The sequence below is a fragment of the Schistocerca gregaria genome, chromosome 9 (genome assembly GCF_023897955.1).
Source record: "Schistocerca gregaria isolate iqSchGreg1 chromosome 9, iqSchGreg1.2, whole genome shotgun sequence".
Lineage (NCBI taxonomy): Eukaryota > Metazoa > Arthropoda > Insecta > Orthoptera > Acrididae > Schistocerca > Schistocerca gregaria.
The window spans coordinates 88,195,948-88,268,036 of NC_064928.1; positions in this window are offsets into that span (position 1 = coordinate 88,195,948).

The window sequence follows — 72,089 nt, forward strand, 5'->3', positions numbered from 1 at the left end:
GTTCAGGGTCAACTGCCAGAGCCTGCACCATTCATCTATTCTCTGCAGGTTGTTCTGCAAATTCTTACTATCTTCTGACGTTGCAACTTTGGTATAAACTACTGCATCACCTGTGAACAGCCTTAAAGAGCATCCGACGCTTTGTACTAGATCATTTATATGTGTTGTGAAGAGCAACGGTCCTATCACACTTCCCTGTGGTACTCCGGATATCTCCTTTACATCTGTCGATTTAGTTCCGTTAAAAGCGACGTGTTGAGTTCTATCTGCAAGGAAGTGTTGAATACAATCGCACATCTGCTCAGATACTCCGTAAACTGATACTTCTTTCATTAAACGGCAATGTGGGACGGTGTCAAATGCCTTACTGAAATCAAGGAACACGGCATCTGCCAGAGCGTAGTTGTCCACTGAGCTGTGGATCTCATGGAGGAACAGAGCGAGCTGAGTGTCGCAGGATCTCTGTTTGCGGAATCCATGTTGCTTTTTATAGAGGAGCTGTTCATTTTCCAAGAACGTCATAATTCTTGAACGTAAAAAATGTTCCATAATTCTACAACAGACTGACGTCAACGATATAGGTCTATAAATGTGTTGGTCTGTCTTACGACCTTTCTTAAAAACGGGAATGACCCACGCTTTTTTCTAGTTGTTAGGTACCTTTCCTTGTTGAAGCGGTGGACGATAAATTACTGCTTGAAGGGGAGCACGTTCTTTCGCATAACCTTTTTAGAATCTTATAGGTATCTCATCTGGTCCTGAAGCCTTTCCGCTACTAAGCGATTGTAGCTGCTTTTCAGTTCCGCCGTCGGTTATCTCAATATCTGCCATTTCGACGTTCGCACGACAATTGAAAGGAGGGACAGTGTTATGATCTTCCGCGGTGAAACAACTTCGGAAGACCGAATTCAGTATTTCGGCTTTCTCTCTGTTATCCCCCATTTCGATGCCTGTGTAGTCGCTGAGAGAATGAATAGATGATTTTGACCCGATAACTGATTTTACATACGGCCAAAATCTCTCAGGGTTTTTACTCAGGTCGCTTAAGAACGTCTTACTTTCGAAATCACTCAACGCTTGTCTCATTGCTAACCTTACGAACATTTTCGCTTCGTTCAGCTTTTGTTTGTCAGCTGTTTTCGCTTCTATTGAATCTGAGATGAACACGCAACAAGTAAAATTTTGTTAATTTCTACTGGCCCCACCCGCTGCAGTATTAATAGCCAGCAGTGTAGTTACATGTTTTGCACACAGCTGTGCACCGGAGTTGTGTGATCACTCGTTAGCTACATTTGTCCTGTTGACAAAACATGCTCACGCTTTTCTCGACAGCGCTTAACCCCTTGGACTCTTTTTGCAGCACTGTCGACGCCGAGTACCGCACCCTTCTTACCACAAAATATTCGCCCCTCTGCGTTCCCTGCGGCACGGAGCAGGTGCTGAAGGAACAGAGGGCTCTTGACTTGGAGAGAGCAGCGGCCACGTCGCGATAAGGCGCGAACCCCCGCTGGCGATACGGCACAACTCGAGCTGCCGAGGTCGGCACCTCCGAAACACATGCGTCGCATGAGGTGGAAGTCGTCTCCTGCGCCTCGAATACGCTATATGGAGCGTTCCAAGTAACAGCAAAAGCCATCATTCTCTGCCCCCCCCCCCCCTTCCTCCGACCAGTCCCAACCCTCTCGAGCCTCTCTCTCTCTCTCTCTCTCTCTCTCTCTCTCTCTCTCTCTCTCTCTCTGTCTGAGCTAGAGTTTTATTTTAATTTTTTTTTCAATTACTTTTTACTGTCGTTGAGTACACCATCGCAGGCGCTCCTGCCTGCGATGCAGCGTCAAGCGTAACCGCAACCGTGGTCTCCGAGCTGACAGTCCATGCTGCTGCAAACGTCGTCGAACTGTTCGTGCAGATGGTTGTTGTCTTGCAAACGTCCCCATCTGTTGACTCAGGGATCGAGACGTGGCTGCACAATCCGTTATAGCCGTGCGGATAAGGTGCCTGTCATCTCCAATGCTATTAATACGAGGCCGTTGGGATGCAGCACGCCGTTCCGTATTACCCTCATGTACCCACCGATTCCATATTCTGCTAACAGTCATTGGATCTCGACCAACGCTAGCAACAATGTCGAGATACGATAAACCGCAATCGCGATAGGCTACAATCCGACCTTTATCAAAGTCGGAAACGTGATGGTACGCATTTCTCCTCCTTACAAGAGGCATCACGACAACGTTTCAGCAAACAACGCCGGTCAACTGCTGTTTGTGTATGCGAAATCGGTTGGAAACTTTCCTCATGTCAGCACGTTGTAGGTGTGGCCAACGGCGCTAAACTTGTGTGAATGCTCTGAAAAGCTAATCACTTGCACATCACAGCATTTTCTTGCTGTTATATATCGCCACCGGCGCCAACTTTGTGTGAATGCTCTGAAAAGGATATCACAGCATCTTCTTCCTGTGGGTTAAATTTCGCGTCTGTAGCAGGTCACCTTCGTGGTGTAGCAATTCTAATGGCCAGTAGTGTATTTAAGCAGAGTAGACACGGACGGGGAATCACCCTAGGGAAGTTATGAGCTACAAATGGGGAAATGCACTGACTTACGCGACAGATTATTATTACGCAGAGCCTCTGAACGAGTATCTCGAAAACGGCGAGGATGGTCGAATGTTCGCGTGCTACCTACGGAAAGAGTTAGACGGTAAGTGGAACTACCACTAGGACCTAAATGGTTGGACGTCAAAAACTCGTCAAAGAACCTGGGGATCGGAAGCTTGTCTTCTCTGTATTGTACGATAGTTGGAGACCTGTGGCATCTGTGCCGAAAGAGCACGAAGTTGGTGCACGCTCAAGTGTTCCGGAGCACACCGTACATCGTACGTTGTTGGACATGAGTTCCGCGGCAGACCACACCTACGTGTTCCCACGTTACCCGAGACATCGTCTGTTACAACAGCAGCGGGCACGGGAGCATCGCGATCCGACCGTCGATCAATGGAAACGTGTCGGCTCTTCGAATAAACCACATTTCTGCCACATTACGTCGATGTTCGTCTCCACAAGCGCCATCATAGAGGTGAACGGCGACTCGAAACGTGCTGTGCGCCACGGAAGCAGGCTGGTGGGAGCAATAGTATGCTACTGAAGACATTCTTCTGCTCTTGTGTGGGACCTGTGGTAGTTAACGAAGACGCGCTCGCAGCTGAGAATCACCTACATCCCTTGCACGACAGGCATGTCATCTTTCAGCAGTATAGCTGTCAGTGTCTCGAAGTCAGAACCGTGGTACAGTGGTTTGAGGAGCATTATAGCGAATTCGCGTTGATGTCTCGGTGACGCAACTCGCCTGACGTATATCCTATGGAACCCATTTGGAACACTATCCGGCTCCATCACAGCGTAAGCGAATCAGCGGTCCGTTATTTGCGCTAATTGTGTGGCCGGTGAGTACACCTCCACTGCCACATACGTCCACAAACCCACCAATAAATTGTCGGATTCCTGCTACGCATAATCAGTGACGTACTTCGTCCCAAAGACGGACAGCGAAATGTTCAGAAGGTGGTCATAATTTTTTGGGTCATCAATGTACAATCATTTAGAGGAGGTCTGAATACAAAAGGCGTTCAAAACGTTTTTTACAATCGTCTCTAATTTTTTTTATTTTTTGCAGGAGGAGAAGACATTTTTTTGTGAATATGCTTGACACATTTAGCTATATATTGCGCCTACTCAATGTAGCCTCCATCAGCTGTGACGCATCTGGCCCAACGTTCTTTCCATGATGTAAATGCACTTTGGTAAAATTTTGGGAATTGACTTTTACACCATTGCTTGACACAGGAAATAAGGTCTTTCTCACTATCAAACGATTTACCGTGCACGTGAGCCTTCAGGCGACCAAAGAGGTAAAAATCAGAAGGAGCGAAGTCCAGACCCATTTTCCAGATTTTCTCCTGCGTCATAAGGGCTGTATGGGGTTTCGCATTGTCACGGTGTAATATCATTAGCTGACCCTGAAGCTGTGGTCTGTGGGTCTTGATTGCACGTCGCAGCTTGTCCAATGACAAACAGTAGCGGACCCAGTTGATTGTGGACCCAGGTTCCAAAAAATCAATGAAAATGACACCACACTGATCCCAGAAGAAGGAGGCCATCACCTTTAGGCCTGCTGTTCGTGAAAGTCTTGGTTTCATCTTCCGAGTGAAACCCGGATGACGCCAATCCATGGATTGGGTTTTGCTCTCAGATTCGGACAAAAAAAACCAGGTTTCATCCTCGGTAATGACGCTTTCAAAATACTGTTTCCACTTTTCAGTAAAGGTCTTCATGAGACAGTCGTACACATTCTTCCTCGTCGTTTTCATTTCTCTTGTCAGTAATATACACTCCTGGAAATGGAAAAAAGAACACATTGACACCGGTGTGTCAGACCCACCATACTTGCTCCGGACACTGCGAGAGGGCTGTACAAGCAATGATCACACGCATGGCACAGCGGACACACCAGGAACCGCGGTGTTGGCCGTCGAATGGCGCTAGCTGCGCAGCATTTGTGCACCGCCGCCGTCAGTGTCAGCAAGTTTGCCGTGGCATGCGGAGCTCCATCGCAGTCTTTAACACTGGTAGCATGCCGCGACAGCGTGGACGTGAACCGTATGTGCAGTTGACGGACTTTGAGCGAGGGCGTATAGTGGGCATGCAGGAGGCCGGGTGGACGTACCGCCGAATTGCTCAACACGTGGGGCGTGAGGTCTCCACAGTACATCGATGTTGTCGCCAGTGGTCGGCGGAAGGTGCACGTGCCCGTCGACCTGGGACCGGACCGCAGCGATGCACGGATGCACGCCAAGACCGTAGGATCCCACGCAGTGCCGTAGGGGACCGCACCGCCACTTCCCAGCAAATTAGGGACACTGTCGCTCCTGGGGTATCGGCGAGGACCATTCGCAACCGTCTCCATGAAGCTGGGCTACGGTCCCGCACACCGTTAGGCCGTCTTCCGCTCACGCCCCAACATCGTGCAGCCCGCCTCCAGTGGTGTCGCGACAGGCGTGAATGGAGGGACGAATGGAGACGTGTCGTCTTCAGCGATGAGAGTCGCTTCTGCCTTGGTGCCAATGATGGTCGTATGCGTGTTTGGCGCCGTGCAGGTGAGCGCCACAATCAGGACTGCATACGACCGAGGCACACAGGGCCAACACCCGGCATCATGGTGTGGGGAGCGAACTCCTACACTGGCCGTACACCTCTGGTGATCGTCGAGGGGACACTGAATAGTACACGGTACATCCAAACCGTCATCGAACCCATCGTTCTACCATTCCTATACCGGCAAGGGAACTTGCTGTTACAACAGGACAATGCACGTCCGCATGTATACCGTGCCACCCAACGTGCTCTAGAAGGTGTAAGTCAACTACCCTGGCCAGCAAGATCTCCAGATCTGTCCCCCATTGAGCATGTTTGGGACTGGATGAAGCGTCGTCTCACGCGGTCTGCACATCCAGCACGAACGCTGGTCCAACTGAGGCGCCAGGTGGAAATGGCATGGCAAGCCGTTCCACAGGACTACATCCAGCATCTCTACGATCGTCTCCATGGGAGAATAGCAGCCTGCATTGCTGCGAAAGGTGGATATACACTGTACTAGTGCCGACATTGTGCATGCTGTGTTGCCTGTGTGTATGTGCCTGTGGTTCTGTCAGTGTGATCATGTGATGTATCTGACCCCAGGAATGTGTCAATAAAGTTTCCCCTTCCTGGGACAATGAATTCACGGTGTTCTTATTTCAATTTCCAGGAGTGTAGGTACCCAACGTGCAGAGATTTTTCTGTACCTTAGTGACTGTACCAGTGATACCACACTACCCAATTGACAAACAAGTCATTTCAGCAAGCTGTCGTGTCGTCACACATATGTCATTTTGGATGATTTGATCAATAGTCTCCTTATTCACATTACTCAGTACCGTCGATGGTCTGCCGCATCCTGGATTGTCCAGTGGAGAGAAATCACCTTCTTTAAATATGTGCAACCGCCACTGGATACTGCTGCGATCCACTGTGTCCTCCCTATAAACAGGGAGCAACTTCCAGTGAATCGATGTAGCAGAGTCATCGCCGGTCTTGAAGAGGAACTCCATCACCGACTGTTGTCGCAACATGACATGTACTTCACTGAATGAGATTTTCACTCTGCAGCGGAGTGTGCGCTGATGTGAAACTTCCTGGCAGATTAAAACTGTGTGCCCGACCGTGACTCGAACTCGGGACCTTTGCCTTTCGCGGGCAAGTGCTCTACCAACTGAGCAACCGAAGCACGACTCACGACCGGTAGTCACAGCTTTACTTCTGCCAGTATCCGTCTCCTACCTTCCAAACTTTACAGAAGCTCTTCTGCGAAACATGCAGAACTAGCACTCCTGAAAGAAAGGATACTGTGGACACATGGCTTAGCCACAGCCTGGGGGATGTTTCCAGAATGAGATTTTCACTCTGCAGCGGAGTGTGCGCTGATGTGAAACTTCCTGGCAGATTAAAACTGTGTGCCCGACCGAGACTCGAACTCGGGACCTTTGCCTTTCGCGGGCAAGTGCTCTACCAACTGAGCTACCGAAGCACGACTCACGACCGGTACTCACAGCTTTACTTCTGCCAGTATCCGTCTCCTACCTTCCAAACTTTACAGAAGCTCTTCTGCGAAACATGCAGAACCAGCACTCCTGAAAGGAAGGATACTGTGGAGACATGGCTTAGCCGCAGCCTGGGGGATGTTTCCAGAATGAGATTTTCACTCTGCAGCGGAGTGTGCGCTGATGATAAACTTCCTGGCAGATTAAAACTGTGTGCCCGACCGCAGAAGAGCTTCTGTAAAGTTTGGAAGGTAGGAGACGGATACTGGCAGAAGTAAAGCTGTGAGTACCGGTCGTGAGTCGTGCTACGGTAGCTCAGTTGGTAGAGCACTTGCCCGCGAAAGGCAAAGGTCCCGAGTTCGAGTCTCGGTCGGGCACACAGTTTTAATCTGCCAGGAAGTTTCATGTACTTCACTGTCTATTATGGCTCACTTGTAAATAAAAGAAGATACTTTTATATACCAACTTATAGCTAAATGTTCAAAGCATGTTAACAAAAAATTTCACTCTCCTCCAACTAAAAAATAATAAAAAAAATTAGAGACGACTGCGCAAAACTTTTTGAACGCCCTTTGTATAATTATAGAACACCTCCCGCATATTTCCTGCTGCTGACCTCAGCAACAGTAAACAGAAAATTAGTCATTGCCAGCACTAAGGACATAGCCAGCAAACTCACTGAACACAAGAAAGAATTAAATCCAGGTTCTCAGGCTCAGTACACTTGGCCCTACAGCAGCCTCCGCTAAGTTGTACTGTGACCTCTCGAGCCGTTCAGACTGACCAAGCAAGCCACAGTCGTAAGAGCTACAATGATTTGTACTAACGACATCTGGCACAACCTCTCTTGACTGTAATAGTCGAATACACACCACAGCTAACGCAAATTACACAAGTACATCCTGGCTTAGCAACATTCCCTGGATTCACAAAGTCAGCAAGTCCACTTCTTCATACCTGAACCAAGGTGCAATGTTGACAGCAAGCCACCGTACTCGAAACCAGGTTGTCCCCTTTGCTTCGCTGCACAATCTTCCCGCTTCGCCTCCTCCAGTTGGCTGTCCTCTCAGAAAGCCGCTATCGGTGTTGATTACGAGCTGGCCTTTCTCTTCTGAGGATCCAGCCTGTTGACAGTAGACCAGCCCCCCCCCCCCCCTCGCTCCCCATCCCCTGCCACATGTCCACAGACTACTATCACTGGCCATCTCTCTGTAACAACCACTCCGGACGATAAACAAGACCGGCTGGCATGTCATTCGTGGCCCGGCGCCTTGCGCGATCTTTTGATCACCAATGTCCACTCCACAACACATCAACTCTTACGGGTAGTTGAACATATAACACATGAGTTCAACTTAAACAAAGCTACAGGGGCGGTGTCCCTGGACATCGATAAGGCTTCCGATCGTCTATGGCACAACGACCTCATTCGCAAACTCAGCGACGCGGGATTCCCCGGCGGGCTGGTGCGTCTAATACACTGATACCTCACAGACAGGAGTTTCAACACTGGTATGCAGCGAAAACAATCAACACGACACGGTATACACACGGGAGTACCCCAGGGAAGCATCCTAGGGCCCCTACTGTTTAACCTATACATAAACGATCTCCCAACCACACACAACACAACGATGGCAATCTACGCGGATGACACAGCCATCCTCGTGCAAGATTGGACACCATCAAACATTACGTCACGCTCATAGACTGCACTGAGCCATGGTTGGAGAAATGGCGTGTTAGAGTAAACGTCGACAAGTGCAAAGCCGTTCTGTTCACTAGAAGACCGAAGCAACTGCGCAAACACCGATACTGCTGACCAGTAACTCTACATGCACGCCCAATACGTTTCCGTGAGAAAGTCAGATACCTCGGTGTCTGGCTGGACCGGAAATTACTCTGGGGGTAGGGAGGGGGGGGGGGGGGGGGACACCACATGCAACACATGAGCACCCGAGCAAGTGCGAGGCTCAAACAGCTCTACCCTATGCTCAACAGGCGCAGCACACTGAACAGAAGGGTGCCGAGGTCCGTGTACGTGACACTTATCCGACCCCTGATGACGTAGGCAGCCCCTGTCTGGGGATACGCTGCGCCTACACGCCTGCGCCGTCTGCAGCTCATACAAAACAAAGTACTCAAAATCATAAGCAATGCTCCACGATACACACGCATCGCGGACCTTCACCGGGAATACCGACTTGAGACTCTCACAGAGGTAACAGACATACTCACCACAAGACTATACAGAAACTCCAGACATTCGCAGAACCCGTTTATTCTGAATCTGGGGAACTACGACCACAACCATAGATGGAAAACATAAAAGACCAAAAGACATGCTTGTAAGGACCTAACATCTATGGCCAAGCACACGCAAACATAACGGTACAGGCGAGCCCCTGTTAATCAGACGCCATTACTGGATATCCAGCTGGAACACACTGCCGGATAACTGGCACCACGCAGGGAAGCCGTACCGTACACTGCATGCAGACAAGCTCCACACATCCCCCACACAGTGAGATGATCTATGGCCGATCTCCCACTACTTTATAACGATCTCGATTGTTCCAGGAATGTAGCGGCTGCAGCAACTGGGATACATCGCCATCGATTGCCACGGTAATGATGCATGATACCCATAGTACCAAATCCAACCTTGCAAGAACTACCGCAGCTAGTAACCCACTACCCATCCCACTGTCGAAGAGATTATTTTCCCACGGCACGAGCCTTGGCACTTTTTTCCCTCTGCTCTTCAAATCGCTACCCTCACTCGCGTTTCGTCCACTATCTATCACCTGATGGACCGTGTTAATACGTAGTCTTACCCAGACGCACGGATAACATCACAGCCCAGCATCCTGTGATCCACTTACTAGATAACTAACATGTTTACGGAGGTGACGGTAGAACTTTTGGTTTGGTCACCACGTTGGTGCGGGCGTGTAGGGACCCATCTTTATGTTAGCAATGTCCATGGCACCGGTGCTGCCTTTCAGCTGCTTTAAGTTGCTGCTACTTTGGTGAAATGGTACCTCGGGGCACATTTATGAAAATTACTTAGTTCACAAACGGCACTCCAGACAATTAGCATTTTTCTTTTATTCATTTCTCTCACTTTCCTCCGGTTACAAAATACACTGAAGCGCCATAGGAACTGGTATATGCTGTTGTTGTTGTGGTCTTCAGTCCTGAGGCTGGTTTGATGCAGCTCTCCATACTACTCTATCCTGTGCAAGCTCCTTCATCTCCCAGTACCTACTGCAACCAACATCCTTCTGAATCTGCTTAGTGTATTCATCTCTTGGTCTCCCTCTACGATTTGTACCCTCCACGCTGCCTTCCAATACTAAATTGGAGATCCCTTGATGCCTCAGAACATGTCCTACCAACCGATCCCTTTTTCTAGTCAAGTTGTGCCACAAACATATGCATGCGTATTCAAATACAGAGCTATGTAAACAGGCAGAATACGGCGCTGCGGTCGGCAATGCCTGTATAAGACAAGTGTCTGGCGCAGTTGTTAGATCGGTTACTGCTGCTACAATGGCAGGTTATCAAGGTTTCAGTGATCTGAAAGTGGTGTTACAGACGGCGCACGAGTGATGTGGGACACAGTATCCCCGAAATACCGACGAAGTGCGGCTTTTCCCTTACGACCATTTCGCGAGTATACCGCGAACATCAGGAATCCCGTAAAACGTCAGATCTCCGACATCACTGTGGCCGGTAAAAGATCCTGCAAAAGCGGGAATAACGGCAACTGAAGTAAATCGTTAAACATGACTGAAGTGCAACCCTTCGGCAAATTGCTGCAGATTTCAGTGCCGGGGCATCAACAAGTGTCAGCGTGCGAACCATTCAGCGACACATGATCGATATGAAACTTCCTGGCAGATTAAAACTGTGTGTCAGACCGAGACTCGAACTCAGTTTTAATCTGCCATGAAGTTTCATATCAGCGCACACTCCGCTGCAGAGTGAAAAATCTCATTCTGGAAACAACCCCCAGGCTGTCGCTAATTACGTCTCCGCAATATTCTTTCTTCCAGGAGTGCTAGTTCTGCAAGGTTCACAGGAGAGCTGCGAAATTTGAAAGGTAGGAGACGAGGTACTGGCAGAATTGAAGCTGTGGGGATAGGTCATGAGTCGTGCTTGAGTAGCTCAGATGGTAGAGCACTTTCCCGCAAGAGGCAAATGTCCCGAGGTCGAGTCTCGGTTCGGCACGCAGTTTTGATCCGCCAGGAAGTTTCAATGCCGCTTTCACTTTGCCATATATCATGGGTTACAGCTCATCGTTGTTAATTTAAAAGTAGTTAGTTATAACAGCGCACACACATAATTCAGAAGTAGCTTCTTATTACCAAGTGCTTTACGCTTCCATCTGTAGTCTGCTTACGACACAAGCTATCCACCTCGGAAACATAAACGCGTTCATATTTGCAGAAATTAAACTAGCAGCTCGAAAAAAGCAATCTCTAGCAAACATTCCTGGTACGTTTCGTTCCGCTTAACTCCGCACTAAACGAGGCGGATGAAACTGGATACCGTTAGGGAGCTTCCTGTTAGCACTCGGACACTATGCTCCGTTCGTGACTAGATTTGAAACAAGAATTCGCGATATTAGTACCAGTAACATTTCTGAAAAAAAAAGTTTAAAGGGTATTCTGCACAGCAATTGAGCGAGATAGGAGCAGTATCAAGCGAAATAACTAGAACTCCCCCCCCCCCCCCCACACACACACATACACACAGTGCTCGCGCGCAATCGAACTGCAGAGCAGCTAACAGTGTGCCTTGGCGGGGGACCACCGCACACTGCTGCCAACCCGGCGGGGCGGAAATTCCCCGGAAGGCGGCGCGGCGTCCCGAGGGAAACCAGATAACAGGCTGCCGCAGCGGCGCGCCTTCCGCGACCTATCGACTATCGATACCGCGAAGTCCTACAAGTCGACAAGTACTTTCTGAGGTTTCCCCCGCATACGCTTTTAAGGCGCTGACTGTAGCCGTAATTAGCTGTGGCACAACTCCTGGCAAGCCGCTTCTCCCTCGATTAATACAAGAGAGTTGATTACCAAATTAAGAGCTTAACCGTGTATATATCGTTTACCATGAAGCAAGGAATTTTCACAAAAAACTACTGTAAAAAAGTGAGATGGTGTACAGTACGTGAAGAAACAGCCAAATTTAAAATAAATGCTGTAGCGTAAATAATCAACGAAAATCGCATTTACAGTAACAATTAAAGAAATCACTTTTACCACAACACGCTTCTTCTTATTTTTCTTTGCTTAGAACATGTGTCACGCGGTCGGCATGTTTATTTATGTACCGTAATTAACCTGATCTGATTAGTATCTGCTACAGAAAAATCACCAAACAGCCATATGTTTTCAAAAGTTATTTTATTTGCACGGACATTCCCGGCTTTTCCTTAATGTCATCTTCAGTCACCTGCGTATTAAAAACAACGAGTATACATGTATGGTATGTCAAGGTATAACACTTGTTGGCAATAAAGAAAATGAAGCCTAATAGTACAAGTCCTTAAAAACTACAAAATGCAAAGGAGAGTACCTGGGCACACAGAGCAGAACATGAACTCATACTGGTTAGCATCAAGACTAACTATTTTGATATAACAGAGTTATAATAGAGCATTTCAAACACAACGAAAAAAAAAAAAAACAAATGGACAATATACAAAATCGGGCGCAAAACGATTAATGACTGTCATAATTCATATAGATTGGAATCACCATAGTTCTTAGGAAAAACTGATCTCATTTAGATTACAAGATGCAATTTCATCTATGACAGACACAACAGCGTGTACATCTATCGCCCAAGTAATATCACCGCTAGTGATGTAACAGAATCAGTTGTCAATAGCTTTCCGTCACAGTATCGCTTAGAATGTGACGTACGTCGGTACGCAATAGCTCCCCACTTGGGTCTTCGTTAGTTACTGCCGGACCAATCCAACCATCCACTTTTAAAGCGCCCGTACGACATTCCCAAGTTTCAAGAAACAATGCGGCATGGGAATAAGGAACGACAGCATCTGTTGCTGATGTCTGCCGAAGTAACCGTAGAGCTTAGTATGTGATATAAATTGCAAATTGATCTGTCTACCTATATCTTACAAAAAGCGATCTTAATAGAAAGGAGACAGACTGCCCGATAAGGAATGATTTAAAAAAATATATGTGCATGCAAATTAATAATTTTCTGACTTTAACCTATATTTGTGCAGCGTAACCTTAGTTCTTCTCAAATTTCGTGATTCCTGGCCAACAGGAAGTACCTTATAGGTTTTGTTGAATTAGTTTGCGAGTATCAAAATGTGACAGTCGTCTTACTGCACTTGGAATCTTACGTTTTTAGAGACCCTAGGGACTATAGACGTTAGTGTGCGATATAAATTTCGACTTGATACGTCTCCCCGTCCCTGAGGAAAAGACAGAGAGACAGACGGACGGAGAAGAAACTGATCCTACAAGGGTTCCGTTTTTACCGATGAAAGGACGGAACCCTATAAATGAAAGCTTTTAAAAAATTAAAAAAGGTACGAGCAGCAGTCATGAAGCTCTAATTATTACCTCAAAAAAATAAAGTTACGTGTACCTGACTGATTTTTAGTTGAATGCATGTACCCACTGAAATACCCGCGCCCTTGAAAACTTTTTAGTGTCAGGACCACTCAGAACCACAGATCCCCAGGGAAGCGTCCTGGGACCTCTACTGTTCCTGATCTATATAAATGACCTGGGTGACAATCTGAGCAGTTCTCTTAGGTTGTTCGCAGATGATACTGTAATTTACCGTCTAGTAAGGTCATCCGAAGACCAGTATCAGTTGCAAAGCTGTACGGTGTGGCAGGTGGCATTTGACGCTAAATAACGAAAAGTGTGAGGTGATCCACACGAGTTCCAAAAGAAATCCGTTGGAATTCGATTACTCGATAAATAGTATAATTCTCAAGGCTGTCAATTCAACTAAGTACCTGGGTGTTAAAATTACGAACAACTTCAGTTGGAAAGACCACATAGATAATATTGTGGGGAAGGCGAGCCAAAGGTTGCGTTTCATTGGCAGGACACTTAGAAGATGCAACAAGTCCACTAAAGAGACAGCTTACACTCGTTCGTCCTCTGTTAGAATTTTGCTGCGCGATGTGGGATCCTTACCACGTGGGATTGACGGAGGACATCGAAAGGGTGCAAAAAGGGACATCTCGTTTTGTATTATCACGTAATGAAGAGAGAGTGTGGCAGATATGATACGCGAGTTGGGATGGAAGTCATTAAAGCAAAGACGTTTTTCGTCGCGGCGAGATCTATTTACGAAATTTCAGTCACCAACTTTCTCTTCCGAATGCGAAAATATTTTGTTGAGCCCAACCTACATAGGTAGGAATGATCATCAAAATGAAATACGAAAAATCAGAGCTCGAACAGAAAGGTTTAGATTTTCGTTTTTCCCGCGCGCTGTTAGGGAGTGGAATGGTAGAGAGAGAGTATGATTGTGATTCGATGAACCCTCTGCCAAGCACTTAAATGTGAATTGCAGAGTAGTCATGTAGATGTAGATGTAGATGTAGATATGAGATGGCACAACCTTCAAGGGGAAGTTCTGATAGAGGCTGGTGAAGAAATGGATTTCTGTACATACTTACCACCCTGAATGTACACAGATTATGCCTTCTACAGGACTGTTTGATTGTGAAAATATTTTAGAAGATAGAGCGCACTGAATGGAACCGATGCTTACCGAATATAAGCAGATGAAGGCGCTCGATGAATTACGGGGGGCGTTTAGTAAGCAATGAAACACTTTCTTTTCCTCGGAAAGTTCGGTTCAGAAAATTGAGATTTGTCTTGGGACATCACGAAATATCCCCGCTTTAGCCTCCAAAGTTCCCTGAAGTTCCTATTGGTGGTGGCGGTGTACGTATCCTTCAAAACGGCGTCTGTAACGGAGCTGCGTTCTGAGCAGACACCTGTCAACGAGTTTCTTCTGGCGCAACACCAGAGCATCGCCGACATTAATAAGCGCTCGTAGAACGTCTGCAGAGACCTGGCAGCGAACAAAGGCACGATGAGTCGTTGAGCCACGCGTCTGTCATTATCACAGGGTCGCGTTAACAGTCCAAGCTTCCGCGTATCGGCCGGCCGAAAAACAATGCAATCTAGAAACGTGCTGACACTCTCACTCGAGGTCATCGACTGATCACAGACAAACCTCTCGCAACTCAACTGGATGTGTCTGTTGGCAGTCCTGACGCAATCGTCCGTCAGTTGGGGTACTCAAAGCTGCGAGTCCGCTCAGTTCCTCGTCACGAGAATATCATAACGAGCAATGAAAGACCATCTGTGTGGAATTACTTGCCCGTTACAAGGCCGATTGTGACAAGATTTTGTCGAACATTGTTGTTGTTGTTGTTGTTGTTGTTGTGGTCTTCAGTCCTGAGACTGGTTTGATGTAGCTCTCCATGCTACTCTATCCTGTGCAAACTTCTTCATCTCCCAGTACCTACTGCAACCTACATCCTTCTGAATCTGCTTACTGTATTCATCTCTTGGTCTCCCTCTAAGATTTTTACCCTCCACGCTGCCCTCCAATACTAAATTGTTGATCCCTTGATGCCTTAGAACATGTCCTACCAACCGGTCCCTTCTTCTACTCAAGCTGTGCCACAAACTCCTCTTCTCCCCAATTCTACTCAATACCTCTTCATTAGTTACGTGATCTACCCACCTAATCTTAAACATTCTTCTGTAGCACCACATTTCGAAAGCTTCTATTCTCTTCTTGTCCAAATTAGTTATCGTCCATGTTTCACTACCATACATGGCTACACTCCATACAAATACTTTCAGATACGACTTCCTGACACTTAAATCAATACTCGATGTTAAAAAATTAATCTACATTTTATATCCTCTCTACTTCGACCATCATCAATTATTTTGCTCCCCAAATAGCAAAACTCCTTTACTACTGTAAGTGTCTCATTTCCTAATCTAATTCCCTTAGCATCACCCGACTTAATTCGACTACATTCCATTATCCTCCTTTTACTTCTGTTGATGTTCATTTACATCCTCCTTTCAAGGCACTGTCCTTTCCGTTCAACTGCTCTTGCAGGTCCTTTACTGTCTCTGACAGAATTACAATGTCATCGGCGAACCTCAAAGTTTTTATTTCTTCTCCACGGATTTTAACACCTACTCCGAATTTTTCTTTTGTTTCCTTTCCTGCTTGATCAATAGACAGATTAAATAACATCAGGGATTGTCTACAACCCTGTCGCACTCCATTCCCAACCACTGCTTCCCTTTCATGGCCCTCGACTCTTATAATCACCTTCTGGTTTCTATACAAATTGTAAAGAGCCTTTCGCTCCCTGTATTTTGCCCCTGCCACCTACAGAATTTGAAAGAGAGTATTCCAATCAACACTGTCAAAAGCTTTCTCTAAGTCTACAAATGCTAGAAACGTAGGTTTGCCTTTCCTTAATCTTTCTTCTAAGATAAGTCGTAAGGTCAGTATTGGCTCACATGTTCCAACATTTCTACGGAATCCAAACTGATCTTCCCCGAGGTAGGCTTCTACCAGTTTTTCCATTCGATTGTAAAGAATTCGTGTTAGTATTTTGCAGGCGTGACTTTGTAAGATGGCAGAATAAATGGTCAGATTCGCACCTTACATGAGACCTTTACAAATCGCAATGAGAAGTGAAGGTGACACCTAACGTAAATCGACAATTATGAGAAAATTTGCCTGTCAATATGTAATGCAAAAGGGATGACAGTCAATCGTTGGTAATTAACATATCATGCCTATACAATGCACGTCTTTGAGCGGAAGGTAGAATAGGGAATACGAGTTGAGTGGCTTTTAGTTTCGAAAAGCCAGCTCCACAATGGCGTAGCGAAACTGCGTTGCAGGAACTACAGCGGCAACCACTTAAAAGGGTGGCAGGAAAGAGGCCAGGTGATTCAAGCCGGAGGGCCGCTGTAGCGAGGGCATCGGTACAAGGGCAGAGAAGAAGCTTTAGAAAACTGCGTTTCGAAATTGCAATAGGATACGACACAGGGAAAGGTACTTGAGACATATAGAACAGGCTCAAAACGTCCGACTGGCGAAAACTCACTAGGAAGGAGAAAACTACTGAACTTTCCATGCAGTTTGATAGAAGGGACGTTGTGACTGGTAGAGGGTGTTTCTACAAAATGAGAGGAACGTTCCTATTGGTCGCAAAAAGCCGTGGAGCCAAGTGGGGGGAGGCAGTTCTGCCATGAGTAGGACAAGAGAGAAGTTTTGTAAGAGACTCTCCTCTGAACTGGTGACAAGTGCAGAACGGAGCGCTTAACGCTTCGTACGATGCAGGGAAGAAATTGGTGTGGACACTGCGTTCACAGCGGCTGCACTCCAGCTAAAATTAGCTGTAGCAACGTTTAGCTCCAACTGTGGAGAAACGAACCAGCCAAATTAGTTAATTTGTTCTTGCAAGAACTTAGAGGGCACTATAATATGCACGCTGCTCCAACCATGCGGGTGTATATCGCCACATAATAAGACTAGGGCTGAGTACATGTTTTCTCGCATAACGAGAAACATAGGGAGAGTTTCTGCTGGAAAGTTCAGGAAAGGCCAGATTAGTTTTGTAGGAATTTCAGTGGGAGAGAGCGGCCTTGCAGACAGCAGCACGTCGCGGCTTAAGGTAAATACCGCGTGCAGAGGCGTGAACTTTGTTCGTTCACCAGCTTGTGTCCACTGTAAACTCGAGCAGCCTTGGGTAATCTTGCGGTCAAATTTGTTACTTGACTAACCATCCACCGTAGACTTGATTGTCATCCTAAATAGTACCGAACTTTGAACGGGAATCGGACGATTTTCTTAGTACTGACCAACATCATAACGTAGGTGTAGGAGCAGTTTTGTAAAGAAATGTCCAATTAAACTTTCATATTATTGTGATTAAGATTTATGTAAGGAAACTTCCAATTAAACTTTCATAATATTGTGCTTAAGATTAATGTTTTTTTCAGAGAGTTACTATTTAACATTGTTGTATATAAACTTATTTCACTTGTGGTTGTTGGCAAGATGCGTTATCCATTGCGCTGTTTTTATGTTGACGATTTGAAACCGTGTGAAAAGCTGTAATTTGGTGAGAAATGTTGCGACATTAAACTCGCCATTTCACCTCACACAGATGTTCTCATTTCAAGAATAAGCAAAAACAAAACCCCCGCAACATACATCTTACTAAACTGACAGTTCGGTAATTTTCACATCTGTTAACAGCTGCTTTCTTTGGGATTGGAATTATTATATTATTCTTGAAATCTGAGGGTATTTCTCCTGTCTCAGACATCTTGCTCACCAGATGGTAAAGTTATGTCAGGGATGGCTCTCCCAAAGCTATCAATAGTTCTAATGAAATGTCGTCTAATCCCGGGGCCTTGTTTCGACTTATGTCATTCAGCGTTCTTTCAAACTCTTCACGCAGTATCATGTCTCTCATTTCATCTTCAACTACATCCTCTTCCACTTCCATAATATTGTCCGCAAGTACATCGCCCTTGTATAGTCCCTCTATATACTCCTCCAACCTTTCTGCTTTCCCTTATTTGCTTAGAAACGGGCTCTAGATATTCATACAAGTGGTTCTCTTTTCTCCAAAGATCTCTTTAATTTTCCTGTAGGCAGTATCTATTTTACCCCTAATGGTATATGCCTCTACATCCTTACATTTGTCCTCTAGTCATCCCTGCTTAGCCATTTTGCACTTCCTGTCTATCTCATTGTCACAAGCGATTAAGCATCTGTTCATCACTGCGAACCGGAAACATGACGGCAATACTTGGAATGGCGCCATACCAATTCCCGTCCGAAGAAAAACTTGAAAGGCGCATCTTCAGCCGTTTAAGACATGGTGACGGTCTTCTGGTACTCTGAAGAGATTACTCTATTTGATGTCCTCCCTCTTTGTGCAACGATCAACAAGAAAGTACTGCGCTAATTTCAAGAAACTGAAGAAACGACTTCAGCGTGTTTGTCCTCACGAAAACGCAAACAAAATTGTCTTCCTCGATGACAACGAAAGCCGTGACGCAGGTCTGCGTAGCCGAGAGGAGCTCACAAAACTTGGTTGGGCTGTTCCTCCCGATCCACGCTACAGCTCGGATCTCCTACCTTCCGACTTCCGTCTGTTCGGCCCAATGAAGGATGCACTGTGTGGGTTTCAGTACACAGTTGATGGGGAAGTCGTTGATGCAGCAACACGTTTGCTCCAATGTCGACCAGTAGAGGTGCAATGTGGCCATACAGGCCACCCAGTAAGATGGCGTAAGGCCGTCGCATTGAGCGGAGATTACGTAGAAAAAGAGGGCTCTGTAACAACAAAAAAAGAGTAATAATATGGCGTATTGGAATCCTAAATAAAACGAGACTACTTTCAGAAAAAAATGTATTGCATTACTTATTGAACACCCCTCGTAGTTGGTTGTAGATGCTATAGTCTGGAACCGCACGGTCGCAGGTTCGAATCCTGCCTCGGGCAGGATGTGATGTCTTTAGGTTAGTTAGGTTTAATTAGTTCTAAGTTGTAGGGGACTGATAACCTCAGATGTTAAGTCCCATAGTGCTCAGAGCCATTTGAACCATTTTGAACCCCTCGTAGTTAAAGAAAAGATTCGGCGACAAGTATACGAATTTCCGTACAATGAAGACTTGTTTAAACGCCGCACGTTTGTCAATACGCATAGTGACAACGAGAGCTTGTCAGTTGACGAGCATTTCGCTCTCATTTACGTATATTGCCGAAAGATTCAGTGTTCAGGAATTGTGAAACGAACCCTGTCGCCCAGGACCGTGTGCCAAAAAGGGTGCTGATTCACCACGAGATGGGGAAACTCACAGGCTTCTATTGTCTGTTGGGGCCTAAGCGCTGTAGTGTGCGAGTGAGACAGACGAGAAAGTACGTCAAAGGGAAACCCAGTAGAAGGCTCTTGCGGCCAGGGATACATAGCAGTGTTAAAGATGACGGACCTAAGATCGGCCATAAAGGGAAACATTCATCGAAACTATTTAATTCTGTAGTAGTGCAGTCAATGAAGCCACAGTAATTTTAATCTGCCATCCTCCATAAATTTTCATGGTGATCCCAATAAAACTTGAATACTGATCATATCTACACTCCTGGAAATGGAAAAAAGAACACATTGACACCGGTGTGTCCGACCCACCATACTTGCTCCGGACACTGCGAGAGGGCTGTACAAGCAATGATCACACGCACGGCACAGCGGACACACCAGGAACCGCGGTGTTGGCCGTCGAATGGCGCTAGCTGCGCAGCATTTGTGCACCGCCGCCGTCAGTGTCAGCCAGTTTGCCGTGGCATACGGAGCTCCATCGCAGTCTGTAACACTGGTAGCATGCCGCGACAGCGTGGAAGTGAACCATATGTGCAGTTGACGGACTTTGAGCGAGGGCGTATAGTGAGCATGCGGGAGGCCGGGTGGACGTACCGCCGAATTGCTCAACACGTGGGGCGTGAGGTCTCCACAGTACATCGATGTTGTCGCCAGTGGTCGGCGGAAGGTGCACGTGCCCGTCGACCTGGGACCGGACCGCAGCGACGCACGGATGCACGCCAAGACCGTAGGATCCTACGCAGTGCCGTAGGGGACCGCACCGCCACTTCCCAGCAAATTAGGGACACTGTTGCTCCTGGGGTATCGGCGAGGACCATTCGCAACAGTCTCCATGAAGCTGGGCTACGGTCCCGCACACCGTTAGGCCGTCTTCCGCTCTCGCCCCAACATCGTGCAGCCCGCCTCCAGTGGTGTCGTGACAGACGTGAATGGAGGGACGAATGGAGACGTGTCGTCTTCAGCGATGAGAGTCGCTTCTGCCTTAGTGCCAATGATGGTCGTATGCGTGTTTGGCGCCGTGCAGGTGAGCGCCACAATCAGGACTGCATACGACCGAGGCACACAGGGCCAACACCCGGCATCATGGTGTGGGGAGCGATCTCCTACACTGGCCGTAAACCTCTGGTGATCGTCGAGGGGACACTGAATAGTGCACGGTACATCCAAACCGTCATCGAACCCATCGTTCTACCATTCCTAGACCGGCAAGGGAACTTGCTGTTCCAACAGGACAATGCACGTCCGCATGTATCCCGTGCCACCCAACGTGCTCTAGAAGGTGTAAGTCAACTATCGTGGCCAGCAAGATCTCCGGATCTGTCCCCCATTGAGCATGTTTGGGACTGGATGAAGGGTCGTCTCACGCGGTCTGCACGTCCGGCACAAACGCTGGTCCAACTGAGGCGCCAGGTGGAAATGGCATGGCAAGCCGTTGCACAGGACTACATCGAGCATCTCTACGATCGTCTCCATGGGAGAATAGCAGCCTGCATTGCTGCGAAAGGTGGATATACACTGTACTAGTGCCGACATTGTGCATGCTCTGTTGCCTGTGTCTATGTGCCTGTGGTTCTGTCAGTGTGATCATGTGATGTATCTGACCCCAGGAATGTGTCAATAAAGTTTCCCCTTCCTGGGACAATGAATTCACGGTGTTCTTATTTCGATTTTCAGGAGTGTATTTCAATTTCCGGGAGTGTATAATAGTTTAGGATTTATTGTTAAAGTGAAATTAACAAGTTTTGTAACAAAGAAGTAAACGCTTAAGTCTGTACGTTTTGTCGATTTTAACGATCGATATTTCATATAGAAGATCATCCTTAGAATGACAAACGTTGTAAATATCAACTCTGTAATATAATTTGCTTACAAGATACATTAAATTTAAATTATCAGTATTTACAGTTTCGCATCAGATCATCATTTCCTCCACACAAACGACATTGGACGATGACAGCATGACATCTTATTGAATCATTAGGTAATAAGATATTTGTTGTAATGCTTAGTGCATAATAGTTACTTTTGTTCTTTATTTATCAGAAAGCACATTGGTGCAAGGCTACTGGCCGTGGCATGCAAAGCTAAGAAGGAAATTGTATTGGTTTTATGTAAAAGAATTTAACGTTTATTATGTAGTGGAAATCATTGTTACTTTATTTAGAAAGTGAGAGTGGTCAAGCTTAGATTACTTAAATATGTTAAAATGTAAAATAACGTAGAATAATCTGTAGCCAACCACATGGACGGCTTCAGGAAAGGGAACTGCCCTAGTCAGTTGAGCGAGGATGTTGGGCGCGCGGGAAATGCCGCCGGCGACTGGCAGAGTGACAGTTCTGGTCTAGGCGCGGAAGTGGACAGTTCGGCTGGAGACACCAAGGGGTACAGTTCGGATGCAGACCCGAAAGCGAACGGTCGGTCTCTACGCAGCTAGAAAGTGAAACGAGTTAGAACATTTCGCCTTGTGTGGTAGTGCGGGACTTATTCTGTGAGCGTTGAGCAGCCGCGCGCCGGGTGTGAACTCTGACCTTCCGTGGAAATGACGAGGTGCAGAATCAGACATGTGTTTCGCGATCAGATTGCAAATGGTCCAGCCGTGCCAAATGGAGATGCTCTCGAGTGTATTAGTGAGTCTAAACACAACCACTTTCGCTATTAATTTGCTTTCTGAATAAACATTATTCTAACCAAATCGCAACTGTCTGGCCTCTATCACTTATGGGTCGTTAATTTAGTTCCCGATATTGTTATTACTGTTCTTATATGTTATGTTAACTTTGTATTTCGCAAACTTGCCATCAGCCAGACAATTTAACCAGAGGGTCACGAGTGTCTAATTTAGGGCGTGTAATGCGAGACGTGCGGTTCAGCCCCTAGGCGAGTTTGAGACAAGACATTTCGACAAAGAGGAACCGCATGTGAGCCCGAACATGTTAGCTCGCAAGCTTCGACGCGTGCATTTGAAAACTGGTGCGGTAGCGCCTTTATTATGTGGTAAAAACTGTTCAAATAGCAGCTTGTATTCGGCGAATGTTATTCATCTACTCTGAAGACCACGGACGTGGGAAGAAAAGCAGAGACTTCACCGAGTTATCCCACAGGAAACGGGTGGCCGCCTCTAAACACGGAATATCTCAGTTTGTTAAAAGAACCCGGAGTGCAAAAATACAGGCCCAAATTCAGCACCAGATCATCCTTGAGGAAAATGAAGGATCCCTCTAGGGTCGTGGGATATCAGTTTCACAGTAAGCTTTGAAGAACCTTTTTTTTTTTTTACTCCAAAATTTAAACTCCTTTTCTCTGGGAACATTTTTCTGCGCACGAAGCGCTCTAGAGCCTCGACATGTTAACTTTTCCGTTTGACTTTTTTTTTAACAAAAGATCATTTAATTTAGGGGGCTCTGGTGAGAGCTTTTGCTTATATCCGAATTATAATTTTTAAAAACATTTGAACTTAGAAAAAAGAGCTGACGAAATTGTGATGTTTTTCAGATAACAGTCATTTTATTTTCGTGATATTTTTCAAAACCCAATCGTGATGTCTCTCCAAATCAATTCTAATTTGGGAATTTTTATTTTTATGGATTTCACAGACAAGTGTGTACAACGCTCCGCTCAAATCTGGACGCGTCGTGAGGCGCATAGATTGATAAGAGTTGCAGCCGCTATTTTTAATTTGTAATGAGATAATTTCTTTTTTCCATACACGAGTGTATTTATAATAATAAGGTAAAATTTCCATTTTAGTGAAAAACAATCCAAGTACGGAAAAAAATTATAAACTTTTCCCATCTTTCGCGTCTCTTGGCCAGAACCTTCCTTAGATCTGTTGTCGAGGGTCTCCACGTTATAACCTCCTGCTCGGAACAGTCTCATCCAGGGCTTCAGAGGTGAATAACAAGAGAAATACGAATTGGTGAAAAGGTCTGTGAGCGCGGATGGAATTCCATCGCCATACAGCGGCTGAATTAATCGGCGGTAGGCCGGAAGCCTCAGAAGTGGCCCTTCGAGCGTGAATAAGCCGTACCAGTCCGGCGTGGGTGCGGCCAGCTGATTGTCCATGTAGAGCAGCTGTCCGTGAAGACACAGCGGTTCCCTACTGGCACAAGGCACAAGAGAGACCTGACAAAGACATTATGGATATAAAAAAAAGCTATAATTGCATGTACTGTGTTCCTATTCGTTTCACAGTCGAGTTTTCTTTCGATCTTCCAGCAGTTATATCACCCGAGTCGGTGAGTCGGCTAAAGGAAGCAGTTATTAATTTATTCAGGTCGTCAAGTAGAGGGTGTTTATAAATGAATATCAGGGTTTTAACGCTTTACAATATTTATTATATGAAACTTACCGTTACACTACTGGCCATTAAAATTACTACACCAAGAAGAAATGCAGATGATAAACGGATATTCATTGGACAAATATATTATACTAGAACTGACATGTGATTACATTTTCACGCAATTTGGGTGCATAGACCTCGAGAAATCAGTACCCAAAACAACCACCTCTGGCTGTAATAACGGCCATGACACGCCTGGGCATTGAGTCAAACAGAGCTTGGATGGCGTGTACAGGTACAGCTGCCTATGCAGCTTCAACACCATACCGCACTTAATCAGGAGTAGTGACTGGCGTATTGTGACGAGCCAGTTGCTCGGCCACCATTGATCAGACGTTTTCAATTGGTGAGAGATCTGGAGAATGTGCTGCCCAGGGCAGAAGTCGAACATTTTCTGTGCCCAGAGAGGACCGTACAGGACCTGCAACGTGCAGTCGTGCATTATCCTGCTGACATGTAGGGTTTCAGAGGGATCGAATGAAGGGTAGAGCCACGGGTCGTAACACATTTGAAATGTAACGTCCACTGTTCAAAGTGCCGTCAATGCGAACAAGAGGTGACCGTGACGTGTAACCAATGGCACCCTATACCATCACGCTGGGTGATACACCTGTATGGCGATGACGAATACATGCTTCCAATGTGCGTCCATCGCGATGCCGCCAAACACGGATGCGACCATCACGATGCTGTAAACAGAACCTGGATTCATCCGAAAAAATGACACCGTCGCAGGCGGTCCTGTCTGTGATGCAGCGTCAAGGGTAACCGCAGCCATGGTCTCCGAGATGATAGTCCATGCTGCTGCAAACGTCGTCCAAATGTTCGTGCAGATGGTTGTTGTCTTCCAAACGTCCCCATCTGTTGACTCAGGGATCGAGACGTGACTGCACGATCCGTTACAGCCGCGCGGATAAGATGCCTGTCATCTCGACTGCTGGTGATACGAGGCCGTTGGGATCCAGCACGGCGTTCCTTATTGCCCTCCTGAACCCACCGATTCCACATTGTGCTAACGGTCATTGGATCTCGACCAACGCGAACAGAAATGTCGCGATATGGTAAACCGCAATCGCGATGGGCTACAATCCGACCTTTACCAAAGCCGGAAACGTGATGGTACGCATTTGTCTTCCTTACACGAGGCATCACAACAACGTTTCACCAGGCAACGCCGGTCAACTGCTGTTTGTGTATGAGAAATAGGTTGGAAGCTTTCCTCATGTCAGCACGTTGTAGGTGTCGCCACCGGCGCCAACCTTGTGTGAATGCTCCGAAAAGCTAAAAATGGCTCTGAGCACTATGGGACTTAACTACTATGGTCATCAGTCCCCTAGAACTTAGAACTACTTAAACCTAACTAACGTGAGGACATCACACAACACCCAGTCATCACGAGGCAGAGAAAATGTTGACCCCGCCGGGAAGCGAACCCGGGAATCCGGGCTTGGGAATCTGAAGAGCTAATCATTTGCATATCACAGCATCTTGTTTCTGTCGTTAAAATTTTGCGTCTGTAGCACGTCATCTTCGTGGCATGGCAATTTTAATGGGCAGTGGTGTATAAATGATATGTCAAATGAAAGAGCAACTCAAACAGTTTTACCAAGAACCTTATTAATGTTCAATGTGAGCTGTATTTGTCACACGGCACACGTCAAGTCTATAGCTGAATTCTTCGCAAACGTTGATAAGTGTGTCTTAACTGATTGTAGCAACAGCTGCTCCAATCCGCGTTTCTTAATTGAGGGAAGTCTGCTGGTAGCGGACGCACGTATACGCGATCCTTGATGAAGACCCAAAGGAAAAAATCGCATGGCGTTAGGTCGGGTTGGTTGAACTTCACTGTACCCAAGCGCTGGATAGGCCGCAAGGGGCCCAATGACCGTGCTTGCTGTGCATCGCCTCCACGTTCAGCTATACACTTGACGTTTTTCTTTACGATGCAAAGATAATTACTGAGTAAAGGTACAAAGAAATCATTCATTAATATCGACCAAGGATGTAAACAGAGAAAAGATGATGATGGATGTGCAAAATGTAACATGATAATAACAGAAAAATAGTTGCAATTTAAGCGTAAACTTATTATTAAAAGACAATAGGGCTGTAATATCTCTTTATATTCGATGAATTATTCTGATACAATTCTACCCTTCAATGATGTTTACTAATTTTCTATCTTCATACTCGCGGAACCCATGCGCAACGTAGTTTCATACAATAGCTATGCCATGAGCGCATAATTATTCTTTGCAGCACTCTCTCTGGTGCTTGTTAGAAAAAAAAAAGCTTCCGAGATTGTCTTCGTGCCGATTAGCCTGAGCTTTGTTTGAACAATTGTAATCTGAATATTGAGATTTTTGACAAAAGATAACTGTATGAAATTGTACGATTAAAAGGGTAATATATATATTGCACCTTCATACAAAAGGTGTGTAACAATTTACATTATTTGACATTTGGGAATTAATTATATTCATCGATATACTGCGTAGTTGTTAATCAGAAGGAAACTTCCGAAAGACTGGATACGAACCTGCATTTAATAATACAAGAGCTCCATTACTTATTCGGAAGGTTGAACTTCATCAAAGCCAAATATCCGCTTGATCTGAGGTTTCCCGACTGCATATACAACGCTCCCAAAATTACGACGCATTTTATTTGTACAGATTAGCAGACTGCCGCAAAGCACGAGCCTGCAGAGAACAAGAATCATCGCCTGATTTCATTCTAACAAGTAAAATTTCTGAATCATTTTGAGTGACTGAGTTATGACTGTGTTTCCTATTATGAAGGATTGATTGCTTGAACGAATTGAGAACTACATAATTACAGAGATAGGAGGAAAAATTACAGGGTAAATTGTTTTTACTAGATTTTTTTCAGTGGATTTTGAGGAAACGCTTCAAAGCCAACTGTATTAAACTGGTTAATAGCAAAATTATTTTCTGAACAAAGCACACAATAATTCTGTGGTCCACCTAATGTACGTGATCTGGAACAACAGGCTACCTCTATGGCGAGGTATACAACCACCAGAAAAGAAAATTTATGAATTGGGTGCTGGCAAGAGTTTTCGCCACGCTACGCTATTTTAGTGTGTTGAGGTGATAAATGAACCCCGAAGTTTTCCCAGGCGAGTGCCGCAATTTCATCCCCGCCGTCTATCGGCAGCTGGTGAACGCCGATACTCGCGGCCACATATGGCCGTGAGGCTGTGGCTGGAACGCGGCAGGGCGCCCTCGGGGTCCGGGCTTTTGTTTCCGGGCGCCGGGAGGCGGCCGGGCGGTGCGCTTCACGACCTCCCGCTGTCGAAGAACTGCCCAAACGCCGCGCGCCGAACAAAGCACCGCGTCACACCTCCAGGCCGTTCCAGCGCCGGCTCATCGGGCTGACAGTTCTCCAGGGAGTACCGGTATATGAACACAGCTCCCCAAGGACGTTACTCCGGCGATCTGTTGAAGGTACGACCTAGTTTACGTTGTTGTTGTTGTGGTCTTCAATCCTGAGACTGCTTTGATGCTGCTCTACATGCTACTCTATCCTGTGCAAGCTTCTTCATCTCCAAGTACCTACTGCAACCTACATCCTTCTGAATCTGCTTATTGTATTCATCTCTTGGTCTCCCTCTACGATTTTTACCCTCCACGCTGCCCTCCAATACTAAATTGGTAATGCCTTGATGCCTCAGAACATATCCTACCTGCCGATCCCTTCTTCTAGTCAAGTTGTGTCACAAACTCCTCTTCTCCACAATCCTATTCAATACTTCCTCATTAGTTACGTGATCTACCTATCTAATCTTCAGCATTCTTCTGTAGCACCAAAATTTCGAAAGCTTCTATTCTCTTCTTGTCCAAACTATTTATCGTCCATGTTTCACTTCCATACATGGCTACACTCCATACAAATACTTTCAGAAACGACTTCCTGACTCTTAAATCTATACTCGATGTTAACAAATTTCTGTTTTTCAGAAACGCTTTCCTTGCAATTGCGAGTCTACATTTTATATCCTCTCTACTTCGACCATCCTCAGTTATTTTGCTCCCCAAATAGCAAAACTCCTTTACTACTTTAAGTGTCTCATTTCCTAATCTAATTCCCTCAGCATCACCGGACTTGATTCGACTACATTCCATTATCCTCGTTTTTCTTTTGTTATATTCATCTCATACCCTCCTTTAAAGACTTTTTCTTTCCATTCAACTGCTCTTCCAGGTCCTTTGCTGTGTCTGACAGAATCACAATGTCATCGGCGAACCTCAAAATTTTTATTTCTTCTCCAAGGATTTTAATACCTACTCCGAATTTTTCTTTTGCTTCCTTTACTGCTTGCTCAATATGCAGATTGAATAGCATCGGGGAGAGGCTACAACCACTGCTTCCCTTTCATGTCCCTAGTTTACATACACCAGCTAATTACAAGGCCATTACGGCTAGCTCAACCGTATTTCAAGGATATTAGAACCATCTGAGTAGGAATTTGAAGCATAGGATTCGCTATCTCTTGGGAAAACATCATACAAAGAGGCAGCCTGCTACCAGTACCCGGCTATACTGCCTGTCAAAACAAGTGAAGGACCCGGAAGACAAGGTTGGATGTTAGTGTACCTTTGTGCACGTACACGTCATTGGTGGAAATGCAAATGATTTATAATTTGAGCTGCAGTTCTCCGTCACAGAAAAACGGCCACCAGATTGCACTGATGTTGCTCATGTTTAGTGTCGTTACCAGGCCTGTTAGGTTACACAGCGACATAATCACCTGTCAGAATCACGAATATACACCGTTTGCAGTGCGGACTGCTGCAAGATATGCAGGAAGAGAGTCAATGAGGTTCTGGATGATACCGAGAAGGATTTCCATGATGATGATGATGTTTGGTTTGGGGGGCGCTCAACTGCGTGGTTATCAGCTCCCGTTCAAATTCCCAACCTTTGCTCAGCCGATTCTCGCGACTTCATGAATGAGGACGAAATGATGAGGACAACACAAAGACGCAGTCATCTCAAGGATTTGGAGCCATGGTGACCATAGTACCTGGCCAGCTGCGTCGGGTTCCTCAGCTGATGCTCCACTGAGTGAACAGCCCGATCGGGTGGTCTCACAGATCCTCCACTGGGTTTAAATCAGGGAGTTTCGTGGCCACGGTAAACTCATCCTGGTGCTCTTCAAACCACGCTGGTACACTACGATCATTGCACTGTCATGTGCTTGATCCCATCGTGATAAGGAAAAACAAACTGCATGTAGGAGTGGACAGGGTCTCCAAGGAGAGATGCATACTTCCATTGGAGCACTGTACCTTCCAGAAAGACGAGATCGCCCACAGAAAGCCCTCCGTCCTGGACCTTTCCAACGATAGTTGCAGTGTGTCTGCTTTCAGATGGTTCACGTCGAACACGCCAACTGCCACCTTTGCTATCAAGCATAAAAGCGTTAGTCATCTTGCAAGGCCACCTGTTGCCATTCGTTAGACGTCCAATTGCGGCACTGGTGTGCAAATTCCAGCCTTCGTCGCCGATGAAGAGTAGTCAGCATGGTTGCATCAACGAGGCACCTGCTGTGGAAGCCCATATATATACACACCTGAAAATCAAGTTCGCTGCCTGAAAGTGCCTCGGACTACTTTATGGGTTGTTTCTGTTCACGATCATTTTTAAAATTCTCAAAAAAGATGGGAAGGTGCCATCAAAGATTCTGCTGAAATGGGGGGCCATAGAGGGACATTGTGCTGTTTTATTCAAGTGCACTAAGTGATCAAAAGTATCCGGACACCTGGCTGAAAATGACTTACAATTTCGGGGCGTCCTCCAACGGTAATGCTGGAATTCAGTATGCTGTTGGCCCACCCTCAGCCTTGATGACAGCTTCTACTCTAACAGGCATATGTTCAATCAGGTGGTGGAAGGTTTCTTGCAAAGTGGCAGCCCATTCTCCTCGGAGTGCTGCAGTGACGAGAGGTATCGATGTCGGTATGTGAGGGCTGGCACGAAGTCGGCGTTCCAAAACATCCCAAGGTGTTCTATAGGATTCAGGTCAGAACTCTGTGCAGGCCAGAACATTACAGGGATATTATTGCCGTGTAACCACTCCGCCACAGGCTGTACATTATGAACAGGTGCTCGCTCATGTTGAAAGATGAAATCGTCATCCCCGAATTCCTCTTCAGCAGTGGGAAGCCATTAGGTGCTTATGACATCAGTGTAGGCCTATGCTGTGATAGTATCACCCAAAACAACAAAGGGTCCAAGGCCTCTCCATGAGAAACACTACCACACCATAACACTACCACCTCCGATTTTTGCTGTTGGCACTACACATGCTGGCAGATGACGTTCACCGAGCATTCGCCATACCCGCACCCTGCCATCGGATCGCCACATTGTGTGCCGTGATTCGTCACTCCACACAACGTTTTTCCACTCTTCAGTCCTCCAATGCTTACGCCCCTTACACCAAGCGAGGCATCGTTTGCCGTTTACCAGTGTGATGGGTGGCTTGTAAGCAGCCACTCGACCACCTCCAGCCGAACTGTCACAGTACTTTCAGTGGATCCTGATGCAGTTTGTCATCGTGTGTATGGCCTCGATAGATGTCTGCCTACTACTCATTACGACCCCCTTCAACTCTCGGCGGTCTCTGTCAACAGACGAGGTCGACGTTTACGCTTTTGTGCTGTACGTGTCTCTTCACGTTTCCATTTCACTATCACATCGGAAGCAGTGGACGTAGGGATGTTTAGGAGTGCGTAAATATCGCGTACAGATGTATGACGGAAGTGACACCCAATTATCTGACCACGTTTGAAGTCCTTGAGTTCCGCGGAGCGCCCCATTCTGCTCTCACCATGGCTAATGACTACTGAGGTCGCTAATATGGAGTACCTGGAAGTAGATGGGAGCAAAATACACCTAATATGAAAAACGTATGTTTTTGGAGGTGTCCCGTTACTTTTGGTCACACAGTGTAGCATCATTCACTGAACGGTCGTTCAGGGGACACTGTCGGAAGCCGCTTGGATCACCTGGGCGATCAGTAGCTTAACAGTTGCACGTCTATTGGTCAATACACAACTCAGCAGCCATCGTTCACCCGTTTCATGTATGGCCTGTGGTGCACTGTGGTTACAGTTATGCGACTGGGTCGTGTATACGGGATATGAACACCATCATATGTTGAGTAACCACTGTGAAGGGAATGGAGATCATGCCTATTCGTTTGGGACAGAGTTATCAGCCATCACCTGGCAGGTCTCGATCCAGATCTGTGGGATGTGGCAGTGGCCGAGTGATGGACAGCATGGGAACAAGGGTCGAGTCGACCACGCATGCTGCCAAAGTGTGTGGGTACAAAACTTTGAGAAAACGGGTGTTACAGTGTGAAAGAGCGATGTAAGTGCAAAAAGGCGCGCACACAAGAGAATGTTGCGAGAGTGGAAGAAGACTTCAGCTGAAGTCACATGCCTTCTGCACCCAAGCGTGTGCTGTGACTTGACCTATGAGATCGCAGTGTACGGCGAATATTGAACATGGAACTGCGATACTATCCAGACAAAATTCAGACAATGCAGGAGCTGAACGAGGACGACCTCTCAAAGAGACTAACTTCTGCTGGGAATTGTTGGAACTCACGAACAACAACGTAGACCTGTGCGACAATGTAGTCATGAACGACGAGCCCAGTACCTACGTGTCAGGCTTTGTTAATAAGCAAAACTTGATACTGGCTACCTGAAAATCCTGAAATGCTTCGAGTGTAGCGCAGCGTAGCTTCCTTTGGAATCACAGAGCCTTATTTTTTTAAAAATACGATCGCGGCAGAGTTGTTTATGTGAATACAGGTCGTTATATCCACATATTGAACCATTTGCTAGGGCGAAAGTTTTGCTGATCTTCCTGCGAATGCACACACATTTCCCCCACAAGATGGGGGCAACAATCCATACCTCGCTACATTCGATTAACGCGCTGGAGACCATCTTTCCTGGTCATCTCATTTCCAAGAACGGGGCCTTTTCCTGGGCTTCCAACATCCCCTGACATTTCAACGTGCGATTTTTTCCTTTGCGGCCATTTGAAATCTCAACTCTCCCGGTGCTACCCACCACACACTACCTAGGATCTGGAGGATCAAATTAGGGAGTAAGTTAATCGAATTCCCGTGCCCGTCCTGCAAGATTAGATGTCTGATTTCAGTAACGGAGTTGAAATGTTTGTCACGAAATATGGCGGCCACTTACGTGACGTCATTTTCAAATGATGAGCATTTTACATTACAAGCATTGCAAATTTAAGCTGTACTTCATTTATATCGCTGTGAATAGACTTGTATCGCTGGTGGAGGTTTCAAAATCACCTGTCTCACTCCCGCACCTGTTATCCGACGTTAGGCATGTAAAGGAGAACACGTTTAGGACGATGAATGAGCAGACTGAAGCTATGAATGAAAATTTGTACCCAGCCTGCATCTGCTCGAGTTGAGGCGTGAATGGGAACTGGTATTCCTGAGACAGGCGCCACAGGATAGTCCGTGCAGTTACGCAAAGCCGCCATGCCAGGGGGGCGTAATGGTTAGCGCGTCTGCCTCGTCAGAAGTAGACCCTGGTTCGAATCGCAGTCTTGACACAGATTTTCATTCATCGCTTCAGTCTGCACATATACATCATGTACGTCTGAGATTTGAAATGACCTCTGGAACCATACAGTTTCCTCTGAGTTTAGAAAGGGTTCACTCGAAGTCTCTAAGTGCTCTCATCATGAATAACTGGGCGAAAAAAGGTCTGCGTTATTTACGCTCCATTTGAAACTGAAACTAGTGTTTTACGCATCTTACAGTATATAACGTTGCATCTCGTGAAGTACATGTGGTACAATTTCTCAGTTATATCCAGTGGTATGTGTGATGGGCACCCCAGGGTAGTCGAGCCTGGATTTGATTTTCAGGCGGTTTTCCACATCCCGCTAGGTGAATACTGGGCTGGTCCCCACGTTCCGCTTCAGTTACACGCGTCGCAGACATTTGAAACACGTCTTCACTATTGACATTAGACGCAGACAGCTGGGGTACACTGATTCCGTCCTGGAGGGTACGGGGTGGTGGCAGGAAGGGCATCCGGCCAAATCCGTTGTAACCACGCCGACCCTGCGATCGCTGCCGGACTATGGCGTAAGCGAAAGAAAGAACGAAAGAAAGAAAGAAAAGTCAGTGGTATATGTGATACTGTCTACAAAGCTTGTTGCGTATAGAGTCGGTAGTAAAGAAGTAATAAAATGTAGTTTCCAATGCTGACGTTCCACTGCATGAACAGCGAACATATAGTAACTGATGAACTTTTTTTTCCTGTCTATCGTTTTGTGGGGGACGTCAGGTAGAAAAAATTTCAAAAATGTTTAAAATTATATTTAAAGTTTGTTGGAATTCGCTAGATACTGTCATTCTCAAATATTGGATAAACAAACGTCCTGGTGATTTGCGCGTGGTGAGCCACGCTCCCTAAAGATATAAACTCTGTGTCTAACTTAATTACTTGACTTACTGTGTTAAGCACAAGGTTATACCTGCTCATGAGCACATTAAGGTACTATTTTAATTTTTTTAAGGTCCATCGGTACTTACAGACGAAATATTGTAAATCAGATTTTTTTCTCCCGTGGAAGTCGTTAGGTAGGCAAGCTGCAACTGCGGCTATGGAACCCTGAACCGAGCTAGTCGGTTAGAAATACAAATGACTATTTCGTTCGCTTCACAAGATGCATTCCAGATAAACAACTCATAGTCATTTCTTACAAAGCACATTCTTTAATGCTACAACGAATGTCAGAGTGCCTTAGTGGCGAAGGCCGTCAAATGTCAGATAGATGTTGATAACGAATGTCGGTATCGATTTTAAAGTTTTAACATCTGACCCACATTATGCGAAGAAGACAAATATCGGAAGGGTGCTTCATGGCGCAACGCTTCGTTTCCGTCAGTATACAGCGCGACATCATCACACATGTAGAAGAGTATTACTGGGCGTGTTTCTGGCTGCAAAATCGTATGCTGAAATTTTGTTCAAGCGGAGTACGTATGATGAAATTGATCAAATGTGACGTTTTACGATTATCATCTCTTAATATTTGACCTCTCCTAAATAATTTGATGCATTATTTGTCGATTAACTCCAAGTGGGAGGGTAGTTTACATTATTACATAGCTAATAGTGCAAGTGTAAAAATATCCAGTCATTCTGCGCTGAATTCCTTACCTATCTCTGTCTCTGGATCTATTAAATCTAGAAGGCTGTGGTTTTCAGCTATTTATTCCTTGAACTCATTTTAATGTTCGTGTCAAGAGGGAGGATGCAGTGTGTAAACAGAAATGGTGGCATCGCACGTGCATTTTCTGGAGACTGTAAATGGTACAGAAAGACTTACAGATGAAAACAATGATGAACTTCAGCAGTATTGTGGAATGGCAATAAGAAACAATACACATGACCTACAAAGGATGAAAAGAGCAGTGTAGGCTGAAACGTCCCCTTAGAAAAATTGTACATGACTGTGCTTAAACTGACACACAATATTTTTAGCGCAACGCAATCTGGCTTCCAAAAATCCCTATAAAAGAATGGCCCTGACTAACATTAACCTATACCTGTCACAAATCACTTACATCACCAAATATCTTCGTTACTCCAACTACCGCAATACAGCGAGCGCCACTACTGCCAGCTAAATAAAAGATTCAAACTACTGAAGGCACTAACTACTGATAGGCATAGTTAGCAAATGAAAGATTTTAATAGAGAACAAACAATGTATTTACCTTAATACTCATAATATCTATAGCAGTTCATGACATCCAGTCTTACAAATTTCAAAACTCGGCCATCTCTCTCCCCACATCCACCACTGCTGGCGGCTCACCTCCAACTGCGCAACGCTGCGCGCTGTTCACATCCAGCTGCCCAACACTACAATTGCAGACAACAGTGCAAACTAGCCACAGACTGCACACAGCACAGCCAGTAATTTTCATACAGAGCGCTACGTGGCGTTACCAATAAGAAAACCTAAACAGCCTACTTCCATAGCCCCCATATCCCCCCCCCCCCCAAAAAAAAATTTTACAATTTGTTTTGGGCACTGGCCAATACAGATCTGAAAAAAATTTCATAATTACAATAACAAAGAAATCAAATGCACGTACTTATTGATACAATGTTGGTCAAAAGCTAAAATTTTCTCACAGTCCATAAAGACAGTCCTGATCATCCATATCAGTAAGATTGCAGTTTTTTTTCAAAGCCTGAGCAGTAAAAGAAAAGGCACACAGAAGTAGTGGATTTCCATGCAGTCTGGAAGAAGTAGTGTTGTCCTTCCATGGGAAAGACAGTGTTGACTCTTGACATGCTGACAGGTAATGGGCCACAACAGAGCAAACCCACAGCAGTCAGTCGAAGTTTTGAAGAATATTGGTTCAAATGGTTCAAATGGCTCTGAGTACTATGGGACTTAACATCTGAGGTCATCAGTCCCCTAGAACTTAGAACTACCTAAACCTAACTAACCTAAGGACATCACACACATCCATGCCCGAGGCAGGATTCGAACCTGCAACCGTAGCAGTCGCATGGCTGCGGACTGAGGGCCTAGAACCACGAGACCCCCGCGGCCGGCCGCAGAATATTGGTAGGTAGGTCATCACAGAGCAGACCAGTGTAGTTCTAGTAGAGATTACGGTATTGGTGGGCCACCAGAAGTGCAGACCCACTGCAGTCCTTATAGAAATATTGGTATTGGTGAGCCATCAAAGATGCAGACCCACTGTAGTCCTTGTAGAAATAATGGTATTGGTGGGCCATCAAAGATGCAGACCCACTGTAGTCCTTGTAGAGACGGCCGGCAGCCATCTGTTGCAACTGAGCGGGTGCATAATCACCATCGAAGAGTCTTGCGGACAATATAGCAAGTCCATGAACCACCACTTGTGCACTCACAAAAATTTTTTTTGAAATGTCCTTAGAAGCAGCAATGCTGTTATCCAGTCCCTTGCTGAATTATTAACACACGTGCAAACACTAACAGTCCCAACTTCTCACATATTGTGCATACAGTATGACCAACAGAAACGTGTGCAAAAAATGTAACAATTTAAAGAACTGGTGGCTATACAATTACAAATTTACAACATAAGAGTACAATTACAAAGGTACAAAATACATCATTAAAGAACATAACAATACAGGTAATATTTGTAGTACAGGCTTTACAAAAGAATCGAAATAACATATACATCACTGTTACAGGAATTATGACATAAGTACATACATAAAAGATCAGAATAACTTTTGGAACATCAACTTCACACATGAGCATTAAAACAGAACAGAATAATTAATGTCTAAACATCAGAAAAATTCTACAACGTAGATCTTATTAGCTAAACACATAAAGAAAGGAAAAACACAAATTCACGTAGCATAATAACACAAAGGTACAGGACAGGGCTTGTTTTCAGTGTGACATTTGGTACTGCAGTCCAACCCAAAACTTCATTCTGTATATTTTTCCTCATATTTCAACATTTGTTTCCACCAAAAAAATCCTATCGAAGCATGCTTTATGTATTTATATGTTCACATTTTTCTTACCTCATTATTTATTTTCCATTATCTTACCTCATCATTTATTTCCAAGAAAATCCTACCTATACCTGCTTTCTGTACCTTTTTTGTATAACTTCTCAATGCATTTCTACCAATTCATCGCAACTCATTCTCTTATATAGTCTACCCCCTCTTAAGCTAACCTAAATCTACTGAGCTCAGATATATATACCAAGGGATGAGGCAATGTAGCAGCACATAACAAATTAACACAAACAGCAGTGACAAAAAATGCAAATTGGCAAAGAAAGCAGCAGTAAATCTAAACTAAGAATGGCCCTGACTAACATTAACCTATACCTTTCACAAATCACTTACATCACCAAAAATCTTCGTTACTCGAACTACTGCAATACAGTGAGCGCCACTACTGCCAGCTAAATAAAAGATTCAAACTACTGAAGGCACTAACTACTGATAGGCATAGTTAGCAAAAGAAAGATTTTAATACAGAACAAACAATGTATTTACCTTAATAGTCATAATATATATAGCAGTTCATGACATCCAGTCTTACAAATTTCAAAACTCGGCCATCTCTCTCCCCACATCCACACACTACCGGCGGCTCACCTCCAACTGCGCAACGCTACGCGCTGTGCACATCCATCTGCCCAACTCTACAATGGTGAGTATTACAACAATGCCAACCAGCCATAGACTGTACACAGCACAGCCAGTGATCTTTATACAGAGCGCTACGTGACGTTACCAATATAAAAACCTAAACAGCCTAGTTACAAGGCTCCATCCTTCCACAAATTATCCACTGATGGTGCACCTATACATGGTTTTCGCCCACCTGATGCTGATTTATGCTGCAAGTACCGCAACGTTCACGCAACAGGTACAGAAGAACAATTTAGGCAAAAAAATGGCATACCATCTGTAATGAAGGAAGCTATTAAAACAATATCCAGTGTTACGGCGTAAAGTCAGAGCTGGTGCGCCAGTCGGGAACGACAGAGAAGAGAAGGCTGTGAGAAAACGTCAGCCAATCGAGCACTGACCGACCTCCCTCCATGACGACAACGAGACAGCAGCGGCCCCTAGGTGAAGAGGACAGATGCGTGCGCGCCCGAATGGTGGCAGCCCCATTCGATAGCAGCTTCAGCGTTAGCCACTTTGTTACACGACGCGTCGTAGCCTCTTCATCAGCAATCTCTATGTAGTACAGACTTGTGGTGGTGGTGGTGGTGGTGGTGGTGGTACGTGCCTGTGGGACCACACCGTTGAGCCATAGGTCCCTACCTTACACACTACTTAACCTAACTTAAAGTAACTTACGCTGAGGACAGCAGATACACACCCATGCCCAAGGGAGCACTCAAACCTCCAACAGGAGGTGGGGGGGGGGGGGGGGGGAGCGGCCGCGAAGAATGATCATGTTCTCGTTGTTGTGGTCTTCAGTCCTGAGACTGGTTTGATGCAGGTCTCCATGCTATTCTATCCTGTGCAAGCTTCTTCATCTCCCAGTACCTACTGCAGCCTACATCCTTCAGAATCTGCTTAGTGTATGCATCTCTTGGTCTCCCTCTACGATTTTTACCCTCCACACTGCCCTCCAGTACTAAATTTGTCATCCCCTGATGCCTCAGAACATCTCCTACCAACCGATCCCTTCTTCTTGTCAAGTTGTGCCACAAACTTCCCTTCTCCCCAATCCTATTCAACACTTCCTCATTACTTATGTGATCTACCCATCTAATCTTCAGCATTCTTCTGTGGCACCACATTTCGAAAGCTTCTATTCTCTTCTTGTCCAAACTATTTATCGTCCATGTTTCACTTCCATACATTTCTACACGCCATATAAATACTTTCAGAAATGACTTCCTGACACTTAAATCTATACTCGACGTTAACAAATTTCTCTTCTTCAGAAATTCTTTCCTTGCCGTTGCCAGTCTACATTTTATATCCTCTCTACTTCGACCATCATCAGTTATTTTGCTCCCAGATAGCAAAACTCCTTTACTACTTTAAGTGTCTCATTTCCTAATCTAATTACCTCAGCATCACCCGACTTAATTCGACTGCATTCCATTATCGTCGTTTTGCTTTTGTTGATGTTCATCTTATACACTCCTTTCAAGACACTGTCCATTCCGTTCAACTGCTCTTCCAAGTCCTTTGCTGTCTCTGACAGAATTACAATGTCATCGGCGAACCTCAAAGTTTTTATTTCTTCTCCATGGATTTTAATACCTACTCCGAATTTTTCTTTTGTTTGCTTTGCTGCTTGCTCAATATACAGATTGAATAGCATCGGGGAAAGGCTACGAACCTGTCTCACTCCCTTCCCAACGACTGCTTCCCTTTCATGTCCCTCGACTCTTATAACTGCTATCTGGTTTCTGTACAAATTGTAAATAGCCTTTCGCTCCCTGTATTTTACCCCTGCCATCTTCAGTATTTGAAAGAGCATATTCCAGTCAACATTGTCAAATGCTTTCTCCAAGTCTACAAATGCTAGAAACGTAGGTTTGCCTTTTCTTAATCTAGCTTCTAAGATAAGTCGTAAGGTCAGTATTGCCTCACGTGTTCCAACATTTCTACAGAATCCAAACCGAAAAATGATCATACTGATTATTTATTTTGTATGTCGCCCTTCGCAAGCGACGTATCTTCCAAAGTTAATTATTTGTACTTGTCTTGTTTTATTAAAACTCATTAATGCGAACTGTTTGTTCGTCGAGCAGGATTCCTAGACTCATCATATAGACAGTTAGCTCATCCTGACCTCCTTTCCAAATGTCTCCATGCTCGAACGCAAAACCCGGATGAGTCTTTCAATAATGTCATTTGGTCATATGGCACTAAGCACTATGCGACTTAACATCTGAGGTCATCAGTCCCCGAGAACTTAGAATTACTTAAACTTACCAACCTAAGGATATCACACATATCGCCCGTAGCAGCATTCGAACCTGCCACCGTAGCAGCAGCGCGGTTCCGGACTAAAGTGCCTAGAACCGCTCAGCCACAAGGTCATTTGGAACCGCATTAAAAAACTGTCTTTGTAGGAACGAAAACTCTATGTTTGGGTGTTCGTGACACTGGGATAACGCTTAATGATTGTAAGGAGCGAAGAATTACGGCACTAGAGCAACTCGGTATCACTCCAGAAGCCAATACACTGCAGGCATTCCTCCAGAAATGGTGGACTTAGGATCATGAAAGCCCAGTGTATAGCACAGATAATGACCAAAGCAAGAAACAGAAGGGAAACAAGCTTTTAGGTTTGAAAAATGATCAAGAACAGGATACAGATAATACTGATTATGGGCCTAGCTGTTTCTAGGAGCTGGCATGCCTCCATATGTAAGTTAAAATTAAATGAAAGGTTTAAACTCGATTTCCTGAAAATGACTGTTTTCTAATATTCGACCCATTATCTCAGGAACTATTACAGATACTTATATCTAATTTTACAGCTCTTAGCACACTGCTGCTGAGCCACCACAACATTTATACGTGTAATGGCTTTTCACTTACAGAAGCAAATGTGGATTTAAAAAAAAAATTTAACATATGTAAGTAGGCTTGGTAACGCCACGTAGCGCTCTGTATGAAAATCACTGACTGTGCTGTGTGCAGTCTGTGGCTGGTTGGACTCATTGTTGGAATATTCCCTTGTGTAGTGCTGCGCAGTTGGATGTGAACAGCACGTAGCGTTGGGCAGTTGGATGTGAGCTGCCAGCAGTGGTGGATGTGGAGAGAGAGATGGCAGTTTTGAGATGTTACTATAAGCGGACGATCTGGACGTGTCTCCACCAGAAAAATGAAATTTGTGAAGATGGTTCTCATGAATTGATAGATATATATTATGACTTATGAACATTATTAAGGTAAATACATTGTTTGTTCTCTATCAAAATCTTTCTTTTGCTAACTATGCCTATCAGTAGTTAGTGCCTTCAGTAGTTTTAATATTTTATTTAGCTGGCAGTATTGGCGCTCGCTGTATTCCAGTAATTCGAGTAACGAAGATTTTTGTGTGGTAAGTTATTCATGAAAGGTATAGGTTATTGTTAGTCAGTGCTATTCTTTTGTTATTATTGAAAGCCAGACTGCGTTGCGCTAAAAATATTGTGTGTCAGTTTAGTGATGATCAGAATAAGTGAAAACTGTCTGAGTACGTTGAGTTTTGCTGAGCTGTTAGAAAATCAAATAACGTAGAAGTTTACCAGCACAGTCAATGATAATTTTTCAATGGGATGTTTCACATAAACTTTGCAGAAATCATAATTACATGGTTCAAATGGCTCTGAGCACTATGGGACTTAACATCTGAGGTCATCAGTCCCCTAGAACTTAGAACTACATATACCTAACTAACGTAAGGACGACACACACATCCATGCCCGAGGCAGGATTTGAACCTGCGACCGTAGCAGCAGCGCGATTCCGGACTGAAGAGCCTAGAACCGCTCGGCCGTTCCGGCCGGCAAATCGTAATTAACTAATTATTTGTCTCTATATGTTTATTCTGGTTCAGTAATAAGAAAGCAGTGAAAGTATAGTGTAAGGTGGGGTTAATCCGACCGAGTAATTTCTTATGGCTATAAAACGCTTATCCGAGGTCGGATCTTAAGGTTACATACCTTAAATTATAGGTAATATAAAGGAGAAACTGTTTGCAAAATATTTTTGTTATACCATCAATAGTTTTTGAGATCCGTGTTTTAAGAAACGTCCATTTTTGATATTTGCGAAAATGGTGCGGTAAATCGTAGCCCATATTTGTTTGGCTGATTTTGCACAGAAAGAGTTCTAAATGAACAGTTTCTTTGGGAAATAATTATAAGCAATTGTGTCTTTTACATAAATGAACAAACTGTATTAAAAAAAAACAACAATGCTTAGAGTACTAAATGTACTGAAAGTTAAATGAATCTAAACTTTAATTGAAAAAAGATGATGGCATTGCACGGCGGTGCAACAGAAATATCGATCTCGGAATTTGTTAAAATCACGAGCGACAGTTCGTAAAGACATTCCCATTTGCATTGCAGCAACTGCTAGGCGAATATCATTTTGATTACGTTTTCGTCGTTTTTCGTTTGTAATTTCGTACCATTTCCCTAAAAATAAACAAAAATTCACTTTGTTTACAAATAAATAATTCGATGCACATAAACGATAAAAAATATGCCGTCGGATTTACCCCACCATTTAGCTGTCCGATTTGCCCTACCATGCCATTTTTCATTTAACACACATAGAAACAATTTACACGACATTTCCAGCAAAAACGATACATACACTGAATAGGTCACTAAATGCACTACAGAAATCACTTACCGTTTGCGATCGTTTTATTTGATAAAGGAAATCTAGTGATGCAATTTGCACAAAAATTAAAGTGAAACAATCGAAAACAAACTTGCTGTCTTTTGGGTGTCTAAATGTCAAATGCGGCAAAGCTGTGAAGGTGACATTTTAGTTATTTCGAATGCTCTGTATGGCAACACTAATGCGAAATCGCTCCGCTTTGCCGTTTTTCACAAATAGAGGGCGGTCGGGTTTACCCACACGGTCGAATTTACCCCACGTTACCCTACTCCCAAAAAATTCTAATCTCGATCTGTTAAAGGTTCTGAGATAATGGGTTATCAATATCGCAAATTTGACGCAGTTGGTGTAGCATGCACGTGCTCCTACAAAGTTGGTGAAGACCTTGCTGATCGACGGCATTCACTCTGGTACTGAGGAAATCTGGAGCGCGTCGGTCTCACCGTGTGGCGCCTGCTGTGTCTGTAATGGACCGTGAGCGGCGCTCAGTCGCGTCGTGGGCGCACGCCAGCGTTCGTCAATATTTCAGGGCCATCGACACCGGCTCGCTGCATCTTTGATGCGGCAATATGCTTCTGGCGACGGCAGCCCCCCACCCTACTGGGTCGCTCGTTTCACCGGCACCATCACGGCACTCCCGCAGGATGACTCATCACACACCAGAACCCGGACCTCATGAACCCCCCCCCCTCCTCCCCTCCCCCCCCCCCCGCACCACTACCCCGAATTTGTAAGCCCATCTGCAGTTTAGACAACATGACCCAATATCTGAAGGACGTCACGATTTATCGCCCGGACCTGCTGATGAAATGTCTTTATTCAATAACCAGTTTCGGTCCACAGACCATCATCAGGTTCATAAAAGCATTTACACCATCGTATTAAGCGATATACAATTAATGCGGTCAGGTAATAAAATCTGTGAATTCGTCAGTGTCGTCACGTAGTGATATAAATTAAGCCGTCGTTCATAAAATGTGCCACACAGTGTACTCATTCGTGCTGTGTCAACAGTCGGCATTAACGCTACAAATGAAGGCGTTCCGTACGCAGGCAACTTACGATACTATGTGTGAACACTGACGAATTCGTGGATTTTATTATCTGACGCCATTGATTTTATATAGCCTAGTATGATGTAAATGTTTTAAAAACCCGTTGATGGTCCGCTCGTTTAATGAAGAAATTTTATCAGCTGCTTTTGTCGAAAATATATACAAGCTGTGGGGCATTATCTTCTGAAAATACACTCTAAGACAAAAAAAAGCGACATGCCAAGAAGGAGTTATGCAGATTGGTCACAAATTGATATTCATACACGTATCGACGGAATATGTAAAACTGTAAACTTTGGTAGCTGATGGCCGAATGCGTGCAACGCAAATTCTCCGCGCAGCTGGGAAGGATAGTAAATACACTCCTGGAAATGGAAAAAAGAACACATTGACACCGGTGTGTCAGACCCACCATACTTGCTCCGGACACTGCGAGAGGGCTGTAAAAGCAATGATCACACGCACGGCACAGCGGACACACCAGGAACCGCGGTGTTAGCCGTCGAATGGCGCTAGCTGAGCAGCATTTGTACACCGCCGCCGTCAGTGTCAGCCAGTTTGCCGTGGCATACGGAGCTCCATCGCAGTCTTTAACACTGGTAGCATGCCGCGACAGCGTGGAAGTGAACCGTATGTGCAGTTGACGGACTTTGAGCGAGGGCGTATAGTGGGCATGCGGGAGGCCGGGTGGACGTACCGCCGAATTGCTCAACACGTGGGGCGTGAGGTCTCCACAGTACATCGATGTTGTCGCCAGTGGTCGGCGGAAGGTGCACGTGCCCGTCGACCTGGGACCGGACCGCAGCGACGCACGGATGCACACCAAGACCGTAGGATCCTACGCAGTGCCGTAGGGGACCGCACCGCCACTTCCCAGCAAATTAGGGACACTGTTGCTCCTGGGGTATCGGCGAGGACCATTCGCAACCGTCTCCATGAAGCTGGGCTACGGCGCCGCACACCGTTAGGCCGTCTACCGCTGACGCCCCAACATCGTGCAGCCCGCCTCCAGTGGTGTCGCGACAGGCGTGAATGGAGGGACGAATGGAGACGTGTCGTCTTCAGCGATGAGAGTCGCTTCTGCCTTGGTGCCAATGATGGTCGTATGCGTGTTTGGCGCCGTGCAGGCGAGCGCCACAATCAGGACTGCATACGACCGAGGCACACAGGGCCAACACCCGGCATCATGGTGTGGGGAGCGATCTCCTACACTGGCCGTACACCTCTGGTGATCGTCGAGGGGACACTGAATAGTGCACGGTACATCCAAACCGTCATCGAACCCATCGTTCTACCATTCCTAGACCGGCAAGGGAACGCGCTGTTCCAACAGGACAATGCACGTCCGCATGTATCCCGTGCCACCCAACGTGCTCTAGAAGGTGTAAGTCAACTACCCTGGCCAGCAAGATCTGCGGATCTGTCCCCCATTGAGCATGTTTGGGACTGGATGAAGGGTCGTCTCACGCGGTCTGCAGGTCCAGCACAAACGCTGGTCCAACTGAGGCGCCAGTTGGAAATGGCATGGCAAGCCGTTCCACAGGACTACATCCAGCATCTCTACGATCGTCTCCATGGGAGAATAGCAGCCTGCATTGCTGCGAAAGGTGGATATACACTGTACTAGTGCCGACATTGTGCATGCTCTGTTGCCTGTATGTATGTGCCTGTGGTTCTGTCAGTGTGATCATGTGATGTATCTGACTCCAGGAATGTGTCAATAAAGTTTCCCCTTCCTAGGACAAAGAAATCACGGTGTTCTTATTTCAATTTCGAGGAGTGTAGAAGCCATGTCGATATCACGGCATAAAGCCTTCGCGTATTTCGTTCCGCGTATACAGTTGGATGGTTACTACGCCTTGCACAGGCACATGAACAATATATGTGGGGGTCAGAATTTGAGGCAGGACGTGAAGCTGCATTCAAAGACGCCGGTTCGAATAATCGGCGAATCGTTCGCTATTTGAATAGGAGCGCTGCCACTATTTGACGATGTTGGCAAGAATGGGTGAACACAGGGGCAAGAAGGAAGTGGTCTACATAGAACGACGACAAAACGTGAGGACCGAAAATCGTCAGAGAGGTACTCAGAGCCTGGATTCATCATTATCATAGATCCGACGTCCAACTAATGCATCAGTGACCACACGAATTACTAATAGGCTTCCTTCAGAACCTTTGTAGACCAACAAGCCCGTCTGCAGCGGTGTCGGGCACACTCGGCCTATGGAACTGGATTCAGTGATGAGTGCCGCCCCGATGACCAGTGAAGACGTGTCTTGAGATGTCCTGGACAGCAGTGGGATACCAACCTGCCTGTCGACCGCCATACGGCCCGACAAACAGGAATGCCGCCCAGCTTTTCCAAAGATGTTTCACAGAGGAAGACCGCATTGCATTTTCTTCTCTAAATCCTCGCATAAACGAAAAACATGACTGACATCGGAATAAGCGTCAAAGGAATAGAGAAGCAACTCGAATCACTCAACAGAGGAAAGTCCACTGGATCTGACGGGATACCAATTCGATTCTACACAGAGTACGCGAAAGAACTTGCCCCCCTTCTAACAGCCGTGTACCGCAAGTCTCTAAAGGAACGGAAGGTTCCAAATGATTGCAAAAGAGCACAGGTAGTCCCAGTTTTCAAGAAGGGTCGTCGAGCAGATGCGCAAAACTGTAGGCCTATATCTCTGACGTCGATCTGTTGTAGAATTTTAGAACATATTTTTTTGCTCGTGTATCATGACGTTTCTGGAAACCCAGAATCTACTCTGTAGGAATCAACATGGATTCCGGAAACAGCGATCGTGTGAGACCCAACTCGCTTTATTTGTTCATGAGACCCAGAAAAATATTAGATACAGGCTTCCAGGTAGATGCTATTTTCCTTGACTTCCAGAATGCGTTCGATACAGTTCCCCACTGTCGCCTGATACACAAAGTAAGAGCCTACAGAATATCAGATTAGCTGTGTGGCTGGATTAAAGAGTTTTTAGCAAACAGAACACAGCATGTAGTTATCAATGGAGAGACGTCTACAGACGTTAAAGTAACCTCTGGTGTGCCACAGGGGAGTGTTATGGGACCATTGCTTTTCACAATATATATAGATGACCTAGTAGATAGTGTCGGAAGTTCCATGCGGCTTTTCGCGGATGATGCTGTAGTATACAGAGAAGTTGCAGTATTAGAAAATTACAGCGAAATGCAGGAAGATCTGCAGCGGATAGGCACTTGGTGCAGGGAGTTGCAACTGACCCATAACATAGACAAATGTAATGTATTGCGAATACATAGAAAGAAGGATCCTTTATTATATGATAGCGGAACAAACACTGGTAGCAGTTACTTCTGTAAAATATCTGGGAGTATGCGTGCAGAACGATTTAAAGTGGAATGATCATATAAAATTAATTGTTGGTAAGGCGGGTACCAGGTTGAGATTCATTGGGAGAGTCCTTAGAAAATGTAGTTCATCAACAAAGGAGGTGGCTTACAAAACACTCGTCCGACCTATACTTGAGTATTGCTCATCAGTGTGGGATCCGTGACAGGTCGGATTGACTGAGGAGATAGAGAAGATCCAAATAAGAACGGCGCGTTTCGTCACAGGGTTGTTTGGTTAGCGTGATAGCGTTACGGAGATGTTTAGGAAACTCAATTGGCAGACTCTGCAAGCGAGGCGCTCTGCATCGCGGTGTAGCTTGCTCGCCAGGTTTCGAGAGGGTGCGTTTCTGGATGAGCTATCGAATATATGGCTTCCCCCTACTTATACCTCCCAAGGAGATCACGAATGTAAAATTAGAGAGATTCGAGCGCGCACGGAGGCTTTCCGGCAGTCCTTCTTCCCGCGAACCATACGCGACTGGAACAGGAAAGAGAGGTAATGACAGTGGCACGTAAAGTGCCCTCCGCCACACACCGTTGGGTGGCTTGCGGAGTATAAATGTAGATGTACATGTAGGGCTGCCATTTCAGTTCATACCAGGACTCCTTTGGTTGCCATCCGCGACACCCTTACAGCACAGCAAAACGTCGACGATATTCTACGCCCCGTTTTGCGCCCTTCATGGCAACTCATCCTTGAGCAAGATAGTGCACGGCCGCACGCAGAGAGAGCTTCTACTGCTCGTCATCGTGCTTGCCAAACCCTACGTTGGCCAGCAGGGTCGCCGCATCTCTCCCCAACCGAGAATGTTTGGAGCGTTAACGTCAGTGCCCTCCAATCGTCTCGAGATTTTGACGATCTAAAGTGCCAAATGGACAGAATTTTGGCACGATATCCCTCAGGAGGAAATCGAGCAAGTGTATCCATCAGTGACAAGCTGAATGACTGTTTGCGTATGGTCTGGGGCATAACCGACGCGTTATTGACTTGTTCATTTTGGGGATTTAATTTTTCTGAAACTGTAATGAGCTTTCCGCCTGAACATGTACATCACGCGGCATCGGCCGCTATCCGGCCGGCCTCACTTTCAAACATGCGCGCCACCAGTTACGCGGCCGTGTTTCCTGCAGCCTCCACCGTGGCGCTGCCACCAAAGATTACGCAACAACCAATGAGAAGCAAGCATCCCCTCTTCGGAGCTCCGGCGCTTGGTATGATTGAGTTCGAACTTTCATGGACTGACTCTGCTTGCTGTGCGTGCCAGCTGAATAACATTCACAGTCTTCCCTATACTACATCAAAGCTTTTGACACTGTTAATTTTCCCATATTGCTCAGAAAAATGCAACAGCTTAATTTCTCAGGTAGTGCAATGAAGTGGTTTGAAAGCTACTTAAAAGACAGACAGCAATGTGTTGTCTGTGTAAATGAAAAATCTTCCTGAAGACATGTCTCCTCAGGAGTGCCACAAGGATCAGTTTTAGGACCACTGTGGTTTTCCTTATATATCAATGATACTTCGTCGGTTCTGTCCTCCTGTAAACGCCATTTCTATGCCGACGACCTCCAACTCTACCTAAGAGTCAGACCTGAAGATATAAACACTGCAATCGCTCAGATGAACGATGATCTGTCTTCAGTGGTAACATCGGTGAAAAACCTGGGGCCTAAACTAAATGCAAAAAAGACGCAAGTAATCTTCATAGCTCATCAGAAATTAATAAGTTCATATTTCCGTTAGCGGCTGCCTTCTATTCTTCTCGACGGCATTCCAATGCTATATCAGAAAACATTTTAGAACTTGGGTGTAATTTTGGATGATCCGCTTGTCCCTATGCTCTCAAAAAGTTTCGGAACGTATTTCCACAGCACGTGAAACGCCAGCTCGTGCAAGCACTCGTTCTACCGAACCTCCACTATTGTAATTCAACAAGGCATGAGTAGTGAAAACAAAAGACGGATAGAACTGACTATGAACGCCTGTGTGCGTTACACCTGCAGCATTCGCCGATATGATCATGTTCGTGCTTCATACTCCCAGCTATGGTGGTTGCAGCTGGACAAATTGCGTGAATACCACAATGTCTACTTCCTCGGCTTAACGTCGCGGAAGCACTCCAGTACCTTGCTTCAGAGATTAAAAACCTGTCATGCCATCATAATCGAAACACGAGGTCACTCTTATTTGGTATCCTAACTGTGCCCACTCACAAAACAAAAACTTTTGCAAACTATTTTTCAGTTGCCGCTGTCGGCCTCTGGAGCAAACTGCCCTCTTACCTTGCGTAAAATTCAATCCCCTCCTGCTTTTAAGAAGAAGTTGAAGCATTTCCTACTATCAATCCCATAACGTTTTCCACAAAATTAATGTACAAGACCAATCCTCCCCTAGTCAAATAGCAAAGCTAGTGTCTCCTATATTGCTCCTTTCTCCTCTTCCTCTTCATCTATCTCTATGGCCACGCACTCTTCTTTTCCTTTATACTTCATAAATTATGTTTCATCATGTCGGTATTCTTCTCCTCCCTTCACCATCAGTCTCCCTCATTCCCCCTACTGCTATCACTCCTATCTAAAATCAGTCTCTATCATAATGTCTAATTATAGGAGTACTTATCATCTACGAATATAAAATGATATGTTTGTATTTTGACAAGTGTGCCTATGTAATTGTTTATTTCACCTTTTGTAATAGATGTAGTTTAACATGCCTACTAAAACATATGAATGTAAAATAAAAAGAATGCCTGGTTAGATGTAAGAGAGGACCCGATGGCCCTAATCTTGCCAAGTTAAATAAATCAATAAATAAAATAAAATAAATAAGTAAATAGTGGTCAGTGCTCGACATCTTCTGAAAAGAAGAGCGACAGATTTATAAATGTTTTGTAGCTGTACATGTTTCAGCATTAAAAGCTACTGTTTGCAACTGACGCTACATCTACAACAACAAAGTTATATATTATTTTTACTATTTGATATTAGATGTAGAATAAATTAATATCTGAATTCTCTCTTCGTGAACAGCGTCTGTTCCTCGCTCCAAAGATCTAAACAGCGTGCAAAGGAGGACAGAAAACACCACATCTGTCGATTTCCGTCCCCATTCGTGGTGCATCGTGATTTTTAATTTTTTTCTTATACTGTATTTTGACCTAATATCGACTCCACAGACCATTGCTAACTGACAGTGCAAATTCCAGATCAAATTTTTTAGCTGTCATCTCTTTAGTGATTCCACATCATTATATTGCGACTATCATGGGAGACGGAAACAAGAGTCTGTTTCAGGTAGTCCATTCTAGTGGGTTCATGGGGCAACAAAAATTTCATTTTGAATGTTTCACATAAATAATGGTAGAATTTCAAAAGTTAACACGCTGGCATAATCTACTCACTAACACTTGTGATCTTAAGTGAAATGTTCAAAATAGTAAGACGAATATTACATTTATGAACTGAGTATACGTCTTGAGGCGGTGTACCTCACAACGCGCAAATACCCAGAGTATATTCATCCACTATTTCAGAATGACGGAACTTTGTGGCTTGCAACAAATGTCACACATTTTTACAAACATTTATGAAATTTTTTCTTTCTGACCCCCCCCTCCCCCACCGCGCGCGCGCGCGCACACACACACACACACACACACACACACACACACACACACACACACACACAATAAGGAAACGAAAACCGATTATCGCTTACTGCATTTTCGCTGTTCAGGCAGTAAAAAAGCTGGCGAATCAGACATGACGTTTTAGTTTATTTTCTCTATGCCGCTAACTGTACTCGAAACACATCATATACTGTAGAAAGTGTCCACATGTGGCACTGAGTGACGGTGCAATATTATACCACTGCACGACCCATCGTTGGCGACATATAGTGTCATAAACATTGAAATGTGGGAAAAACTGTCTCCTGCTTAAAACGGAGCGTAGATTATCCAGAATACATTCGTACTGTATTTGATAATTAGAGACCTGAGCGACTTCCCACAAACTTTAACAAATTTCAATGTTTTTCTAAACTTTACCCACTTAAATTTGTAACGTCAAATAGTTAACATTTTAACTCATTTGTGGAGTAATCACGCGTTTGAAGCTGTTTTATAGATAAGAATTCGATCCTTTAAAGAATCGGAAATTTACTGCTTATATGTGAATATGGTACCACTACCGTCTCTAATGATCTAGCTGTGACTGGGACATTAAACTTCAGTCTCTCTTCTTCTCTCTTGGTTACTTTGGTAGTAAGGTGAGTAAATTTGGCAAATAGCTCCGATTCTACAGGTAAGCACCATTAATCTACAGGTTATCACTTTCAAAGAGTTTGGAACAACTATGATTGTTACTAAGGTATGTATTTTTATGGCATTTCAGCAACACACAACCAAAACACACGGAGTAAGCGTAGGGGAGCACATGCAGGAATCCTGCATGTACGTCTGCATCTACATGACTACTCTTCAAACCACAGTGCAGTGCCAGTCACAGGGTCCTTCAAACCGCCTTCAGACTATTTCTCTACCATTACACTCCCTAACAGCGAATGAGGAAAAACAACACTTCAGTCCTTAAGTACCAGCTCAATTTTTTTTTATTGTAATGGTCATTTCTCTCTGTGTAGGTTGGCGGCAGTAAAATATTTTCACATTCAGAGGAGTAAGTTGGTGATTGAAATTTCATGAAAAGATATCGCCGCAACGGAAACCGACTTTTTTAATGACCGCCATCCCAACGTCCCTAACGTATCCGTGACACTCTCTCCCATATTTCACGATAATACGTGACTGACGGGACTCCTTTGAACTTTCTCGGTGTATTCCGTAAATAAGTTATGCGCACAAGTGTACAGTGCAGTAAGTCATACTGCACAGTTAACGATACCCAGAAATGAAAGCACCATACTAAAAAGCAAGATAAGCATTTAATGTTCAGTCGACGCTTAAGTCATTAAAGACTGTTTCCAGTCTCAGACTGGGAGAGAATCAGAAAGAAATCGGCTGTCTCCTTTCCAAAGCAACTTTTCTGGTAAAGTAACGAAGGACTCACTCCCAAGGAAAAGTAATAGTAAAATACACGGCAATTCAAAGTAAGTCTGAGAAGATGAGGTTGGGTTCTGGAGAAATACAGATACACTTCAGGCGATACCGAACCTACCATTCATGTTAGAAGATATGTTGAGATTAGGCAAACCTTCCCTTATAGCACATGTAGATGCAGAGGAAGGCTTTTGACAGTGCCGACTGCAATAACCTCTTTGAAATTTTGAACGTAGCAGGGACACAATATGGGGAGTGATAAGTTATTCATATCTTATATGTAAACCACAATGCGGTTATAAGAGTCGAAGGACATAAAGCAGAGGCAGTGGTTGAGAAAGGAATCAGACAGCATTACAGCCTACTCAGTCTGTATTCTGAGCGAACAGTAAAAGAAACAGTGGACAACTTCGGAAAACGAATCAAAGTTCAGGGAGAAGAAATAAAAACTTCGAGGTTTATCGATGTCACTGTATTGTAATTCTGTCAGAGATAACAAAGTACTTGAAAGAGCAGTTGAACGGAATGGACAGTGTCTTGAAAGAAGGGTATAAGACGAACATCAACAAACCTAAAATAAAGGTAATGGAATGTAGCCGAATTAAATCGAAAATGGTTCAAATGGCTCTGAGCACTATGGGACTTAGCATCTGAAGTCATCAGTCCCCTAGAACTTAGAACTACTTAAACCTAACTAACCTAAGGACATCACACACATCCATGCCCGAGGCAGGATTCGAACCTGCGACCGTAGCGGTCATGCGGTTCCAGACTGTAGCGCCTAGAACCGCTCGGCCACTCCGGCCGGCCGAATCAAATGCTGTTGTGCTAGTGTCGATTCTGTTCAAATGCTGTTCCAAGTCTTTTGCGTGTAACCGAATTACAGTGTCGGCATTAAACCTCGAAGTTTTTATTTCTTATCCCTGAAGTTTAATTTCCCTTCGAAATGTTTCCTTGGTTTCGGGTACTGCTTGCTCAGCGTAAAGACTGAATAACTCCCCTCTCAATTACAGCTTCCCTTTCATGTCCTTCGACTCTCATAACGGTGGGGATATGAAGAACACATTTCATACGCCGTGACCGTAGTATAGAAACTTGTTTTGTTCATATAACTCCAATTAAGTTTTTGTGCAAGTTGTAAATAGCCTTTGGCTCCCTGTACTTTAACCCTGCTGTTGTTGTCTTCAGTCCTGAGACTGGTTTGATGCAGCTCTCCATGCTACTCTATCCTGTGCAAGCTTCTTCATCTCCCAGGACTTACTGCAACCTACATCCTTCTGAATCTCCTTAGTGTATTCATCTCTTGGTTTCCCTCTACGATTTTTACTCTCCACGCTGCCCTCCAACGCTAAATTTGTGATCCCTTGATGCCTCAAAACATGTCCTACCAACCGGTCCCTTCTTCTTGTCAAGTTGTGCCACAAACTCCTCCCCAATTCTATTCAATACCTCCTCATTAGTTATGTGATCTACCCATCTAATCTCCAGCATTCTTCTGTAGCACCACATCTCGAAAGCTTCTATTCTCTTCTTGTCCAAACTATTTATCGTCCATGTTTCACTTCCATACATAGCTACACTCCATACAAATACTTTCAGAAACGACTTCCTGACGCTCAAATCTATACTCCATGTTAACAAATTTCTCTTCTTTATTTTATATCCTCTCTAATTCGACCATCATCAGTTATTTTACTCCCTAAATAGCAAAACTCCTTTACTACTTTAAGTGTGTCATTTCCTAATTCCGTCAGCAATACCCGATTTAATTCGACTCCATTCCATTATCCTCGTTTTGCTTTTGTTGATGCTCATCTTATATCCTCCTTTCAAGACACTGTCCATTCCGTTCAACTGCTCTTCCAAATCCTTTGCTGTCTCTGACAGAATTACAATGTCATCGGCGAACCTCAAAGTTTTTATTTCTTCTCCATGAATTTTAATACCTACTCCGAATTTTCCTTTTTGTTTCCTTTACTGGTTGCTCGATATACAGATTGAATAACATCGGGGAGAGGCTACAACCCTGTCTATTCCCTTCCCAACCACTGCTTCCCTTTCATGTCCCTCGACTCTTATAACTGCCATCTGGTTTCTGTACAAACTGTAAATAGCCTTTCGCTCCCTGTATTTTATCACTGCCACCTTTAGAATTTGAAAGAGAGTAGCCGGCCGAAGTGGCCGTGCGGTTCTAGGCGCTACAGTCTGGAGCCGAGCGACCGCTACGGTCGCAGGTTCGAATCCTGTCTCGGGAATGGATGTGTGTGATGTCCTTAGGTTAGTTAGGTTTAATTAGTTCTAAGTTCTAGACGACTGATGACCTCAGAAGTTAAGTCGCATAGTGCTCAGAGCCATTTTTGAAAGAGAGTATTCCAGGTAACATTGTCAAAAGCTTTCTCTAAGTCTACAAATGCTAGAAACGTAGGTTTGCCTTTTCTTAATCTTTACCCCTATGTGATGAAAAGTGGCACATCTTTGCTTGTGTAGGGAGATTGTCAACCTGTGAGGTGTGCGAGCTGGCCCGACGTGAGCGCCATTGGCGTGAGAGGACAGAGACAGAGTTGGAGAGAGCTGTCACGAATATATGAGTGACCAGCAGCACCGATTCGTACGATATTATGTGAGGCTGTTAAAATGGTACCGTAAGCAGCTGGCTGGTGGGTCGTACGCCCTGTGTGATGGAAGCATTGTGTACAGGGGTGTAGGTGCAGATATTTTTATTGGTGACTGAGGGCATTGTACTTAACAACGTTACATCGATATTCAGTTCATTCGCAGAGTAATAATTATAGCTATTAGGATCAGCATGTGCCAAGAGCAAGCCATTAATGCCTATTTTCCCCTGGTAAGCAGGTCAGGTACTGAAGTGTGAATGCGTGAAAGCAAAACGGTTAGTCTATACTGACAGGCGTAGCCCACATGCGACCACGCAGAGAACATCAGCTATTAAGTTACGTGACGTGTTTCTGGAAAATCTGTCAGACATAGAGAAAAAAATTAACACACTGAAGTGGGTTCATACTAAGGTACCAATTATCACAATACCTGCATTTACGCCGCTAACAATCTGTACTGCTGAGATACTATGACGGTTTGGCCGATGCGTACACTGGCGCTAGTGGCTGAAAGTTGTGGTAATTCAGAAGTGTGGTGTGCAGTTTCCCACTCGGTGGAAACGTTGGTGAACCTTATTGCTGTTCATTGTGCCCTGCCTGGCTTCGTTAGACGGCCTGTGTACTCTAACCCACGCGGAGACACAGCATGTAATTTGTGTTGAGCGCCAGGTTGTCAATAACGAATTGCATCACTGCGTTTTCCAGGTGCTTTCAGAGGGTTTAATCTCTGTGCGTTCTTGTATTACGCTGGTTTGTTTGCGCTAGGGCTTGTTATTCCTGTGACACACGGGAGCAAATTGCCGCCCTGCTTTGTGAGCTCACGCAAGCATATGGGTGTAGTGGAGCTTAGACCACGCCTGTCTCGCTATGTGTAGTACGGGTAAACGACTTTACCAAATCTCTTATTGGTTCCTTTGTCGAACTGTTGTTCCCGTGCTGCAAGTGGCTACTGGCGGTTATAACTAGAAGCGGAAATCTAGCGTTGCTACTTCTCCTTAAGAATGTGCTAGGTGATGGATGCTGTAACTCTTATTACGGCTTAGGATTTAGATTACTAGTTAATTCATCGGTATCTGGTTTTGTGTCCGGAATTCAGCTTTACACTGTTATACATTAATTCTTAAGTTAGGAGCCTTTAATTTGTTGGTTTTACGGTACACTTGTTAAAGGATAAAGCGCCGGCGCTGGGAGCACAAGAAATTGTTATAACACGTCTCTGAGGAGAGGTTTTAATATAGTTTCCCTTTCACATGAGCCTATTGTGATATCATTTGTATTACTTGCGTCGGGGGCGTTCGTGGACCACGACATTGTATGCAACAAAGGTGACGATATGCGTTGGTTATACTGTGGCGGTAGGCCTAGCTGACTCCAGCAGATTATAAGATTAACACAAGTGATGTTTTCTGTACATAATCACTAATTATGTTGGTAAAGATTTGACTGATGATTCAAACGAATGATCAAATTTTGCTGTTTTGGATTTTTATTTAATTGCTTCGGTAATTTATAAATGTTTAAAAGCATGCTCTGTGCTTATTCGACCCAGCTCCCGCTCCATTGCTCTATATGTAACACATGCTACTTTCCAAATTTTAGCGAATGTAGTCCAGCTCACATTGTCAGACGCTTTAAGGTGGGTACCAGTTACACTGTAAAAAAATTGTTGCGTAGGATCATACAATATTTCGTAAAATTTTCTGTGTGAAACAATCACACACACACACACACACACACACACACACACACACACACACACACACACAATAAATACGGCCGTTGTCAAAATATTGGCATAAGAGAAAACAATAGAGCTCAAGCAGTAAGTTAAGAAACTACAGCAGATGAGAAAGTGAATCGAAGCATTACACCTGCTGGACGGGTTCTGCTAAAGTGCAGAGGACTCACGCTGGAGAGCCAAACAAACTGGTACGCCTGCCTAGCAACGCGTAGGGCCCCTGCGAGCAGGTAGAAGTGCCGCAACACGACGTGGCATGGACTCGACTAATGTCTGAAGTAGGGCTGGAGGTAACTGACACAATGGATCCTGCAGGACTGTCCATAAATCCGTAAGAGTACGAAGGGGTGGGGGTCTCTTCCGACGTTGCAATGTATCCCGGACATGCTCAATAATATTCGTGTCTGGGGAGTTTGGTAGCCAGCGGAAGTTTTTAAACTCATAAGAGTGTTCCTGGAAGCACTCTGTAGCAATTCTGGGCGTGTGGACGTCGCATTGTCCGGCTTGAATTGCACAAGTCCTCCGGAAAGCACAATGGACATGACTGGATGCAGGTGATCAGCACATGCTCACGTACGTGTCACCTATCAGAGTTGTATCTAGACGTATCAGCGGACCCATATCTCTCCAACTGTACATACCCCATACCATTAGAGAGCCCCCACTAGCTTGGAAAGTCCCCTACTGACAGGCAGGGCCCATGTATTCATAAAGATGTCTCCATACCCGTGCCCGCATCTCGTGGTCGTGCGGCAGCGTTCACGCTTCCCGCGCCCGGGTTCCCGGGTTCGATTCCCGGCGGGGCCAGGGATTTTCTCTGCCTCGTGATGGCTGGGTGTTGTGTGTTGTCCTTAGGTTAGTTAGGTTTACGTATTTCTACGTTCTAGGGGACTGATGACCATAGATCTTAAGTCCCATAGTGCTCAGAGCCATTTGAACCATTTTTTTCCATACCCGTACACATCCATCCGCTCGATACAATTTAAACGAGACTAGTCCGACCGGGCAATATCTTTCCAGTCATCAACAGTCCAGTGTCGGTGTTGACGGGCCGACGCGATGCGTAAAGCTTTGTATCGTGTAGTCGTCAAGGGTACACGAAAGAGAATTCGGGTCTGAAACCCCCATCTGTGATGTCCCGTTGAATGGTTCTCACACGGAGACTTATCGATGGCCCAGCACTGAAATCTGCAGCAATTTGCGGAAGGGTTGCACTTCTGTCACGCTGAACGATACTCTCCAGCCGTTATTGATCTTTTTCCGGCCGCAGCGATGTCGGAGATTTGATGTTTTACCGGATTCCTGATATACACTCGCGAAATAGTCGAATGGGAAAATGCGCACTTCCTCGCTACCTCGTAGATGTTGTGCCCATCGCTCATGAGTCGACTATAAAACGACATTCAAAGTCGCTTAAATCTTGATAACCTGCTATTGCAGCAGCTGTAACTGATCTAACAACTGCGCCAGGCCCTTGTTGTCTAATATAGGCGCTGCCGATCACATCGCCGTATTCTGCCTGTTTACATATCTCTGTAATTGAACACTCATGCCAATACCAGTCTCTTTGGCGCTTCAGTGTATAAGCAAGTGTGTATCTTGAGCTAGAGCTAAGGGGGACTGCATGCAAGATGCTTTATCTATGGGGAAACTTTCTCTGCCAGCGGTGCAGGCGTGACTGGCGGGTTGCCGAATATCCTGCCTCTCCGGCGACCCTAGCTAACCAAGACTGCTCGTAAATATTACGGCTGACGCCAACTCTCAGGTTTGTTGCCTACTGGAAATCCAGCGGAGCCATGGAAACAGAGGGCGCCCGCTTCGTCACAGGCGGCGCTTGTGTCACAGCTAGAGGCGCTAAAGGCACAGTACCGTTTGACTCTGCCTGGGACGTGCCTCCTTGTACACGGTGAGGGCAAACTCACAGGAAAAAAAAAGTTACTCATTGCAGTGCGCTCGCACAGATGAATCTTTAAGTCTTTACAGATGGCGCAGAGATGGATCACGTGCTCAACCGTACGAGCAAGGCCTCTACGTGAGCATAAGGCTGTACCCATCAGCGAGACATTCGTATTTCAAAAAGACATTGTCCGTAAACATGGTAACTCAAAGGACGTGACAGATTGGCAAAAATGGGCAATCGTATTTGGCTGTGTCCATGGCCATACGCTTCGTGAGGTTGAGGGATTTTTTGCCGGACTGTCCAACGTGTCTGCAAGCAGTGATGTAACACAAGAGCCCACATAAATTGAGATCGGATAAATATCCTGATTGAGGGGGCCGGAAACACTTCCATACCCGACAGGAATTGCTTCAGGCAGTGAATGAAGGTCCTCTTTTAGCGAGAGAACATTACGACAGGAACCGCATTCATTGAACATTTGTTGTCGGTCACCTTGCAATACGTCATTGCTCACACAGGCACATAAACAACGACATCAAATATCATAGGTGCGGAAGGAGGTTGTTTTTCTGATGACTGTGCGACCCTATTACATATCGATTGGCGTGCAAAATCACCTTACTCGAACGCCATAGAAAATCTGTGGTACATGTTGGACAAGCGGGTAAGACGCCGTCATCACCATTCCCGCAGTTTGGTGGAAACACGATCAAATGCTCAGCGAATGGCTTCAATGGACCTGTCCGCCACGGTAGTTGCGGTTTCAGTGAGTGGAATGCTAGTCAAAGGGGCCCGGCTTCGATTCCCGGGCCGGCCGCTGTGGCCGAACGGTTCTAGGCGCTTCAGTCCGGAACCCCGCTGCTGCTACGGTCGCAGGTTCGATTCCTGTCTAGGGCATGGATGTGTGTGATGTCCTTAGGTTAGTTAGGTTTAAGTAGTTCTAAGTTCTAGGGGACTGATGACCTCAGATGATAACTCCTATAGTGCTCAGAGCCATTTGAACCATTTTTTAGATTCCTGGTCACGACGAAGCTTTTCTTCCGCTCGGGGACTGAATGTTGTGTTGTTCTCTCCTCCATAACGACATAACTGCCATTCCGCTACTGCGATGGCTATATGGGCATGACCCGAAAGCCAATAAATAAAAAAAATATAAAGAAACTGTATGCGCCGTTTCTTCACAAGTTTATGGACTCACTTCGTAATCGTATCCAGGTGTTTATCAAGTCCAAGGGAGGAATAAAATATGTAAGTAGACTGTGTAGGTTTTTATGTTGGTAACGTCACATAGCGCTCTGTATGAAAATCACTGGCTGTGCTGCGTGCAGTCTGTGGCTGGTTTGCATTGTTGGAATATTCGCTATTGTAGTGTTGGTCGTATGTGAACAGCGGGTAGCGTTGCGCAGTTGGAGGTGTGCCGCCAGCAGTGGTGAATGTGTGGACAGAGATGGCAGAATTTTGAGAGCGGACGATCTGGACGTGTGTCCATCAGAAAGAGTAAATTTGTAGTACTGTATATCATGAACTGATATATATATATATATATATATATATATATATATATATATATATATATATGATGACTTTTGAATATTATTAAGGTAAATACATTGTTTGTCCTCTATCAAAATCTTTCATTTGCTAACTATGTCTATCAGTAGTTAGTGACTTCAGTAGTTAGAATCTTTTATTTAGCTGGCAGCATTGGCGCTTGCTGTATTGCAGTAGTTCGAGTAATGAAGATTGTTGTGAGGTAAGTGATTCATGAAAGGTATAAGTTATTGTCAGTCATGGCCATTCTTTTGTAGGGATTATTGAAAGTCAGATTGCGTTGCGCTAAAAATATTGTGTATCAGTTATTGTCTGTCAGTTTAGTGATGATCAGAATAAGTAAAGAGAGAAATATCTGAATACGTTCAGTTTTGCTCAGCTGTTTGAAAATCAATAACGTAAGGGGTTAACCAGTGCAGTAATTGATAAATTTTTCTAAAGGGATGTTTCAAATAGTATTAAATGAAGGGTGTAATACATAATTTTTTCGTCTAGTGAGATTATCATTCGTATAAAAATCGTAACCAATACCGAGAGGTTGCTAATAACAGTGACAAGATGTTAGTTGAACTTCTTTATTGCATCACACGTTTCAGGAATAGCCCATTATCAGACGACCTGTCAAAAAATTATTATACGATCATGAGAACAAGATAATCCAGACAAAATCGTATAACAACGATATGTAGTATCTTTAATAAAATGGCCACCGTACTCTTTCCTTTTTTTGACACTTAATTGCACTTAGTGTCATTATTATTTATTTGGTTTGTAACTGCAACATATTGCTGTAGCGTCATTTTACTTTAAGGGGGGACGTTGATGAAAGTGACCAAAAATGTCAATTTTCGATTTATTTTTTATTTCTTAGTACAACTCATGGACAATAAGTTTCCAAAGTTTCAATATTGAAATCGCATGAAAATTAATTAAAAGTGTGACGCGGCGTCCCTGCAACGGCATAACAACGCGGAGAACAGCGATTCTGTGTGTTACTTTCAACCAAACGTGTGCGGGATACATCTAGAAGGCCGTGATACATGCTCTTTGGTTTTATAGATCATCTTTAACTCTGTTCTGTATCTTATAAATTCATATGGAAACGATGCACTAAGAACACATTTGCATCTGCTACAGTTGTCAGAACTGCAACCTATGATGCAGTTATTGTGTTTAATGATGGGAACGTCGGGAGGATGAAGGTATTAGAAGAAATGGGCTTTAGGATAGGAAATTTTACTCAAGACATCTGAGAAAAATAGATATACAGAACGTCTCTGCAGCTGAAAAGTCAGTTGAAGACCTGGTAAAGCAAAGAAGACAGACAACAAGAAACCGGAAGAGAAGCCTTGAAGGGAAAGATGACACAGAGTACAAATGTGGTGTCTTCTGAAGAAGTGACACAAGGAAAAAAGTCAGGTTGAACTTTAAATTGTGTTTCCTGAAAAGCTTGTTTTTTTAAATTTTATGTACCTTTTTCTCAGATTCTATGAATGCTAGAATTATGAAATTTTGTACACATATTTCTATAAACCTAATGAACGTTGTCTCAAGAGCAAATTTTGAAATTCTGATTGCAAGCTGCGATATGGGGCAGAGTGCTTGGAATTTTGGATGAATTTGAAATTGTACTTGTGGAATTATAATTAAAAAAATTATGAAAATTCTCGTATTTGACTTATGCCAAAAACCTCATGAGAGAAGCTTACAAGACATAAAGAGATTAAACAGAGAAATTTTTGTAGAAATCTCTCAAATACCTTCTGAGGAAAAGGAGCTTACATTATTTTTTGAAAATAAAACTTCAAATGTCATTAATAAAAAGAATATATATAATCAAAAGAACTTTTATGTGTTACTTTCATGTAAAGGGTGGTGCAAAATTTCATTGCGATGTCTCCAAAAGTGTGGATTTTGTGCATTTTTGAAATAGTTTGTGTTTTTCATCAACGTCCCCTCTTAATTGAAGTCGAATGTGTGGGGTGCAACAGCTGGTAAGCTCCAGCGCGTCTTTGTGTGTGTGTGTGTGTGTGTGTGTGTGTGTGTGTGTGTGTGTGAAAGCAATATATGGCTACGTTCAATTACGTTGTAGCGAATTTGACGTTGTTTTCTCCTCATTAGTACTTTGTTTCATTTTCTGTATAAAACATATTCGCAGCTTAAACTGTGAAAGTAGGTTTTTGCGCAAAGTGGCCGTGGCCTATGTAATAATGCATTAACCGGTTCTCTGAAACTTTTCTTATTTATTTGTTTTATAATATTCATCGTTTGTATATAAATCTCCTTGATTTTTCAGCACATTTGCAATTATAGAAGCAAGGAAAAAATTTGCTTTCCGTGGGCATACTGCAAGGTATTGGTTTTCACGCTATCTGATGTGTTTGTAATGTTAATCTTAATCCGTTGCGCATCACTTCCTTCACTTCACGCTGATGTTTACCACTTGGGACTAATATCTTAATACCGTAGATTTTTATGTGTAACATTGTATGCTTGTAAAATTCTTCATCAGCTTTGTATTTCGGTATGTATCGTTTGTACATTTTGCTTTGTCACGTGTTACAAATTTTTGTATTACAACTCGGTGTGAATTACTTTTGTGCCCCTGACTGTAAAATAATCGTTGACAGATCATTCTAGATGGGGCTACGTCCGAAGAGCGTAGTGCAATAAAGAAGTTCAAGTTCTTGTGCCTTACGAGCGACCTTCGAAATGTACAAACTGTTCCCTAAGCACTACTCTGATCACTGAACCAAGACTAACTTTCCTGTAATTTTGATAAGTTACGTTTTAATATGTTGAAAAGTACAGTCTCGTGCCCATGTACTACAGTGATGCTTCTTTTTCTATGCTGACGTGCAGACACACTACATGTATTTTTGTTGTGGTTCTTATGTGGGTTCAAATGGCACTGAGCACTATGGGACTTAACAGCTGTGGTCATCAGTCCCCTAGAACTTAGAACTACTTAAACCTAACTAACCTAAGGACATCACACACATCCATGCCCGAGGCAGGATTCGAACTTGCGACCGTAGCGGTCGCACGGTTCCGGACTGCGCGCCTAGAACCGCTCGGTCACCGCGGCCGGCTGTGTTGCTGTGTTTTGCCGTTTTAACAGGCAGTAAACATCTTCACATATCGATAGCCGCAATAATAAATCCACCGGATGGTACAAATGTCTTAAGATTTTATGTTTGACAAATAGTCAAGAAGCGTAATTGCAACTCCGAACAAATCCTTTTGTGATTTACGACAATTCATGTCTTTTCAAGGCAAAATATTTTTTCTACAATTTTGTAATGTACTTTCTTTTATTTTGTATTACTGAGATATGTGTTTTAATGTGCCTCTGTGTAGGCACGCAACATGTACGTTTGTTTGTTACTGGCAACCGTTTTAATTTTTAGTAAACATATCGGCATTTCCACACCCGCAGTGCCGTTAGGTGGAGCCCTCTTGCACTGTGTGGTTATCTAGCAAGTGCGAGCGCACTCAAGTAGCAGTTTCTCATATCCTTCTCACGACTAGCATTCCCATTGTCCAAGTTTAAATTGTATGTGACACCGTTTGATTCATGAGTGCGTGAGTAAGAAACAAGTTCTCAAAGCTATTTTTGCTATAAACAGGTACGTATTTGTTCTGGCACTTCGTTCGATTTTGCGCTTTCTTGTTAGCATTTGATGTTTTAAGAAATTGTATAACTGATTACTTGTTACATTGTTTACACCAGCAAATCTGATGATATGCAGAGCCCGAAACATGTCATTTGGAATGCGCCAAAAAAACAACTAGTACCTGTTTGTGTGCGACTGCTCAGCATTTCTAAAATCCAGTCAATTATAGCCTCAGACTTCAAGGAGAATATAATAATTCCAATCCCAAAGATGTGAAAATTACCGAACTATCAGTTTAATAAGCCACAGCTGCAAAGTACTAACGCGAATTCTTTACAGACGAATGGAAAAACTGGTAGAAGCCGACCTCGGGAAAGATAGGTTTGGATTCCGTAGAAATGTTGGAACACGTGAGGCAATACTGACCTTACGACTTATCTTAGAAGCTAGATTACGGAAAGGCAAACTACGTTTCTAGCATTTGTTGGAGAAAGGTTTTGACAATGTTGACTGGAATAGTCTCTTTCAAATTCTGAAGGTGGCAGGGGTAAAATACAGAGAGCGAAAGGCTATTTGCAATTTGTACAGAAACCAGATGGCAGTTATAAGAGTCGAGGGAAATAAAGGGAAGCAGTGGTTGGGAAGGGAGTAAGACAGGGTTGTAGCATATCCCCGATGTTATTCAATCTGTTTATTCAGCAAGCAGTAAAGGAAAAAAAAAGAAAAATTCGCAATGGGTATTAAAAACCATAGAGAAGAAATAAAAACTTTGATGTTCGCCGATGACATTGTAATTCTGTCACAGACAGCAAAGGACTTGGAACAGCAGTTGAACAAAATGGATAGAGTCTTAAAAGGAGGGTATAAAATGAAGATCAACAAAAGCAGAACGAGGATAACCGAATGTAGTCGAATTAAGTCGGATGATGCTGAGGGAATTAGATTAGGAAATGAGACACTTAATGTAGCAAAGGAGTTTTGCTATTTGGGGAGCAAAATAACTGATGATGGTCGAAGTAGAGAGGATATAAAATGTAGACTGGCAATGGCAAGGAAAGCGTTTCTGAAGAAGTGAAATTTGTTAACATCGATTATAGATTTAAGTGACAGGAAGTCGTTTCTGAAAGTATTTTTATGGAGTGTAGCCACGTATGGAGAAGCGGACGTCTCGGTGTGAGTGAAATGAATATGTAGCGCCGAGAGCACTGTCACAGGATATTCCTACTTGGACATGTTGCAACAATGGCTGATGCCTCAAATGGAATCGAACTCTCCGTTCATCTTTCAGTAGGATGGGGATCCACCCCATTTTCATGAAGTTCGTGGGTACCTGAACACGGAGCTGCAGCATCGATGGATCGGCCGCGCTATAGAAGGGTTTCATGAAACGGCCTCCCCGATCACCAGATCTCACCCCGTGTGACTTTTTCCTTTGGGACACATTAAAGATGTGATGTATGTACCGCCTCTACCAGGTGATGTAAAAAAGCTTCAGGTGAGAATAGGCGAAGCGACTGCAACAGTCGACGATGCCATGCTGGAACAGGAATGGCAAGAATTTGATTACCGTATTGACGTCTGCCGGATCACTCATGGTTCGCATATCGAATGTTTGTAAAAAAAAAACTTTCAGAGTTTCTCTTCAAAATGCAATATGTATGACATGCGAACAATGTTTAGTTGTTGTGCAATAAATAATTGAAAGTGTTTCTGGACTTTATGTAGACCCTGTACTGTTCCAGTGTTTGCAGGGTGGCCGAGCGATTCTAGGCGCTACAGTCTGGAACCGCGCGACCGCTACGTTCGCAGGTTCGAATCCTGCCTCGGGCATGGATGTGTGTGATGTCCTTAGGTTAGTTAGGTTTAAGTAGTTCTAAGTTGTAGGGGACTGATGACCTCAGATGATAACTCCTATAGTGCTCAGAGCCATTTGAACCATTTTTTAGATTCCTGGTCACGACGAAGCTTTTCTTCCGCTCGGGGACTGATGACCTTAGATGTTAAGTCCCATAGTGCTCTGTGCCATTTGAACCAGTGTTTGGCGCGTTATCAGTAAGCATAGCTGCAGCCTTAGAAAGACTACAGAGACAAGCTGCTGAGGTCGTAAAGAGTGAGTACAGTCCATGCCGATGTGTAGCAGAGACGGGCATTCAAGATAAATTGGGAATTATGGAAGAACGTTGATGATATTCTAATGAAACCATGTTGGGTAAATTACAGTATCTGCATTCAAGGTAATTTTAATACCAACATCGCATAGCTTCTTCAGGTATGAGAGAAAAGAAGGAAGTAGTGGCATGGTGCAGTGCTTAAGTTGTAAAATTTTAGATGTCGGAACGAACGTCTTCAACCATTCAACCATATAACCACCTTCCCCCGGATTCTTAAAAATAACTATTTCGATTTTTGAAAATTTAGTATAAAACTTATAAGGTGAAATTATTTTTTCGAACTACTGTACTCAAATTCCAGTTTTCTAAACTGGACGTGCAGACCGCGTGAGACGACTCTTCATCCAGTCCCAAACATGCTCAAGATCCGGAGATCTTGCTGGCCAGGGTAGTTGACTTACACCTGCTAGAGCACGTTGGGTGGCACGGGATACATGCGGACGTGCATTGTCCTGTTGGAACAGCAAGTTCCCTTGCCGGTCTAGGAATGGTAGAACGATGGGTTCGATGACGGTTTGGATGTACCGTGCACTATTCAGTGTCCCCTCGACGATCACCAGAGGTGTACGGCCAGTGTAGGAGATCGCTCCCCACACCATGATGCCGGGTGTTGGCCCTGTGTGCCTCGGTCGTATGCAGTCCTGATTGTGGCGCTCACCTGCACGGCGCCAAACACGCATACGACCATCATTGGCACCAAGGCAGAAGCGACTCTGATCGCTGAAGACGACACGTCTCCATTCGTCCCTCCATTCACGCCTGTCGCGAAACCACTGGAGGCGGGCTGCACGATGTTGGGGCGTGAGCGGAAGACGGCCTAACGGTGTGCGGGACCGTAGCCCAGCTTCATGGAGACGGTTGCGAATGGTCCTCGCCGATACCCCAGGAGCAACAGTGTCCCTAATTTGCTGGGAAGTGGCGGTGCGGTCCCCTACGGCACTGCATAGGATCCTACGGTCTTGGCGTGCATCTGTGCGTCGCTGCGGTCCGGTCCCAGGTCGACGGGCACGTGCACCTTCCGCCGACCACTGGCGACAACATCGATGTACTGTGGAGACCTCACGCCCCACGTGTTGAGCAATTCGGCGGTACGTCCACCTGGCCTCCCGCATGCCCACTATACGCCCTCGCTCAAAGTCCGTCAACTGCACATATGGTTCACGTCCACGCTGTCGTGGCATGCTACCAGTGTTAAAGACTGCGATGGAGCTCCGCATGCCACGGCAAACTGGCTGACACTGACGGCGGCGGTGCACAAATGCTGCGCAGCTAGCGCCATTCGACGGCCAACACCGCGGTTCCTGGTGTGTCCGCTGTGCCGTGCGTGTGATCATTGCTTGTACAGCCCTCTCGCAGTGTCCGGAGCAAGTATGGTGGGTCTGACACACCGGTGTCAATGTGTTCTTTTTTCCATTTCCAGGAGTGTAGTTGAATTCTTTTATCTTGGCGGCTAGCGCATGCCCGCCCAGACGCGGGAGATTGCTGCGTTGCCAGTTGCACGCGCCAAGAGAAGCAGCGCCATAGTATAGTTCGCAAACTTACGTTTAGGGGGGAGCGCGCAGTTTATGAAGTAAAGCTACCACGGCCGCATTAACCCTTTCGTTGCTACAGAGACGGGCTCCCCGCATTCCGCGATGTGCGAGATTTTGTCATCATTGCACTGCTCGCCTGTGCAGACACACGGTGTTCCGACTGCTTTGTCACACTTATCATTCGATTTCACAAAAAACTATTTGGCCCAAAAATTTAATTATTTCACGTCTTCTTGACTGATACCTTCCCCCCATAAATGACTTAATTTTGTTTCGCTGTTCAACGCAGTTATTGTGCAGCATTAAATGTAGTAAACCATTGCACGAAATTTGTAAGAGTTTGCACAGGTAAAAGTCCATGGCGTATAGTTTTTGTACGGTCGACTTCAGTTGCCACAATGTTGAGAATGAAATGTGGTCAACATACCTAAATTTCATATAAATTTTACTGTACAACAATATCTCATATAATTTAAGTACCAGATAGGTGTCGTATGTAATATTGAGAAATATTCCGTCTTTCGCGACTGTAATAAAAGTTTTATTTACACCGGGCGCGTTTGGCTTTATTTTAAAGCACTTCAGTCAATCAAAAGGAAGTAGACAAAATACATTAAACAAAACTGTGGACATACAAAAACATATCCCCAGTTAAAATGAACACCCTTTATAACATAAACAGTGTTTATAATTTGGAAAACTTTTATTTATACCAGAGTCATTTCGCTGTTTTCCAAAACGTTCTGATTAAAACAAAGTTGGCGAACTACACAAAACTGAATTGTGGACGTAATAAAACATAGAAACTAAAATATATTGTCAGTGAGGTGCAGTGCGCAAACAGGAACAGCAAATACTTGCCAAAACATAGATCAGTCGACGAAAACATTGAATATGATGTTGCCAAAACAGCGAAGCAAAGAATTGCGTCAGACAATCAAGTAGTTCGGCAATTTCTGCCCTAAATAATCCTTTAATACTATCGCAAAAGAATATATTTCAATATGAATAGTAAAACGGCGACTGCGGAAGAGAAGATACACAAACGAAACAGATAACATATTGTATGTGTGCCTTTTCATTGTTTCTAATTGCTGTGAAAAGAAATATTGGAGGACAAAATTACCAAAACCGTGAACTTATTATGATTATAATGAAGAGACGAAACACTAGAAATTTGAAAAAGTTGCATTCAAGCGAATAAAATTCTTGAACTAAGACACTTCGATATTGTTTTCAAATAATGTAAATACTAAGCTCCAAACAAGATTTGGACTCAGTACCTTTTGCTTAGCAGCCAAACACCTTAACCACTACTCTAACGCAACTCGTTGTTGAAGTGAACCCCTGAGGGTATGACTATGAATTATTTACGTTTCGTCGAAATACGATACGAAGTAAACAATTACCGCTGTTCTTTATTGCGAAAAAGCGGTTCATGAGAGTGATACAAACACCTTTCCTTGCTATCGCCTGAATTAGGAGGCTTACTGCTTGTTTGGTTTAGTTGAGTAATAGTATATGAAGCAATTGGTATAAAGAATGCTTTGTCCAAACTTTCTGTAAAAGAAAGTCTGCTATCAAGACATTGCTTTTGTTCAGTTACTTTATTTCTGACTGAACGTTTCTAAAACTGAAGACACTCGTCCGTGCTCTGCACTGAAGTCGAGTTCTGGTAACGTCGTTCTCTTCATTGGCTGACTGGTTTTTGTGACGTCAGATGCGCATAACGAACCTAAACTCGGCCTCCGTCGTAAATGACGCGCTCTATAATATCGCAGGAAGTTTGATATTCCAGTATTTCCTCGGCTGTGCGATAGGGTGATGAAAATTGCACCCTGACTTTAGCTTATTTTCAGTACAGCGGAAAAGAACAACAAACTCTGCCCGAACAGGCCTTGAAGGACTAACGACACCGACAGACCGCCGTGTCATCCTCGACCCATAGATGTCACTGGATGCAGATTTGGAGGGGCGTGCAGTCATCACACCGTTCTCTCGGCCGTTGTCAGTTTTAGTGACGGGGGCCGCTACCTGTCAGTCAAGCAGCTCCTCAGTTGGGCTCTCATCGACGAGTGCACCCCGCTCGCCACCAGCGCCCAGCCGACCAGGGCGGTTACCCATCCTAGTGCCAGCCTAGCCCGAAAGCGCTGGATTTTTCAGTACAGACAAGTTTCACACCAGCAGACGACGAACGGTTTCATTAGATGACGGTTATTAAGTGTGTGTAACGTAGAGGTGGAGAATCCAGCGTAGCCTACAAGGAGGACATAGCTCATAGGCATCTTCTGGGCCTTGACTATCGACATGAGGGACACGGGTGCGTCATACTGTGAGGTCGCAGATATCGCTCTTCTCTGATGGAACCATCACACGAGACGCGAGGATGGCCTCTCGGCAGGAAATGGGTTGAGCTTTTGGCGCCTGAAGCGAGGTCGCACGGGTTGTGTGTCTACGAGGCTGGTTCACGGAGTGAACAGCTCGGGCCGTAGTCGTCCGTCAGCATGAATACCGTAGTGTTCAATGAACTGTAAGTGATGCTCGATCAACAGGGACTTACATACATTGAGCGAAAATAATAGTGCATTTAGGGAGCTTAAATGTAGATCTGCACAATAAAATTTAAAAAAAGGAACGACTGATTGCTGCAATCTATAATTTACAAGTCAGTATAACAGTCGCTGAGCGCAACAGCTTTCTGAATGGAAGGTAACCTGATCATCATTGTCATTCGTCGCCAAATGATTATTTAGTTTATACTATAATTGACTGAACGTTTAGGCTGTCAGCAGCTGAAACATGACGTCATAGTCACGATGATTACCGACTTGTGCAGATAGGTATTAAGCAGAACTAGGGAGCAATATGAGACTGCTACAGGGACAGAAGGTAACAGATGCTGTTTGTATTAATTACTTTTGAATACACTCCTGGAAATTGAAATAAGAACACCGTGAATTCATTGTCCCAGGAAGGGGAAACTTTATTGACACATTCCTGGGGTCAGATACATCACATGATCACACTGACAGAACCACAGGCACATAGACACAGGCAACAGAGCATGCACAATGTCGGCACTTGTACAGTGTATATCCACCTTTCGCAGCAATGCAGGCTGCTATTCTCCCATGGAGACGATCGTAGAGATGCTGGATGTAGTCCTGTGGAACGGCTTGTCATGCCATTTCCACCTGGCGCCTCAGTTGGACCAGCGTTCGTGCTGGACGTGCAGACCGCGTAAGACGACGCTTCATCCAGTCCCAAACATGCTCAATGGGGGACAGATCCGGAGATCTTGCTGGGCAGGGTAGTTGACTTACACCTTCTAGAGCACGTTGGGTGGCACGGGATACATGCGGACGTGCATTGTCCTGTTGGAACAGCAAGTTCCCTTGCCGGTCTAGGAATGGTAGAACGATGGGTTCGATGACGGTTTGGATGTACCGTGCACTATTCAGTGTCCCCTCGACGATCAGCAGAGGTGTACGGCCAGTGTAGGAGATCGCTCCCCACACCATGATGCCGGGTGTTGGCCCTGTGTGCCTCGGTCGTATGCAGTCCTGATTGTGGCGCTCACCTGCACGGCGCCAAACACGCATACGACCATCAACCATATAGCAGGGTGGAAATGACTACAGCTTTGTACCCCATCAGTTTGGAGTACAGTGTTAGGTCTTTATTCAGGAAGACACGTTTTGTAAGACGTCCAAATGCTACATGGGCAGCACGTAATCTATTCTCCACATCTTTTCCAGATGAGCAGTTAGATGACAGGTAGAGGAAATGGTCCACTTGTTCCAAGGGTGTATCATAAATGGATATGCTGAAATCAGGAACGGCGGAGCCAGGAGTTGGCTGCGCCATCACCTTTGTCTTTGGAATATATGATCAAAAGAACTTTTATGTAAATGTGTTACTTTCATGTAAAGCGTGGTACAAAATTTCATTGCCATATCTCCAAAACTGTGGATTTTGTGCATTTTTGAAATAGTTTGTGTTTTTCATCAACGTCCCCTCTTAATTGAAGTCGAATGTGTGGGGTGCAACAGCTGGTAAGCTCCTTCTGTGTGTGTGTGTGTGTGTGTGTGTGTGTGTGTGTGTGTGTGTTTGTGTGTGTGTGTGTGTTAAAGCAATATATGGCTACGTTCAATTACGTTGTAGCGAATTCATGTTGTTTTCTGCACATTAGTCCTTTGTTTCATTTTCCATATAAAACATATTCGGAGCATAAGACGTGAAACTAGGTTTTTGCGCAAAGTGGCCGTGACCTACGTAACACTGCATTAACCTGCTGAAGGAATCAACTGACAGCTGCAGCCCTGCAGGTGAATGAGCTGGAGAAGCACTGCCATCAGCATACTGCAGCTCTGTCACACGAGTGGTACTGGTGAACCTTTTTGAATGGAGTCTGCACTGGTTAAACAATCCTCAATCGAACCTGTACTTTAGTTCTATTCCTACATTGTTTACGGATGTCTCGTAAAGCATAGCTGCCAGATACAATGCAAATAATGTTGGTGCAAGAACGCATCCTTGTTTAAGCCCACTTGTTATTGGGAATTCACCAGTCGTTTCATTCTGGCAGAGGACCTGTCCAGTCATATCATCGGGGAGGGCTTCAGACAAGTCAACAAAATGTTGAGGGCAGCCGAAGCGTTTTCAGACCATCCACATGGCTTCTCTGGGAACTGTATCAAAGGCCTTTTCTAGATCGTAGAAAACAAGTATTAAAGGCTTTTGCTGTTCTCTGCACTTCTCCTGTAGTTGTCGCGCACAGAAAATCATGTCAATTGTCCCTCTTGATGGTCGAAATCCGCATTGAGACTCAGGTAGTATAGTCTCTGAAAGACGATTTACAAGGATTCTTGTAAAAATTTTGCCAGCGATAAAGAGTAGAGATGCTCCCCGTTAGTTACCACAGACGCTTCTGTCGCCCTTCTTGAAGATGGTGACAGTTGTGGAGTTCTTCAGGTCAGCTGGTTGTAAAGTGTGGAAGGTAGGAAATGAAGTATGGCAGAAGATGTTTGAGCGGGTCGTGAGAGGACCGACAGCTCAATCAGTAGAGCAATCCCTCCCTCCCAAAGGCAGAGGTCCTAGGTGCGAGTCCTCGTGCGGCACGCAGTTTTAATCTGTCAGGAAGTTTCAAGTCGGCGCACACTGCTATGCGGAGTGAAAATTCATTCTTGACTGTAGTATCAGTTTTACCATCGTTCGGTCGATATGTACGTGGCCTAACACTTCCAGCGTGCGTAGGCAGATGCAGATGTTCCACTGAATAGTAAGTGAACTGTCGGCGCCATCGGATCACCGGCGCAGTGCCAGACAGCATCCATATTGCATGACGGACGTAAGATAGTGGTCTAGACGCGATCGATGCAGTGGCTTTGGCTTCGGCCACCTCTGAGACCCAGTATGCGAAGGTGCGCCCGCGCTATCGGCGCGAGCCAATCACGGCCCGTGTGACCTGTCCCCCGGAGGTGGCCTCGGAATGCAATATCGCGCCGCCAAGTAGCCAGCCGAGGAACACGCGCCGGCGCGCGTCTCCGTCCATCTGACGCGACTCAACAGATGCG